General features: G+C 41.2%; 1 protein-coding gene across 3 annotated transcripts; it reads left to right on the top strand.

Moving 5' to 3' along the window:
• Positions 1–14201: 14201 nt before the first annotated feature.
• LOC126991033 (uncharacterized) lies at positions 14202–62223 on the top strand. Of its 3 annotated transcripts, XM_050849721.1 has the most exons (3): positions 54589–54882; positions 55555–55666; positions 59760–62223. In XM_050849721.1, the coding sequence occupies exon 3, from the start codon at positions 59763–59765 to the stop codon at positions 61458–61460; it is 1698 nt and encodes a 565-aa protein (XP_050705678.1). In that variant the 5' UTR covers positions 54589–54882; positions 55555–55666; positions 59760–59762; the 3' UTR covers positions 61461–62223. The 3 variants fall into 3 exon arrangements, with proteins under 3 accessions (XP_050705680.1, XP_050705678.1, XP_050705679.1); XM_050849723.1 differs by lacking the exons at positions 54589–54882; positions 55555–55666 and adding an exon at positions 14202–14624 and having other exon boundaries at positions 59865–62223; XM_050849722.1 differs by lacking the exon at positions 54589–54882 and having other exon boundaries at positions 55120–55666.
• The last annotated feature ends 9866 nt before the right edge of the window (positions 62224–72089 follow it).

The raw sequence follows: 72089 nt of genomic DNA, 5'->3' as shown, positions 1-72089 counted from the left end.
ATGGGACGCATCTGATACACATCAAACAGACCGACTACTTTTTCAAGATCTTCAACATACAGCGAAGGTTCTACGAAAACAAGAGAGACAGGAGATGTATTCTGGCATCAAATAAGGTAAATTTGCATAAAAATATATATACAAAACACATTAAATAATGTAAATGCGTACATAAAATAACCTAAATTTGTATAAAACTATATACAAAAATACACAAAAATAATTTAAATTTGTATGAAAAGAAATACTAAAAATACACATCAAACTAGGAAAATTTGTTTTGAAATACATATACAAAATACACATCAAATAATGTAAATTTGAATGAAAATATATCAACAAATACACTTAAAATAACGTAAATTTGTATAAAATATATATGCAAGATACACATTAAATAATGTAAATGTGTATAAAAAAATATATACAAAAAACAAATAGAATAATGTAAAATCGTATTGCATTTTGGCAAATAACAACGCTGAACGAATCTGGTATTATTTTTTAAATGATCCAAAAAATCATTCAGATTTTTTAAGTTTCTAGTGATGAGATATCCTGGCGTGTCTGCAATTCTTTTAATAAGCATTATTTTTTTGTTATCTGAGGCCGCCCGTGCAACAGGGACGTAACCCTGAAACCATAGTTCCGAGTAAAACGCGCTCAAATTTAAACGCTGCTAACGCACCTAAGATTGGTCTAAATATGTAAGTATTATACATCAAATAAAAGGTCTTTGGTAGTTCTGTTTAGTTATGTAAGTTTTGTAGGTAAATATGAAGATTTTTGGTTGATTAATGATGCAATAATGTAACCCTATTCGGTAGGGAAAAACTTTTTTTTCTAACAGTGTTTCTAATTTATTATTTTAAGAGTACCTAACATAATAAGGATTATGTGAAAGTTTCATGAAGATTGCTGTAAAACTAACGTTGTTATGAATTTTTTTCGAGCGAAAAAAATCAATTTTACTCCTGACCGTCACTTTAATACTCCTACCACTCACGCTGGCGTCCTGTTATGTTCAGTAGTGTGTAATAAAGATAAAATTATGTTTGTTTATGCATTCTGGTAAGTATTAATACAATACTAAGACATTAATAGAATTTTAGGTATACAGAAAAATTGTTTAAAATTACGTTAATATTTTTTTTAGTATGACATGCTAATGGTTGGCTCTCATCCTCGCTACATTTTTCTGAGTCATTTTGCTCGATTTTGGACCTTCATATCGGTGCCTAGATGGTCGGATTTGCCTTGGCCGACATCACCACGCGACTTTTACACCTTTCCGCTTCACTGAGCAGGCCAAAACAGGAAATGGCAAATTCGAGGGTTACGTCCCTGTTGCACGGCCGGCCTCATCTGTAACTCTTTTAATCTTGGTATTGCACCGGGAGGTTGAATTTGCTGCTTGCGGGAAATTACGCAACGTCGCCGCCGTATCAGAAGACGACGTGTGGTTGGGGTAATTCTGGAGAAAAAAAGACTGGTAGGTACAGGGACAGTGAGTTTTAGATGCATCCCATACTATGTTGTCTTCCGTATAAATCACAATTAATTTGAACGAACTAGTTATGGTTGTATCAACTGCAGTCGAAATGACATTGTCAACACCGTAGTTAATTTTTAAGTATCTGTCACCGTTATCATCAACGATATTTGCTTCTACAGTTATGAATCTCCAAGAACTGATAGCGATTCCGAAAACTTTAGGACGTGAAATGTTAAAAGTAATGAATACACGATGCAAATACACACATTGCAAATACACACAGTACTGCAAACACACACAGTGCAAATACACACAGTGTAAATACAAACAGTGCATATACACACAGTGCAAATACACACAGTGCAAATACACACAGTGTAAATACAAACAGTGCAAATACACACAGTGCAAATACACACAGTGCAAATGTGAGAGCGACCGATAGTTTAGACTGCCCTACGCCAATTCAATCTGTCACGTCCGGCAAATACAAAGTGTTGAGTAGACTCTTCGAATTTGTAGAGCAATGTTAAGAGCGAACAGTCAAACATGTTTCGTCTTTCCGTTATCGTTTAGCTGTATGGCCTGTAGGGAACCTGTTACGAAATTTTCGTTGTGTTCGTGTCCGTCATCCAGATGTGATTGGGATCGACGAACCCAAGTGTTTGTATGTATACGACACGCAGTTGTTTCAATTTTTAAAGCAGCTGTGAATTGTAAAACTTGTGGTCAATTACACTGTTTCACTATCCGTCAGAGAAATGAGTATTACGTTTTAATTAACCGTTTAAAAAGTTAATTAATTCGTCGTCTTCACTTCACTGGCCGATAGTCGTCAGTGTTGTTGACTCTTTGGCGAAAGAGATTCGTAAACATTGTATTATGTAACGAATGTCTATATCTCACATGTATCTCTTATGTGTGTTAAATAAAAATTATAAATGTGTACCCAAGTGTATTCAAATCCTTGTGACCCAAAAGTATTCACACATGCTAGAAACACTCAGTCTACTGCTGACATAAAGTCTCCCATTCACACAACTAGCAACATCTGCAACGCATTTGATCCAACTCTGAGACAAAGTAAGATTTGTATTCAGAATCACGCAGGTCACACAATAGTATTCAGAATCCGTCTACAGCTGACACAAAGTCTCGCATTCACCACCATCTGCAACTCTTGAGGGTTTAAGTCATGCAACAACACGTATAGTATTCAGAGTACATTTACCACTGACACAAAGTCTCATATTCACACAACATCTGCAGCATTCTCTGAGACAAAGTGACAAGTCAGAAAAGTCTGAGGATTCCTCATAACGAAGATGAAAATAAGAAAATAATAGTTTTGGTCAAAAACATCGAAGAGTTTATGAAGGCATGGAAGGCATCGATCGGCGATGATAACTCTGATAAAAAAATGATGACAGAACTATATTTCAACGAAGCCGTAGACGCAGTTCAGAATAATTATTTCTCTTTTTCTAGCAACGTTTCCTTTTACAAATCAACGGTGAGGATTCTCAAAAATTTGGAGTGTGTCAACACTTGTATGCTCTTGTTAAAAGTCAACGCAGCAGAGCGGATACTTGCGAGCATACTCTTCTTTTCAAATTACAGCAGCGAGAAGAACGTCTCTCTCTTAGTAAAGAGACGTCGACCTATTTTCGGCGATACTTCACCTTTTCTAAAATTCAAAGAACGTAAAAACGGAGCTAGCCAGGCATGCTTTGCATTTTACTTGTTGAATTTTTCAATGGCGTTGTACGACGTCATCATGATATTGAAAGAAGGTCAAACCCATCACACACTCTTAACGTCTATAATAGACCGATTAATCGCACCTTTCGGTTACGATTATCAAACCCCGCTCAGGAAGTGAGGTTTAACAAGACGAATTGCACATACTTGACTGCTGCTTGTGAATGTGCGACTTTGTCTCAATTGTCAACAGAACTCTTGTCCGCTACCACATAAGAGTTGTACTCTTATTACTGCTACACCTGGAGTGTTGTCAGAATAGAGTTAAGATGTAATAAATGTGGCTGTGAGGTAAGATGTAATAGATGTGGGTAACAAGACGACACATCCGAGTACCTGTCAACTGAACTCTTGTGATACCTGTAGTGAATGTGTGACTTTGTCTCGACGGTCAACTGAACTCAAGTGTTAAACTCTTATGAACTCAAGTGTTGAACTCAAGTGTTAGATTCAGATGTAACAGATGTGGCTGTTAGGTGTAAGAAGACGAATTGCTTAGTGAATGTGTGAGTCAACTGAATTCAAGTGTTAAACTCTTACCTACCTCCGCAGATGTTTAAGATAGAGAGTTGAGAGTTAAGATATGTATTCCTAAGTCTGATCTGTTGCCACTTCATAACTGTAAATGTGATTGTCGTCCATGGGTGTAAATTTTTTTTATCAAACCAAATCAACTCTGTTTTTGTGAACACCAGCTCTTTCCTAAATAAGTGAATGTGCGACTTGTCTCGACAAGTGAATGTGCGAGGCGGGCGTCTGATTCCGCTAACAACATCGACAGTGGTGTGTCTACATGTGTCACAAACAACTAGACGAACTCTTCAAAATCAGACGCCCTGTACGACAAGGCCTCACATTCACCCCAACAGATTCTGACTAACAGATTCTGAAGTGTCAAAGCGGACGCTGGCTCAGAGCGTATATCTGTACATGAAGAAAGAACTGCGGAACCGGTTGAGAGCGAGTGGGATCACATGCGAGGAGAGTTCTCTCGGCGCTGCTAGGAAATCGGTGGCTCAACATTTGGCCGTCGATCAAATAACCCACGAGGCTCTGGACAACGGGTTGTGCATAGCCAGGGGACAGTTGATCGAAAACAGCTTTTTACTGAAGTCTCTGGGTAGCGGTCATAAAGATGTCAAGATTATTGCCCTGTCCACTATGCTGGAATTTAAGGATGCTCTTGGCCATGTATTGATCAATAAAAAAAAACCTCCAATAAAAAAAATCTCAATTGTCCTTTTTGTTTTAATCAGTCACACAAGGATACTATCGGTTATAAATTAAAATGATAATATGATTCTTAGGATAAAGAACACTATAGAACTAAATTATGTTTGGTTTAATCCTGTTTTTTTACTTTAATCGTTGTCGTACTCTTCGCTGTACTGCACCTAACGCAAAACAGTCAACGCAGACACGGCTTTGCATTTTGGGATGGGATAAACGACGACGACGCTTTGGAACCGGACGCGGAGTGGATATAGGTTCGCGCAACCATCCAATCAATATGACTGCCGTCGGCACGACACACGCCCTCAACAACTGGGTGTACGGTCAGAAGAACTGTTCGAAGGTAGGTCAGAGTTGCGAGTTCGATCACGAATGCGACGCTATCTGTCAGACGATTTTCTCCGAAGACGAACTAGACATCACTCAATACGTGTGCAACAAATTCAGCATGCGATGCTCTCCCGTGACTGTGACTCACCGGTCGTACACCATGGCGATGCACGATCACGAGCGCCTCATCGCCTCGAGTAAGAACACAAACATGCCCGACAGTTTTTTGTGGTTCCTCAATCACAACAACGGAAAGTCGTTCATGAGAAAGCGCGCTGCATTCTACGACAAACTGAGCGTGCTACTGGGGAAGATTGACATGGTGCAGGCTGGCGGCTTTGCGTTGAAGATCCAAGAAATGAATCAACGAGCTCGCGCTCTACTGCGAGAAAGAATAGACAGACACTTGGACAAGAACACGGAATTGACCCCCGCTGAAACGTCAAAGATAGAAGGGTGGTTCGCCAGCTTACAGCTCACAGGAGAGAGTTCTGATCTCTTTACCAAACCTCTGTCGTTCGATCATCTCAAGTTGTATGCAACTGACATCTCTCGATGTATCACAGCGAAAACAAAGATGAAGACGGCGACGACGAGGAAGATGACGACGACGACGACAACAGCGATTCTGATTTTAATCCTGACTCTATCTCAATAGCACTTTGCAAGAGGACTCAGACCGGGTCTTCGGCGACACCACCGCCGATTAAACGCATAAGACGTCATTATGGACCGACGCCTTCGTGCAACAGTAGCAGATTCGGTGATGAAAGCAGTACCATTGTCAACAGAAGCAGCAGCGGGCTCAGCAGCGATGACGACGGCAGCGGTAGCGTTAGCAGCAGCAGCACCGCTAATGTTGAAATCGATTCTTGAAGTTTAAATCGATTAATTTTGAAACAAACCGAAAATTGAAAATCTGTTTTGATACAAAAATAGACGTTTAACGTTATTTCATTGATCGACGTTAATGCACTAATCACCTGCGCGCCTGTGTTGTGATTAACGAAGAGAAATGACGACGAGGTGCTTAACGAATTTTTCATTAAGTTTTCAAAAGAATTTATAATTTTGAATGCGAACTATAAAACTAAGTTATATTCACCTCCATGAATATCATAAACCGTAATACGGTCAATCCAGAAAATGGAAAAACGAATAAAAGTTGTTTTTACGGAGTTGCAAACCATAAATGGCGAGTCCAGAAAATGGGAAAAAAAATAAACGTTACCGTAATCAACAGTTGAATTCAAAATGGCAAAATCCAGACAATGTAAAAAATAATTAAATTACAGATTACATAGTGTGCACTCCCTGCGAGTGCTTTTGCTGTTGATGTTTGGTGAGTCATTGCATTTTTGAAATGTAATTTTCGTAGACTTCGCTAGACATTTCTGGCCCAGACATACTCCATATAAAATTATTGATCATCACAGTACTGAATCGAACATCGAGAAAAGGCAATTGTGTCTTATCTTCAGAGTTATTAGGCAGGTTGTTCGAAATGTCAATCCCGCCGTTGATATACACGCTTTTTCCGTTCTTTTTTTTTTTTATTACTCTATTCTTAATATCGTCAGCAGTAGGTTCTCCTGTAATGTCAAATTGCAGGTTTCTGATTTTTGTGTATACTTCCTCTTCCAAGAAAGATTTGTTGTCTGCGTTGACTGTTTTGCGTTAGGTGCAGTAGAGCGAAGAGTACGACAACGATTAAAATAAAAAACAGGATTAAACCAAGCATAATTGATGTCCATTGTACTAATACAATACATTTAACAGCGGCGAAGCAGCAGCAGCAGCAGCAGCAGCAGCGGTCGACCCTCCTAACGGTCAAGGACCGAAGGATATTCCGATTTCTGATATCATGTCTTTTCTCAAAAACGATTTCGAGAAGATTATGAAATGTCTACTATGTCGTTTAATGATAGTGGTGAGCGGAAAGGAATTGGATATCATTGCAAACCTTTCTCAAGAAACAACCAAAATTATGGTCGCAATCTGCCATGTATACGTGTGTATGTAAGTTTATGTAAGCCATTACATTTTCTTCGTTTGGTTCCAACATATATGCCTCGAATAGTGTAAGACATGTGCAGCCATCTTCAATACTCAATAGGATAAGATTTATAGTTTAGCGATTTGCAAAGATCTTAATATTTGTCTTCTATGAGGACGTATATTTATGTAATATTTACATTAAAAAAACAAAACAAAATTTACATTGTTTTATTTTTAACAAACGTACATTACATTATTTAACAAATGTACATTACATAGTGTGCACTCCCTGCGAGTGCTTTTGCTGTTGATGTTTGGTGAGTCCTCTTACAACTACAGATTCTTGGCGGCATCCGTTGTGCGTTATGGTCAGTCAGCTACAGATTCTGTGCTTGTGGCGAATTGGTGGTCAGTCCTCTTACACCTAAAGATTCTGTGTTGAGATTTAAATGATCAACACGATGAATGTCCATCACAATAGCGGGTACCGACTGGACCATTTCGGGTTTCGCCTGCTTGTTGCGTTGCGTCCTGTTTGTTTTCTTGGACGGTTGTTGTTCCTGTTGCTGTGTCAACCCTGTTTCAACTTTGCTAGCAGAGTCTTCCTGAGTCTCGAATTCCATGTTTGTCTTTTGTTGTTATTCTTCTTGGTGGTAGTCTTTAACGCCGAATAAGAAGTTTAACATCGTGTGATGCTTGTCTTGCCTGGATTTACACCTACATGAAAGCGTCCAAATAACGCTCTGCGCGATCGACATATTCTGCATCTTCGTGTGTCAGTAAGTACCGGTTACCCATCAGCACACTGAGATTATGATCAAACGGATGTTCGTGTTTGTTATCGAATCGGTCACGATGGATACGATGCTTCTAACAAACGCATCTCTCGCTTGTGTATCTTTCATTGACAGAAGTTCTTCATAGACTATATTCTAGTTGTGTGTGACAGAAACTCTCTAGTTGAACGTGTCACACACTACAGAGTTCAGAATCGTATCTTAACTATATTCTGTTCTATCTGAATCTGTTCGCAGCAACTCTCTAGTTGTGTGTGACATTTGCATGGGTCTCTCTGCACGCATGCAAATGTAACGTCCTTGTCGTACAGTGCTAACAGATTCCAGACAATCGTCAAGACATGTATCTCTACATCTTGCATAAGTCGAGATGACCTGCACCAATACTATACATCTTGAATGTGTCACACACTACAGAGTTCAGAATCGTATCTTAACTATATTCTGTTCTATCTGAATCTGTTCGCAGCAACTCTCTGGTTGCAAAAATTCTTCAACTAGAGAACAACAAATTAGACTATATTCAGAAAAAGTTCAACACGATTTCGAAGGTACAACAAATTAGACTCTATTCAGAAAGAGTGTTGAACTCTTGCCTACCTGACTACTCTAGACTTTGTCATGTGAGTCTGTACACTCCGTTGTTAGGTAGGCAAGAGTTCTGGTGCAGGTCATCTTGTTGACGACGAGGAAGTCTTAACTTACAATTGCATGCGCGCAGAGAGACCCATGCAAATGTCACACACAACTAGAGAGTTGCTGCGAACAGATTCAGATAGAACAGAATATAGTTAAGATACGTGTGTGACACATTCAAGAGGTATAGTATTGATGCAAGTCATCTCGACTTATGCAAGATGTAGAGATACATGTCTTGTGTAGAGTTGCATTGACGATTGTCTGGAATCTGTTGACGACAAGGAAGTCTTAACTTACAATTGCATGCGCGCAGAGAGACCCATGCAAATGTCACACACAACTAGAGAGTTGCTGCGAACAGATTCAGATAGAACAGAATATAGTTAAGATACGATTCTGAACTCTGTAGTGTGTGACACATTCAAGATGTATAGTATTGGTGATTGTCTGAAATATGTTAGACTCTTCTACGACTCGTCGTTCGTCGAGATCCATTCTATCGATCCTCTGCCTGATCAAATCGAGGTTGGCGACACACATGCCTGTCTCGTCCTTTACGCAAGCCCGACGACGCGACGAGAAAGTGCCAAAGGCGAGGCGATGTCCGATATTTCATTCTCATCTCGTTCCGACGACACATTAGTCAAGTACGGTTTGACTGGCGAAACAATAGAATACAAAACCGATCATCTCATAGTACACTCAGCCTTGGTCATGTAATTGGTCATGTAATAAAATCTGAACGTTAATTATTGTTTTATTTGTCTTACTTATCTTAAAAATTAAAACATGTGGTGGTGTATGTGTGTTCTGCTGCTTGTGTGTCTGGTCAGCTAATCGACATCAGCGATAAAACAACAGAAGAAGATTCCGTCGCACCCAGTGTCAAGAAGATACTGCAGTCTCAATTGGTTGCGAGGTAGGTAAGAGTTCAAAGCAGTCAAGTGCTCAGATGTGCAATTCGCCTTCCTGTAATTGTTACACCTCACAGCCACATCTTAACTATCAGCCACATGGCTGAACCACGGGAGTCTACTGTGTCAACGGACGTCAATAGAACGCTGCAAGATTTGACAAATGCTGTCAGGACAATTATTAATATCATGTACGACAGTATTAATGTTGAAGTATTACTGTCCGACTTACTAAAGTACAATCCCGATCAGGATACAATGATCTTGATAGAGCAGTTGCGTACACAGCTGCGATCTGCACTCGATTCAGATGAAACCAAAATTAACATTATAAGATCATACAACGTGCTGAACCAAATATACGATTCTTTGGTAGAAAAAGATAGGTTGAGTCGATATTACAACCTGAAAATAAAATATAACAATATAAAAATTAAACAACTTCCCAACGCCATTAATCCTCATCTTAACAACAACAACATAATTAATAAACACTTGTTGGACAAATACAAAATTTCCAATCAGAATTGGTTAATGTTTTTGAGAACAAACAGAGGGGACGGTAACGGAGATTACGAAATGTCAGATGCGAATGACACGTCTACAGAAGCCGTTCAGAAATTGATCGCATTATTCCAACCTATATTTCCTAACACGGGTAATGTTGACGAACCCGTCGCCGATCAATTATTGAATCTGCAAGTAGTCGCGTCCGATTTAGAATCTGTCGTTACAGCGTTTGAATTGAATGCCGATGCAGAGTCGTTGATGTCTAAAAAAATGTTAAGCTAGTTAACGAAAATTCTATTGAACCATGGAACTGTTCAAAGATTATTGTTCCTCGATTTTGACTAGGTATAAAAATGACGTGAATTGGAAAATAGTGCAAATCAACAAGAAGTATTTCAACAACACAGAACTCGAATTACTTAAACCGATGTTAAAAAACATCGGTGAATATCCCAGTGACTTCGACACTCCGTTCGATGTCGCGTTGCAGTCTCTCATCGATATCGGAGATTTGTTTATCCAAACGTGTGTGTTAGAAATGCAAAGTAAATTGTATGAACAGGCACGGACATTCAGTTTAGATTCCAGAACGTACATTGTTGATCAGATGACTAACAATTTTAACGCTTTGGAAAATCGACTCGAGGAAACAAAAATGAAGCAAGTCGACATAGAGAAGTTGAAAATAACACCACCACAGTCTTCAGAGAGTACTATCGATTTGACAGATTTGCGAAATCGACTCGATGAAATAAACAAAAAGCAAGACGAGTTGAAGCGATCGTCGTGAATATTTCGACCTACGAAAATATCCTTTCGACGGCGTATTTCATTTTCTTGAATGGACAAGGTTCTATGCAAAAGGTTTCAAAGACCGGAAGACCTCTTTCCAACGGCTTAATAACAGAAACCTTTAATGCTACAGATGTGGGATTTGTTGACGAAATCATGGTGTTAACTATGACCGTATCGAAGTAAGTGATGAAATAGTTCGACGTGTGTCGTCAGTGTTAAGATCTTGTTGCAGATCACGTCTGTTCGTGACCACCTAGGGTTAAGAAATAAAATTTCTATGTGTAATATGATTTGTTTTATTTCACATTATAAAAAAGATTCTGGTGTGTGTATTTGTGTCACCCTGGCTTGTTATTATTTGTTTTAAATCTTAACTTTATCCTTAAATCCTAGCTAAAAAATGAAACCTTTGTTTTGGGAGGGATGCCAAAAAAACAAGAAGCATCGACCTCTAAACAAGAGCGATTTAGGTAAGTAAAATAATGGGGTCGAGCTTGAAGAAGCATCACGTAGTAATTGTCTTGTTACGGTTCTTCAGTGCAGAAAAAAAAAAAATCTAAAAGAAAATGAAACTCAACAGCGGTTAAAATATTTATTACTGACACACAAGAAAGGAAGATGCGAGGACGACGCGACGCAACAACATTCTGAAAACGGTAAGTGATCGCTCTGTCTCGTTCAAGAAGAATTTATCATCTCAAATCAAATCTTAACTCTATTCTGAATCCATGAGTTCAGTTGACCGTCAAAACAAAGTCACACATTCACTAGCAGGGGTCAGGTGCTCGGATGTGCAATTGTTACACCTCACAGCCGCTCGGATGTGTAATTGTTACATTCACTAGCAGCAGTCTAAATTGGTTGCGAGGTAGGTAAGAGTTCAAAGCAGTCAAGTGCTCAGATGTGCAATTCGCCTTCCTGTAATTGTTACACCTCACAGCCACATCTTAACTCTCAGCCACATCTATTACATCTTAACTCTAGAGGTAGGAAAGAGTATTACATCTTAACTCTATTTTGGGATCTTGATATTTTGAGATCAAGTAAGAGATAGCACGAGGTGAACGCTAGCTCAAGTGGGGTCCAACATCTGACGATTTCGTTTCATAAGAGTCTCCTGAGCGGTAACCTAAAATCTGTAAGTCTCTCTGAGGGGGAAGCAAAAGAGACAGAGTGGGGTCCGGATCTGCATGGGGGTCTGTACACAACACATGCGTCAAGCAGTCAAGTGCTCAGATGTGCAATTCGCCTTCCTGTTACAATTTATCATCTCAAATCAAATCTTAACTCTATTCTGAATCCATGAGTTCAGTTGACCGTCAAAACAAAGTCACACATTCACTAGCAGGGGTCAGGTGCTCGGATGTGCAATTGTTACACCTCACAGCCGCTCGGATGTGCAATTGTTACACCTCACAGCCACACTCTCAGCCACATTTATTACATCTTAACTCTAGAGCAGAGTGAGTTAGACGCTAAAATTAATGAAATAAGTTTATTTAGTCAAGAGTTAGCCGATTCTACAAAGAAGCACATGGATGAATTACAAAATCAACAAACTAAACACGAAGAAGAAAAATCTGAATTAAGGAAAGAAATTGAAAAGTCATCTGCCAAAGTACAACAAATAATAACGATATACAGAGATGTAGATAAGAAATTCTTAGAAGTTAATGCAAATATACGAAAGATAATCCAAGAAAAAGACCGACTGAACGCAGTATTATCTGAAAATAAAAACAAGATCGATCTTATGCAAAATGAATACGAACAACTCCAAGAACGTAATAACGAATCAGATACAGAGAATGATCAATTCAAACAAGAGTTGACTCAAAATAAAACTCTACTCCTACAAGAGACACAAACGAGAGATGGACTCCAGCAAGATGTCACTCGCCTCCAGCAAGAGAAAACTGCTCTCGAAACCCAACTGAGTGAAAATAGTAATGACATCGATATTACTGAAAAAACAAGAAGACGAAATTATACGGTTGAACAAACAAATTAAGGATATGACCACAGAGAACAAATCCTCCAAGGAAATACTAGCAGCTGAAACCGCACGTGGAAATGCATTGCAAGTAACTAACCTGACGTTATCAAGCTCTAACGAAGAATTGAATAATGTTATAGTAGGATATCAATGTATTATTATTATTTAATATCACCACGAATTAGGCATACAATTGTCAATGGAAAAACCCCACGACAGATAGATCACGCCACCTTATAGGAATGTCGTCCGTCAGTGTTTACCGTCTCAGTTTTGTATACTTAGCACTCCGATGGTGCGTGGAGGTCACCTTGACATACGTGACCAATTGTAACAATTATTTTCCAACCTGTAACTCGCGACTCCTTCACGAGAGTCCGACTGACACACAACGACAGTCGCTCTCGCTCCGTCGCTTCTTGTACATAAAGGCTACGAATATAATTCGCCTTAAGGAAGCTGAAGTCTTAATCAACACCCTTTAAACGCCCCCCGACAAGCCCGTTACATTTGGTTGGCAGCGGTCACCCCGCGCCTGTGCCTTCGCTACCTCGTTCTCCTCCAAGCCACGAGAACTCACCGCCAAACTCCGGGGACAGGCGTACAAGGGAAGAAGGAGTCAACGCACCTGCCGTCCGCGGCACCGCACCTGCCGTCCGCGGCAACGCACAAGGCGCCAGCTACAAGCATCTCACAAGTCGCCACCTACGTGCAACTCACAAGGCGCCAGCTACAAGCATCTCACAAGTCGCCACCTACGTGCAACCCACAAGGCGCCAGCTACAAGCATCTCACAAGTCGCCACCTACGTGCAACTCACAAGGCGCCAGCTACAACCAGCTACAAGCATCTCACAAGTCGCCACCTACGTGCAACTCACAAGGCGCCAGCTACAAGCATCTCCCAAGTCGCCACCTACGTGCAACTCACAAGGCGCCAGCTACAAGCATCTCCCAGTCGCCACCTACGCAACTCACAAGGCGCCAGCTACAAGCATCTCCCAAGTCGCCACCTACGTGCAACTCACATGGCGCCAGCTACAAGCATCTCACAAGTCGCCACCTACGTGCAACTCACACGGCGCCAGCTACAAGCATCTCACAAGTCGCCACCTACGTGCAACTCACAAGGCGCCATCTACAAGCCTCGAGCACACCAGCTATAAGCAACTCTACAGGCGTCCAGCCTACAAGCCTCGAGCACACCAGCTACAAGCCTACAGGCTCTACACCCTACAAGCCTCGAGCACACCAGCTTCAAGCAACTCTACAGGCGTCAAGCCTACAAGCCCCGAGCACACCCACAGGCCTACGCAGCCGATAGCGAGGGCCACAATCTACAAGCCGCTCCCCCGCTTCAAGCCAGCACTGCTACGTACCCTGCAAGCCACTCCACGATATGGCAGAGGTATTCACACCTGCAACGAGGAGGCACGCCCCGCTGACCTTGGGACACCCCGCATGCCCCTCGCTCCACAGCTGGCGGCACCACCACCGCTGCCGGGAGCATCGGCCCAAACCTCTTCCGGCAAACAGTCAGCAAGGGTACCCGCGGACATCTCCCGGTGACTGCAAGCTGTTCCCACTACGGTTTCTTGCAAGGCGTCTTCTCAAGAGGTTACACACCCAAGTCGTCTTCTCTGCCACAGCCGCCCATCTCTTACTATAACAAGGACGACGCGGCCATCATACGTCTGGCGGCGGTGTACCGGCTCCCAGTCGCGGCCGCTCAACTTGCTGGGTCAGCAGTTTTTCAACCTCCGTTGCGAGTCCTCCGATGTCAGCCCATCCCTCACCTCTCACCGCCGCTGTGGCCGCGGCCGAGGTTTCCTGACGCGCCTACAACGACTGCACGTCACCCAGGGCATCACAGGCCGTCGCCCTCTCCACTACATCTGCTGATTAATCTTGAGAAGAACCGCCGTTCTGCCCTCCCTTTGGCCTTCAAACCGAGCGGGAAGTTAGTTGACTTCGTCTCAGAGTTAGAGGTCAAGGTTCAGGAACACCCTCACCATCAACCCCTCGCAACGGCAGCAGCATTGCAAGCACAAAATCATGATGTTGCGTTTTCTGACCATCTTGTTGTCCCTCGGCTCCCTGCTTGCAACAACACCCATCCACCTGAAGCCTGGTGCCCTCACGGCACACATAGGAGAGGTCTTCCTCATAGAAGATGTGCTCCTCGTAAAATATCTATATTCTTCCTTGACCAACACCACGGACACAATCAGGATAGTCTCAGAAAAACTACTCGGCATGGCAGACGCCATCCGGGCTACCAAGTCTAGGGAATCAAAAGCTCCTTCTAGTACCAACTCTCTGACTCTTTTTCAACTACTGGAGGATAGGATTCTGTTCTTACGGGGAAAAGTTGATGTGGTAAACATGGATTATAGTTTTCACTCAGACACGGCGACTGGATGGAGGGAGGCCACTGGCAAGGTAGTTTTTCCTTTTCTCAGACAAGTCAGGGGACAGAAACCTGGCTGCTCCTATACTTAACATTGTACTGTGTTTCACTACTGTATTTTTTTTTTTTTTAGGAGCTAGATCAACGTTTCATTGTCTGTAACTATGCCAGTTGATAGTTTCTTATACATGTGTCCTTATATTTATCTTTTGAGAGGTTTCTTATGTTTCATGTCACACACGTTGTGGTTTCCCTCTCCCTATTTATATTATAATTCCACATCTGTTCTTACATAGCCAGTGTTTTAATATAATTGTATCATAGGCAGTCTGCTTGACAAACTCCCACTATGTATGTTCATGGTACCTAGACTGCTATTTCGATTTTTATATATCGCGAGGTCGCGATCACTGGTAGGTGACCGAGCAGTGTTATAGTAGGATATCAATGTATTATTATTATTTAATATCACCACGAATTAGGCATACAATTGTCAATGGAAAAACCCCACGACAGATAGATCACGCCACCTTATAGGAATGTCGTCCGTCAGTGTTTACCGTTTCAGTTTTGTATACTTAGCACTCCGATGGTGCGTGGAGGTCACCTTGACATACGTGACCAATTGTAACAATTATTTTCCAACCTGTAACTCGCGACTCCTTCACGAGAGTCCGACTGACACACAACGACAGTCGCTCTCGCTCCGTCGCTTCTTGTACATAAAGGCTACGAATATAATTCGCCTTAAGGAAGCTGAAGTCTTAATCAACACCCTTTAAACGCCCCCCGACAAGCCCGTTACAATTAGATTGCGAAAACCGTGATTGACAAAGATTCCGAAATCAACCGGTTAAAAGACCAAATTAATGAAAACAGGAAAAATATCGAAGAGTCTAACCAAAATACCGAAACCCAAACAGCAGTGAGCAAAGGTAGTGTAAAATACATCCTGAATGTTCTTATCTTGGTTGTTGATGTTTAGAGTCACATTGTAAAGTATTTTAGCGTTAACTTGGCAAAGATTATTTTCATTTGACGCACTGGATTTTTTCAATTCAATTTTAGACTTGTTGATCGGTTTACGGATCACTGGCTTGGTCAAAAACCCACATTTGCACGGGGGTCCTGACACAGCAGGAGGAGCAGGTACTCGGTTGTGTATTTCTGTTCATGTGGACTGGGTCCAGATTAGCGAATGTCTGACATTGTCCGGAACGCGATAGTACCCCCTCAAAAATCACAATTGAGTTTATAATAGTAACCCCTTCAAACATGAGTTCAGAATCTGTTGGTCAGAATCTGCAGTGAACAATCAAAAATTGATTTTATGATATTATCTCAACTCACCATTGAATTTATAATAGTAACCCCATACATTGACTTTATGATAGTACCCCCTGAAAAATCACAATTGAGTTTACAATAGTAACCCCTTCAAACATGCGTTCAGAATCTGGACGTTCGCCGAAGGCTTAATATGCCATATGACGCCACATTCACACGGTTTAGGAATCTGTAAACATGTAAAATATATTAAATTCAGTATTTTAAATAATTGTATATTCACCATTTATATATAAATCCGTTTAACATAGTCATCTTTGTTTCATGGGTTAGTCATCTTTGTTTCATGGGTTACGTTAACAGAAGACTGCGTAAAAAATCAAAATCACATACATTTAATTTTTTCTAAACTAATCTAAATTTACTTGAATATCGTGATATAGAACATAAATCTTAATCTGCGAAATTAAAATTAGCAAAACGCTCTTTTTTGTATCGCAGTAAGCGGACCCAACATACAAGAAAGACTGGGGTCTGATATTTCAAATTTAGCGACAAATTTCATTGGTGAATGCGTGAATTTGTCTGCAATGTAGACCGATTCTGAGACATTGGTGAATGCGTGACTTTGTCTGCAATGTAGACCAATTCTGAGACGTTGGTGAATGCGTAACTTTGTCTGCAATATAGACCAATTCTGAGACGTTGGTGAATGCGCAATGTGAACCGCTTCTGCGACATTGGTGAATGTGTGACTTTGTCACAATATAGACCAATTCGGAGATTGAGTGAAACTCAATTCTGAGACGTTGGTAGATGTGACTTGGTCTGCAATCTAGACCATTTCTGAGACGTTGGTGAATGCGTGACTTTGTCTGCAAAAGATGAAGATGCAATGTCAAGAGAGTAAGTGCAACGAAGAAGATTTAGAAACGTGCCAGTCCTTCTGACCAGATCAAACCTAAACAACCAGAGTCTTTTTTCTGTCGTTATCGAGATGGAAGCATAATTCAACGCTTGAGAAATAACAGTCTGACGATATACTTCACTTCTCTAAACAGTTTTCTTCGACTGGAAAATGGTCTTCAGCCGAAATTGGTCATCCTCGGGAAGTTTACTGCCTCTCGGTGCAAATTTCAGAACAGGAATTCTTTCATTTAACGCAGGTTCATTCCTCGGAGGTTCGATCAAGCGATATATAACATCTGACTGCGCAGCATACATTTTTCGCTAAGATTGTTTACAACATCATCTATTCTGCAAATTCTTTCGACATTCCCGGGGACTGCGTTGTCATCCACTTTTCAACCTTAGCGCTCGACAACACGATTCAACGGACGCTGTTCATGACCAACTCTGCAATTAAACACGAAGTGATAATTTGTGCTATGAACCGTATTAAGCACCGAGACAGGACCGACCGATTCTTTTGTCTCCTTTGTTGATTTGATTCAATGTTTTTTGGGGAACGCTAACATGTAATTTTTCGTAGACTTCGCTAGACGTTTCCTGGCTGAACATACTCCATATAAAATTATTGTTCATCACAGTACAGCTCGAACATCGAAGAAACGGTGTGTCTTATCTTCAGAGTTATTAGGCAGGTTGTTTGATATAATCCGCCGTTGATATACACCACTTTTTCCGTTTTAATTTTTTATTACTCTGCCCTAATATCGTCAACAGTAGGTTCTCCAGTAATGTCCGTGCAGATTTTTGAACTAGTGCCATTTTTTAGTGCCAAAATGTGCCGACGTACTTGACTGCTGCTAGTGAATGTGCCGACGTACATTGTTGATCAGATGACTAACAATTTTAACGCTTTGGAAAATCGACTCGAGGAAATAAAAAAGAAGCAAGTCGACATAGAGAAGTTGAAAATAACACCACCACAGTCTTCAGAGAGTACTATCGATTTGACAGATTTGCGAAATCGACTCGATGAAATAAACAAAAAGCAAGACGAGTTGAAAACAACACAGTCTACCTGGAGCGGAAGATTCGTCGTAGAGTACGATCTGAGACAGAAAGATGAAAGTGGATCCTACTACCTCTTTATCAACGATCCTCTGAAAATTAGAAGAACGACACTTAACCGCGAGAGCAACGAAACCTTTCTTATCCGACCTTCGGACGACGAGGACGACAATGACGATTTGATGTCGCTCATCCGCGACAAGGCGAACACGTTTAACAACGGCAAAGGCATTTCAGAATGCTGTTGCGTCGCGTCGTCCTCGCATCTTCCTTTCTTGTGTGTCAGTAATAAATATTTTAACCGCTGTTGAGTTTTATTTTCTTTTAGATTTTTTTTTTCTGCACTGAAGAACCGTAACAAGACAATTACTACGTGACGCTTCTTCAAGCTCGACCCCATTATTTTACTTACCTAAATCGCTCTTGTTTAGAGGTCGATTTTCCTAATATCGTCAGCAGTAGGTTCTCCAGTAATGTCAAATTGCAGATTTCTGAATTTTGTGTATACTTCCGCTTCCAAGAAAGATTTGTAGTGGTTCACATACATCATCTTCAGCGCGTCTACAGCTTCCGGTGTGCGCGAGTAGAGGACCAGGTCAGAATTTTCGACACTGGGTAGAACACGAGCTAACTTCATCATGGGTTGCAGACAGTGGCCAGTCAGGGACACAATGTTATGTCGCACCAGCGACAAAAGTTGGTAAAGATATGCGTAATTATAATTAACGTAATACGAACCGCTTTGTGTGTCAAGTGCATTGAATTTATGAAAAGAAATGACATTGACCAGTCCGGATGATTGCATTACGCTGGCGAGCGTGTCCACTCGATACAACACACACTCCGCGTATCTCTCTGCAAGCGAGAGAACGCTGTAAGCGGTTCGTAATTTTAATTGCGGAGGCAGAGCGTCAATCAACGAGCCTACGACACGGACGTCGTTTAACAACTCTGGAACCACGACTTGAATTTATTGTTTACCTTTGCAATGTAAATCGTCAACCATTAAAACAAATTCATTCCTAAGTAAAACAAAGTCAGTCCTATTTAATTGTTTTTATTTTATTTGTTTAAAACACTAGAACACAGTGTACCTAACAGATCGTTCATATTCTTCAATTGTCGACCTACAAGCCGTGTTGGCCGAATTGAAACTTTGAGTCAGTGTCTAAAATAAAACATGTACTTCTAACGAACCTTTTATTCACACTCCAAAAAAAAAAATAACACTATAGATTTATTAATCACATTACAGGTAGCACCTAAAACACCAATCTTTGACCTGCACGAGTGGGGTCCGTGATTTCGCGTCTCGGTGCAAGAATAACTCGGGTTGACTTTGTCTTATATATCGACCGATTCTGAGACGCATGAAAAAAACAAAATTGAATTTATAATAGTAACTCCTGAAAAAGTAAAATTGAATTTATAATAGTACCCCTATTATAAATTCAATTTTACAGACATTTGGACCCTACTCCCCGTACGAATGCATTATGAAGATTCTGAATAGTGAAGACAAGATTCAGTCTTATCTTCTCAGTTGTGAACTCATCAACTAAACTCTTGTGAGCGGAAGAACCGTAACAAGACAATTACTACGTGACGCTTCTTCAAGCTCGACCCCATTATTTTACTTACCTAAATCGCTCTTGTTTAGAGGTCGATTTTCCTAATATCGTCAGCAGTAGGTTCTCCAGTAATGTCAAATTGCAGATTTCTGAATTTTGTGTATACTTCCGCTTCCAAGAAAGATTTGTAGTGGTTCACATACATCATCTTCAGCGTCTACAGCTTCCGGTGTGCGCGAGTAGAGGACCAGGTCAGAATTTTCGACACTGGGTAGAACACGAGCTAACTTCATCATGGGTTGCAGACAGTGGCCAGTCAGGGACACAATGTTATGTCGCACCAGAGACAAAAGTTGGTAAAGATATGCGTAATTATAATTAACGTAATACGAACCGCTTTGTGTGTCAAGTGCATTGAATTTATGAAAAGAAATGACATTGACCAGTCCGGATGATTGCATTACGCTGGCGAGCGTGTCCACTCGATACAACACACACTCCGCGTATCTCTCTGCAAGCGAGAGAACGCTGTAAGCGGTTCGTAATTTTAATTGCGGAGGCAGAGCGTCAATCAACGAGCCTACGACACGGACGTCGTAGGCTACATGTGCAAGAGTTCATCACTTGCACTGGTCACCTACTACATCCGGACAAGACGAGTCGATAACTGATTGCTGCTACACCTGTTCAATGTTGGACCCTACTCCCCGTACCTAAGACAAGATTCAGAATAGAGTGAGGTGATTTATAATAGAGTTAAGATGTAATAGAGTTGTGGCTAAGAGTGTAACAAGACGAATTGCATAAGACTTTGTCACTTGCACTGTGCTCACCAGAGTTCACTCCACGTCTGGAGAGGGCGAGAGCTTATAGCCACGCACGCAGCGCGGCGCAGCCGTTCCAACAACGGATCTGGTATTTAAAGTCTTGAGAAAAGTGCGTGCAATCATTCCGTGAATTTGCTCGCAGACCAACATGGATTATGAAACGAAAAACAAAACAATTAAAGATTACGTCAGCAACATATCCATCCAAGCATGCAACAAATCAAAGAGGAACGGCGCAGAATCGGCTACGGGCAAACTGTCGAAGAAACAAACGTCATTGCTAACAGATGTCAGACCCCGTGACCAATATGCAATATGTGAACAAACAACAACACGATTAAACACTTATTGAAAATCTGTCACGTCCTGCAAATATTTAGTATAGATAAACAATTCGAGTTAATTTTGAAAAATAATTTAATTCCAATGTACGTTAATTAGATTTAAAAAAGCAATGTCAGAACGAAGGAGATGTTTTATTTTAAATTTAAACGTCGACGACGAAGACCATGAACAGGAGGACGAGGATGAGGAAGAAGACGGGTTGAGTTGTTCTAGCAAATTTAAAACTATTTTGTATGTGTGTGTTGATGTTTGAGTTTGTCTCAATGCTGAGTGTTAGGTGAATGCGTGCTTTTGTCTGAGATGTCGCTTGACTTTGTCGGAAACGAGACTCCTCAGTAAAAGGAAACGTTGCTAGAAAAACAGAAATAAATATTCTGAACCGCGTCTACGGCTTCGTTGAAATATAGTTCGAATCTCTTTTAGATTGGGCTTCGTCTTGGGATACAATGATTTTTGATAAGAGTATTTTATTGTCTGTAAGCGCCAATTACGGTCTGTGCGAGGGCCCAGTCCGCCTGTTCCGCTGAATCCTCGGGTTTTACGGTTCCATACAGTCGATTCGCCTTGGTGTGCCCCAGCAGATGAAAATCCTTTTTCATGTCAACGCAGAAGTCGATCAGGTTAAACATATTTTTCTTGTCTGCGTCATTTAGAGAGGTAATTTTATCGTCTTTAGAAATATGTCTGAAGAGAATGTTGTTCAAAACGAGCGACACGAAGAGACCGCGTTGCATGAGACTCGAGTTCAAAAACATTTCGACGTAATCGTTTTTAAGGAAGTTGCAGAGCACATTCGCCGCCACGTGCAGGTGGGACCTGATGCCGTTCGCGGCCAGCAATTCGTCTTGCTTTTTGTTTATTTCATCGAGTCGATTTCGCAAATCTGTCAAATCGATAGTACTCTCTGAAGACTGTGGTGGTGTTATTTTCAACTTCTCTATGTCGACTTGCTTCTTTTTTATTTCCTCGAGTCGATTTTCCAAAGCGTTAAAATTGTTAGTCATCTGATCAACAATGTACGTTCTGGAATCTAAACTGAATGTCCGTGCCTGTTCATACAATTTACTTTTCATTTCTAACACACGTTTGGATAAACAAATCTCCGATATCGATGAGAGACTACACAACGCGACATCGAACGGAGTGTCGAAGTCATCAGGATATTCACCGATGTTTTTTAACATCGGTTTAAGTAATTCGAGTTCTGTGTTGTTGAAATATTTCTTGTTGATTTGCACTATTTTCCAATTCACGTCATTTCTATACTTAGTCAAAATCGAGGAACAATAATCTTTTAACAGTTCCATGGTTTTCACTCTGTTCAATAGAATTTTCGTTAAGTAGCTTAACATTTTTTTAGACATCATCGACTCAGCATCGGCATTCAATTCAAACGCTGCAACGACAGATTTTAAATCGGACGCGACTACTTGCAGATTCAATAATTGATCGGCGACGGGTTCGTCAACATTACCCGTGTTTGGAAATATAGGTTGCAATAATGCGATCAATTTCTGAACGGCTTCTGTAGACGTGTCATTCGCATCTGACATTTCGTAATCTCCGTTACCGTCCTCTGTTTGTTCTCAAAACATTAACCAATTCTGATTGAAATTTTGTATTTGTCCAACAAGTGTTTCTTAATTCTGTTGTTGTTGTTAAGATGAGGTTTAATGGCGTTGAGAAGTTGTTTAATTTTTATATTGTTATATTTTATTTTCAGGTTGTAATATCGACTCAACCTATCTCTTTCTACCAAAGAATCGTATATATGCTTCAGCACGTTGTATGATCTTATAATGTTAATTTTGGTTTCATCTGAATCGAATGCAGATCGCAGCTGTGTATGCAACTGCTCTATCAAGATCATTGTATCCTGATCGGGATTGTACTTTAGTAAGTCGGACAGTAATACTTCAACATTAATACTGTCGTACACGATATTAATAATTGTCCTGACAGCATTTGTCAAATCTTGCAGCGTTCTATTGACGTCCGTTGACACAGTAGACTCCCGTGGTTCAGCCATGTGGCTGAGAGTTAAGATGTGGCTGTGAGGTGTAACAATTACAGGAAGGCGAATTGCACATCTGAGCACTTGACTGCTTTGAACTCTTACCTACCTCGCAACCAATTTAGACTGCAGTATCTTCTTGACACTGGGTACGACGGAATCTTCTTCTGTTGTTTTATCGCTGATGTCGATTAGCTGACCAGACACACAAGCACCAGAAAAAAAATACTACACAAATTTTTTTAATTTTTAAGATAAGTAAGTCAAATAAAACAATAATTAACGTTCAGATTTTATTACATGACCAATTACATGACCAAAGCTGAGTGTACTATGAGATGATCGGTTTTGTATTCTATTGTTTCGCCAGTCAAACCGCACTTGACTAATGTGTCGTCGGAACGAGATGAGAATGAAATATCGGACATCGCCTCGCCTTTGGCACTTTCTCGTCGCGTCGTCGGGCTTGCGTAAAGGACGACAGAGTGTGTCGCCAACCTCGATTTGATCAGGCAGATGATCGATAGAATGGATCTCGACGAACGACGAGTCGTAGAAGAGTCTAACAGATTTCAGACAAGCACCAATACTATACATCTTGAATGTGTCACACACTACAGAGTTCAGAATTGTATCTTAACTATATTCTGTTCTATCTGAATCTGTTCGCAGCAACTCTCTAGTTGTGTGACATTTGCATCGGTCTCTGCGCGCATGCAATTGTAAGTTAAGACTTCCTCGTCGTCAACAAGATAGAGATACATGTCTGACGATTGTTTGGAATCTGTTAGCACTGTACGACAAGGACGTTACATTTGCATGCGCGCAGAGAGACCATGCATGCGTCATACTACACCAGAGAGTTGCTGCAACAGATTCAGATATAGAACAGAATATAGTTAAGATACGATTCTGATCTCTCTAGTGTGTGACACATCTAACTAGAGAGTCTTTGCAATACACACAACTAGAATATAGTCTATGAAGAACTTGTCAATGAAAGATACATGTGGTTAGATGCGTTTGTTAGAAGCATCGTATCCATCGTGACCGATTCGATAACAAACACGAATAACTGTTTGATCAGCAATCTCAGTGTGCTGATGGGTAAACCGGTACTTACCGGGACACACGAAGACGCAGAATATGTCGATCGCGGCAGAGCGTTATTTGACGCTTACGTAGGTGTAAACTATAAGACAGCATCGTTAATGACAAAAGTTAAGCTTGGCCCGGCGTTAAAGACTACCACCAAGAAGAATAACAACAAAGACAAACATGGAATTCGACTCAGGAAGACTCTGCTAGCAAAGTTGAAACAGGGTTGGCACAGCAACAGGAACAACAACCGTCCAAGAAAACAAACAGGACGCAACGCAACAAGCAGGCAAACCCGAAATGGTCCAGTCGGTACCAACTATTGTAATGGACATTCATCGTGTTGATCATTTAAATCTCAACACAGAATCTTTTAGGTGTGTAAGAGGACTGACCACCAATTCGCCACAAGCACAGAATCTGAAGCGACTGGATCATAACGCACACAACGGATGCCGCCAAGAATCTGTAGTTGTAAGAGGACCCACCAAACATCATCAGCGCAAAAAAGCACTTCCGCAGGAGTGCACACTATGTAATGTGCTATTTGTTAAATAATGTAATGTACGTTTGTTAAAAATAAACAAGGCAGAGATATATATATATATATATATATATATATATATATATATATATATATATATATATATATATATATATATATATATATATATATATATATATATATATATGTATATATATATATATATATATATATATATATATATATATATATATATATATATATATATATATATATATATATATATATATATATATATATATATATATATATTTTTTTTAATGTAAATATTACATAAATATACGTCCTCATAGAAGACAACATTAAGACTTTGCAGATCGCTAAACTACAAATCTTATCCTATTGAGTATTGAAGATACGCATGTCTACAATGTTCGGAGGTATATATGTTGGAACCATACGTACAAAATGTACGCTTTACATAAATCCACATACACACGTATACATGAATATTGCGACCATATGGTTATTTCTTGAGAAAGGTTTGCAATGATTTCCACCTTTTCCGCTCACCACTATCATTAAAACGACATAGTGACATTTCCATATTTCGAAATCGTTTTTGAGAAAAGACATGATATCAGAAATCGGAATATCCTTCGGCAATTTCTGACCGTTAGAGGGTCGACCGCTGTTAAGGCATGTTGCTGCTTCGCCACTGTTAAATGTATTGTATTAGTAACTGCATGGACATCAATTAGTGCTTGGTTTAACTCACTGTTTTTACTTTAATCGTTGTCGTACTCTTTCTGCTGTACTTGCACCTAACGCAAAACAGTCAACACAAGACAACAAATCTTTCTTGAAGCGGAAGTATACACAAAATTCAGAAATCTGCAATTTGATATTACTGGAGAACCTACTGCTGACGATATTAGGAATAGAGTAATAAAATAAAAAAACAACGGAAAAAGCGTGTATATCAACGGCGGATTTGGGACATTTCGAACAACCTGCCTAATAACTCTGAAGATAAGACACAATTGCCTTTTCTCGATGTTCGATTCAGTACTGTGATGAACAATAATTTTATATGGAGTACATGTTTGGGCTAGAAATGGCTCTAGCGAAGTTCATGCGAAAATTACATTTCAAAATGCAATGACTCACCAAACATCGCAGGGAGTGCAGACTATGTAATCTGTAGGTTTGTTGATGCGTACAACGAATACCCTGTCAAGACCCGCTCTGCGTTATGCTGTTATCACAAACCGCGAGACAATATTTACTTCGTGATCGATAATATGAGTTGTTAGATGACAAAGCTAGGGCAAGGGAGCGGTGAAGGCATGTTAGTGTTGTTGCGTATAAGCGAGGACGAGGCGATGGATTGTTTTAGGAAAATGTCCTTGCAGCACTTCGGACACGTGGACAATGGATCGGGCGCACGACATGCAACAACACCCAATGAGTGCAAGGTTGAAGATCACGTTCACTGGGTTAGTGGCACACAAGATGCACACGGCCACCTCTGACATCAGATTCATTTTTTTCTTAATTTTTTTCGGGAGCTGACTACCTTGTTATGCTTTCTTCCTGTCAGTTTGCTTTTGGATAACGTCCACTGATGCTTTTTGAATAAGGTCCTGATTCAATGTTTCGGTCTTTTTCATCTCTTCTTGAAGGTCCTTCTGGTTCTGTTATCAATTGTGTTGATCTTTCTTTCTCAAGATCAGATCGTTAATTTCTTGGAGTCAGCCGTGCAATCTCTGCTGTTTGGGTTTCGGTCTTTAATAATTCATTTTCTATTGTTCCCTCAGATTCTGGACCATTTTTGAGTCAAAATGGATATCACATCAGGTGCTGACCTAATTGTGAATTCTAATATGTTGATGAATTTAATTATTTTTACATTGTCTGGATTTTTGCCATTTTGAATTCAACTGTTGATTACGGTAACGTTTATTTTTTTTTTCCATTTTCTGGACTCGCTATATTTATGGTTTTCCTATAAACTCCGTACAAAACAACTTTTATTTGTTGTTTTCCATTTTCTGGATTGACCGTATTACGGTTTATGATATATTCATGGAGGTGAATAGAACTTAGTTTTATAGTTCGGATTCAAAATTATAAATTCTTTTTAAACCTCAATGAAAAATTCGTTAAGCACCTCGTCGTCATTTATCTTCGTTAATCATCATGCACAGACGTGGCCACAGGTGAATAGTGCATTAACGTCGATCAATGAAATATCCGTTAAACGTCTATTTTTGTATCAAAACAGATCTTCAATTTTCGGTTTGTTTCAAAATTAATCGATTTAAACTTCAAGAATCGATTTCAAGCATTAGCGGTGCTGTTGCTGGCTAACGCTGCACCGCTGCCGTCGTCGGTCGCTGCTGAGCCCGCTGCCAGCTTCTGTTGACAATGGTACTGCTTTCATCACCGAATCTGCTACTGTTGTACTAAAGGCGTCGGTCCATACGAGCGTCTGGAGCCGCGTTTAATCAGCGGTGGTGTCGCCGGTAGATTCCGGATCTGAGTCCTCTTGCAAAGTGCTATTGAGATAGAGTCAGGATTAAAATCAGAATCGCTGTCGTCGTCGTCGTTATCTTCTTCACGTCGTCGCCGTCTTCATCTTTTGTTCGCTGTGATACATCGAGAGATGCTCAGTTGCATACAACTTGCAGGATGATCGAAATCGACACGAGGTTTGGGTAGCGAGATCAGAACTCTCTCCTGTGAGCTGTGCTGGCGAACCACCCCCCTTCTATCTTTGACGTTTCAGCAATATTGATTCCGTGTTCTTTTGTCCAAGTGTCTGTCTATTAACCTTTTCCTCGCAGTAGAGCGCGAGCTCGTTGATTCATTTCTTGGATCTTCAACGCTGCAAGCGCCAGCCTGCACCATGTCAATCTTCCCCAGTAGCACGCTCAGTTTGTCGCGTTAGAATGCAGCGCGCCTTCTCATGAACGACTTTCCGTTGTTTGTGATTGAGGAACCACAAAAACTGTCGGGCATGTTTGTGTTCTTACTCGAGGGGCGATGAGGCGCTCGTGATCGTGCATCGCCATGGTGTACGACCGGTGAGTCACAGTCACGGGAGAGCATCGCATGCAGAATTTGTTGCACACGTAATGGCTGAGGATGTCTAGTTCGTCTTCGGAGAAAATCGTCTGAGCAGATAGCGTCCGCGTTCGTGATCGAACTCCGCAACTCTGACCTACCTTTCGAACAGTTCTTCTGACCGTACACCCAGTTGTTGAGGGCGTAGTCGTCGTGCCGGGATTTGGCAGTCATATTGATTGGGTTGATGGTTGCGCGAACCTATATCCACTCCGCGTCCGGTTTCAAAGCGTCGTCGTCGTTTATCCCATCCCAAAATGCAAAGCCGTGTCTGCGTTGACTGTTTTGCGTTAGGTGCAATTACAGCGAAGATACGACAACGATTAAAGTAAAAACAGGAACAGGATTAAAACCAGAAACATAATTAGGTTCTATAGTGTTGCTTTATCCTAAGAATCAGTATTATCATTTCAATTTATAACCGATAGTATCCTTGTGTAACATTGATTAAAAACAAAAAGGACCAGATTGAGATTTTTTTATTTTTATTGAGCTTTTTTTTTATTGATCAATACAGCAGCCAAGAGCATCCTTAAATTCCTGAGACGTTGAGACAGCATAGTGGTACAGGCACGTAAATCTTGACATCTTTATGACCGCTACCCAGAGACTTCAGTAAAAAGCTGTTTTCGATCAACTGTCACACAGCTGCTATGGTCACAACCCGTTGTCCAGAGCCTCATGGGTTATTTGATCGACGGCCAAAATGTTGAGCCACCGATTTCCTAGCAGCGCTGAGAGAATCCTCCTCGCATGTGATCCCACTCGCTCTCCTAACCGGTTCCGCAGTTTTTTCTGCATGTACAGATAAACGCTTCTCAGCCAGCGTCCGCTTTGACACTTCCAGAATCTGTTGGTCAGAATCTGTTTGGGTGAATGGCGAGGTACCTTGTCTGCAGTACAGGGCGTCTGATTTTGAAGAGTTCGTCTAGTTGTTTGTGACACATGTAATATCACACCACTGTCGATGTTGTTAAGTGGAATCAGACGCCCGCTCGCACATTCACTTGTCGAGACAAGTCGCACATTCCAATTATTTAGGAAAGAGCTGGTGTTCACAAGAAAACAGAAGTTGATTTGGTTTGATAAAATGTGTTTACACCCATGGGCGACAATCACATTTACAGTTATGAAGTGGCAGCTTAAATCAGGACTTAGGAATACATATCAACGCTCTCAACTCTCTATCTTAAACATCTGCGGAGTGCGTAGTAAGAGTTTTTCAACACTTTGAATTCAGCTTGACTGCCACATTCACTAAGCAATTCTTCTTCTTACACCTAACAGTTTCACATCTGTTACATCTGAATCTAACACTCTGAGTTCAACACTTGAGTTCATAAGAGTTTAACACTTGAGTTCAGCTTGACCGTCGAGACAAAGTCACACATTCACTACAGGTATCACAAGAGTTCAGTTGACAGGTACTCGGATGTATGTCTTGTTACCCACATCTATTACATCTTACCTCACAGCCACATTTATTACATCTTAACTCTATTCTGACAACACTCCAGGTGTAGCAGCAATAAGAGTAATAACTCTGGCGTGGTAGCGGACAAGAGTTCTGTTGACAATTGAGACAAAGTCGCACTGTTCACTAGCAGCAGCCAAGTAATAAGCGCAATTCGTCTTGTTAAACCTCACTTCCTGAGCGGGATTTGATAATCGCTTAACCGAAAGGTGCGATTAATCGGTCTATTATAGGACGTTAAGAGTGTGTGATGGGTTTGACCTTCTTTTCAACATCATGATGACGTCGTACTACCGCCATCTGAAAATTGAACAAGTAAAATGCAAAGCATGCCTGGCTAGCCCTGATTTTTACGTTCTTTGAATTTTAAAAAGGTGGAAGTATCGGGCGAAAATAGGCTTCGACGTCTCTTTACTTCGAAAGAGACGTTCTTCCTGCTGCTGTTGCATTTGAAAAGAAGAGTATGCTCGCGCATGTCCGCTCTGCTGCGTTGACTTTTAACATGAAACGCATACAAGCAAGTTGACACACTCCCTTCAAAATTTTGAGGACTCCTCAGCGTTGATTTTAAAGGAAACGTTGCTAGAAAAAGAGAAATAAATATTCTGAACCGCGTTCATTACGGCCAGTTGTATTGATCGTGTGACTTTGAGTCGGCGTTAGACGATTGTGAACTCTTGCCTACGAGTCTTACTCTCTTTACTTTGTCTACGTAATTGTATCCAACGTGCAACGTACTCGAGGTGACCCATATGTTTGCACCAACAGATTCTGAATAGGAGATGTAGTTGAATATAAGTTGAGACCTTTGTCGTACCAGGTCGTCTGATTTGAGTTCAGATGAAAAATAATACCGAGTTTCACAATAGTAAATCCCTTCAAACATTGAGTTCAGAATCTGTTGGGTGAATGTGAGACCTTGTCGTACAGGTCGTCTGATTTGAGTTCAGAATCGGTAGCGTTATTCGACAAAGTCTCATGTAAACGGGTATAGTTCATAATCGGTTGATATCTTTGGCCAGAAAGCGTACATTGGTGCCCGTAAAGTCGACTGTCATTGAGACCGATATCAACAATTCGGTTTCATTGATTACAACTATCTTGTCAGAGTTACTCTTAGGTGAGATATGATTACGATCACCTCACGCCTCAATTTGTTTGTTCAACCGTATAATTTCGTCTTCTTGTTTTTTCCAGTAATATCGATAAGTCGCCGCTCTTTTCACTCAGTTGGGTTTTCGCTGAGAGTGCTTTCTCTTGCTTGGAGGCGAGAGTGACATCTTGCTGAGTCCATCTCTCGTTTGTGTCTCTTGTAACCCACGGTCATCAAGAAATGAATCGATATTGTCATCGACTACGGGTTGTGGAAGACCAACAAAACACCCTCTATTTTTTATTCGACCCCCGTTAAGCATTTTAATCAAGCGGTGAACAAGTGTGTAAAAGATTTGAAATAATTCGTTATGGCCGTGTAACATAACGGAGAGCAAAAGAGCGTTTCAATGCATCCCGCGTTCGGGAAGTGGGATTAGGAACGCTCTCGTTCGCTTGGTCCGTACGAACCTTTCCCTTTTCTGCGGACATAGATCACGCTAGCGGGTATTTGCATGGGTCTCTCTGGCGCGCATGCACAAATGTAAGTTAAGACTCCTTGTCGTACAGTGCTAACAGATTCCAGAACAATCGTTAGCGTAATCCCTACACAAGACATATATCTCTACATTTGTATAAGTCGAGAGCGACTGCAATCTAATACTATACATCTTGAATGTCACACTACAGAGTTCAGAATCATCGTAACTTGTCATTATCGTATCAATAGTCTTGCTGCGTTGAGTTATGTCGCTTTGAGTTAATCTTCTCTTCGGTCCGACGAGTCAATATTCGAGTGGCGTTGAGTTAATCTTCTGAATTCGACGACAATATTCGAGTGGCGTTGAGTTAATCTTCTTCTGCGCGACGAGTCAATATTCGAGTGGCGTTGATAATCTTCTTCGGTCCGACGAGTCAATATCATTCGAGTGGCGTTGAGTTAATCTTCTTCGGTCCGACGAGTCAATATTCTTCGAATGTTTTTTATGTAGTTGATTCTTTTTACGTTTTGCTTTGTTGTTGCTACTACATGGTACTGAAAAATTCTACAAACTAAAACCAGTAGGTAACCTCTTTTGGTGGAAGAACCAGTTGCGTCGTCCACCTAATCTGGCATTCGATTCCAGATGAAACCAAATAACATTATAAGATCATACAACGTGCTGGAAGCAACATAATGATTCTTTGATAGAAAAAGATAGGTTGAGTCGATATTACAAACCTGAAAATAAAATATAACAATATGTGTAAAATTAAACAACTTCTCAACGCCATTAACTCACCTCCGCGCCAATGTACGCTTTTAGGGCCAAGATACCAACCGATTATGAAGTACTCACCGCGGTTGAGTATTGCCGTTCAGAGAGAGTGGCAGTCACCGAACAGAGAGTTAAGATGCAGGTCTTCTGATTCTGAAACCTTAGGGTTTGTAGTTAAGACTGAATAGAGAGCAGATGCAGGTCATTGAATGAGAGTCTCCAGCCAGAGTTAAGATGTAGGTCTTCTAATTGGAAAAGATGTGCAGGTCACAGAATAGAGAGTAACGCTACTTGCTGTCTGACGACGCTGCATCGTCGACTCGTCGTCGTTTCTTCTTAGACGGCGGTGGACCGACGTTGTCCTCCTTTGTTAACAATACGCACGACTAGGAAATCTGTTCGCGACATCGCTGGAAGAGTAGTTCACCAATCTGATGCTGCTTGACTTCAATGCAATAGCGTTTATAAGTTTGCTTTGAAACGAGTTGTTTCTATCGTATAGTTTTAGTTTGGTTGAAACGAGTTGTTTCGCATTGTATAGTTTTAAGTTGCTTTGAAACGAGTTGTTTCATTGCATAGTTTTTTAAGTTTGCTTTGAAACCGTTGTTTCTCCTGGCTATAGATTTTGGGTTAGTTATAAGGTTTGGAAACGAGTTGTTTCTAAATTGCAGCAGCTAGTTATCATTTTTATCATTTATCATTTGTTACAAATCTAGTGGAATACCGCTCTTTGGAAAGTTAGTGTCTATACTTACCTACCCTTATTATCTGAAGCGATGACAAGACCATTTCTACATATAAGAGCTATGACAATCATCTGCAACCGTGACGTGGTCTCCTATCACATGCCAATCATAGGTGTAATTGACACACGAAGTAACGCGCGAAAAGCTGTGACGGGCCATCAATCGGCGTCGTTATCGACACATGCGTCATCTTAATCACAAATACTCAATAGGATAAGATTTGTAGTTTAGCGATCTGCAAAGATCTTAATATTATCTTCTATGAGGACGTATATTTATGTAATATTTACATTAAAAAACAAAACAAAATTTACATTGTTTTATTTTTAACAAACGTACATTACATTATTTAACAAATGTACATTACATAGTGTGCACTCACTGTGCTTTTGCTATTGATGTTTGGTGAGTCCTCTTACAGCTACAGATTCTTGGCGGCATGCTTCGGAAGACCGTTTGATGAGACACCCAACAATGCAACTCTCTGGTGTTGGATGAGTTAATGAACAGGTACAACAGAGCGAAGAAGGATGTGACTTCAGTTTTTTTATTTTAGGAGTAAAACAAACATACACTACTACAGAACATACACGCACGAATAACAGATACAGAATTCTCAGTCCACACACGCACACGAATTACATAGAGACTTTTCAGCCACAACTTCAGTTCCATTTTATTTTAGAGTAACACAAAGTCTGCACACATGTCTTAGGTTGACTTGATTTCTAATGTTAACACAATTTATATACTGTATTTAAACACTGCATCACATATTACACATTCGTATACACAGTTACACACACAAGATATTTCAAAGCATTCGTCAACGACAGAACATCGGACACGAACAATTGCATCCTTCGAAACGATCATCCCGTTGTCGTTAAAACGATAGAGTGCGTCAACAGGATCATCGAACGACGTCGTAAAACAAATCTATACACACTCAACCGAGAAAATGATACTAAATTGAACGACAGTCACGAATCGGTTCTGAATAACGATTTGAAAGATATCATTGTGCCGTTGTTACGTACATTTAGAGATGTTTTGTTAATTTAAATGTCTTGGTGTATTAAAGATGAAACAAAATATATCAGTGTATTATTTTTACCATATGGGCTTACTTTTGTAATTGAGAGATTGCTCTCGTTTTCGTTTACGGCTTCGTATGACGAGTCAAGAGCAGTTTCTCGTGAATTATGCGATTGCATGTGTGGTTGAATTATTTAATTGCATGTGTGGTCTTTCATATGCACGGGTTCAGTTTCATGACATGACAATTAAATACGATCTAAAATGACAGACATGGATCAAAGTACATCACGCAGATGCAAATGTCAACAAGCAAGAAGAGAAGTCTCTTTAGTAAGTAAGACGTCGCTCACATGTTAACACACAACTGAACTCACGCCTCCTGGCGTCTGGCCTGCGATTGAACTTCAATAAGGTCTGTAAATATAAATTCAATAATCTGTTCAAACCTTTAGTGCACGAAGTGTGAAGAATTCCGTCCGTCACTGGACCTAGTGAACATTCCGTCAATTATGTGATCGTGTGTGATGAGTAGCAACATGTGAATACCGAACGAACGTGCACAGTGTACCGCTCTGAATTAGTAAGTGCGTCATGTTCTGAGAAGAGTGTATGTCGTACATTATACTTAAATCGTTTTTCAAGTGTACGTTTTTTGGACTCGGAGATAACTCTATTCAGAATCTGTTCTATCCGGCGGAGTATACAGATTGGAACGTCGACTCACATGACAAAGTCTAACGTGACGATGACTACTTTACCTTCGATCAATAACATGTACAACACTAGAGTTCAAAATCTTATCTCAACGTAGGCAGGAGTTCTACATCTTATCTTCAAATATTCATAGGCAAGAGTTCAAATGAATTTATAATAGTACCCCCTGAAAAACACACGAATGGTTGACTTTATCTTATATATTGACCGATTCTGAGACGCATGAAAAACACAAAATTGAATTTATAATAGTAACTCCTGAAAAAGTAAAATTGAATTTATAATAGTACCCCTTAGAGTGTAAATGAAATACACTGCAGACAAATTTCATTGGTGAATGCGTGACTCTGTCTGCAATGTAGACCGATTCTGAGACATTCACCTCAGAGTAGGTTGCACGTTGGACGGTGCGTCTAGACCAACAATGCAACTCTCTAGTTGCTCTTAATGCTTGTAAGATTTTGTACACTCCGCTGTTAGGAAGCCAAGAGTTCACAACCCGTCTAACGCCGACGCAGAGTCACACATGCAACGTACTCGGTCTAGACTTCACACGGTTCGAAGTCTCTTTATGTTTTCTTTTTTCGCCTGCGTGAACTGGAATGGAAAAACAGTCATCGTTAGAATGATAATAAAGGCAAATCGAGATAATAAAGACTCGATAAGAAAAAGCAAAAAGGCAAATCACAAAAAAAAGGCAAACTCACGTGTGTCCGTGCAATTCAGCAGCGTGTAGTAGGATTCTCCCATGGAGTACATGCGCTCGTCGGGCGTATCGGCACATGCCTTGTTCCTGATAGCCGTCGCGACTTTTTTCATCTCTTCTTCTTTCTCCTTGTCTTTGGAAATCGGCGTGACGTCCAACAGATATGTGAACAGGGCTTTGTCGCTTAAGGGTTTTCCGGCGGCAATTGCGGCGGTGGCGGCATCGCTTAACAGTATTTTCCTGTATTCCTTCAGTTATTTTTCGAGTACAATTCGCAGAGGTTTCTTCTTGGCAGTTTTAGAGACGAATGCGGATCCCAGGTTGCGAACGATACTCTCCGTGTCGCACATCTCGATGTCTGAAAAATTAAAAAGTAAGATAATCACTGGGACAAAAACGTGCCAACACCTGGAATTAACAAATTAAAATAAATAACGAGCGCGTGTAACATATGTTGTTTGACACGCGTGTATTGAACGAAATTATTCAATACTAGCCTGTTCGATGATGAGAGGATCATTGGTGAACTGCATGAAGTAACAATCTGGATTGTGGTATATGTGTTATATTAAGGGATCGCCTTTACGCCAGTTTCTCAGCGAAAGACCACAATGATAGCACCTCACGTTGTCACCCAGCCCTGTAAGAGTAATAATAGAAGTAGTAAATGTTGAAAAATAGACGTAATAAATGTTGAATCATTAATATTGCCAAAAATATTGTTGAACCAATATATAAAAGGAATATTACCCAAGTAATAAAATCCAACTTTGGCTAGATTTGCAGGCGTCTGTTCCACGCGAAGTAGTATAAACACATTTGTTATCGACGAATCCAATTCGAAGAACAAAGTACTTAACAAACAAAACAGGTTCTGCAACACGGAGCGTTTCAGATTAAATTAATCGATACTCCTTTTTCGGAAAGCGACATAGTGTTCCACTTCTCTCAAGAGCGTCGACTGGCTGTTTTTCAATTTGTGCAACGAATCCGCTTTCAGCTTAAAAACACGATTCAACAATTCGTTCTCGGGTATGATAAAGTTGTCGTTCGTTTCAACTTTGCTAGCAGAGTCTTCCTGAGTCTCGAATTCCATGTTTGTTTTTTGTTGTTATTCTTCTTGGTGGTATGCGATGGTTCAACTGTTTCTGATAACTCTTCACTTCGATGTCGAGATTGTCAGCCACTAACAATTCGGAGACACAGTGACAGCCAAACCCGTTTATCTCACATATTCGCTAACGTGTGACAAAGACATCGTCATTCGCTTCTGACTTCTACTAATATTCCCGGTGTTGTTTGATTGTTAATTTTGTAGCATGGGTTTAAATGAATCTGTATCTGAAATTGTAACTGCTTGAAGACAGAGAAAACAATTGTATGTAAGCTTCTTGAACGAGACAGAGCGATCACTTACCGTTTTCAGAATGCTGTTGCGTCGCGTCGTCCTCGCATCTTCCTTTCTTGTGTGTCAGTAATAAATATTTTAACCGCTGTTGAGTTTTATTTTCTTTTAGATTTTTTTTTCTGCACTGAAGAACCGTAACAAGACAATTACTACGTGACGCTTCTTCAAGCTCGACCCCATTATTTTACTTACCTAAATCGCTCTTGTTTAGAGGTCGATGCTTCTTGTTTTTTTGGCATCCCTCCCAAAACAAAGGTTTCATTTTTTAGCTAGGATTTAAGGATAAAGTTAAGATTTAAAACAAATAATAACAAGCCAGGGTGACACAAATACACACACCAGAATCTTTTTTATAATGTAAAATAAAACAAATCATTTTACACACATAAATTTTATTTCTTACCCCTAGGTGGTCACGAACAGACGTGATCTGCAACAAGATCTTAACACTGACGACACACGTCGACCTATTTCATCACTTACTTCAATAAGGTCATAGTTAACACCATGATTTCGTCAACAAATCCCACATCTGTAGCATTAAAGGTTTCTGTTATTAAGCCGTTGGAAAGAAGTCTTCCGGTCTTTGAAACCTTTTGCATAGAACCTTGTCCATTCAAGAAAATGAAATACGCCGTCGAAAGGATATTTTCGTCGGTCGAAATATTCACGACGATCGCGTCAACTCGTCTTGCTGTTTGTTTATTTCATCGAGTCGATTTCGCAAATCTGACAAATCGATAGTACTCTCTGAAGACTGTGGTGGTGTTATTTTCAACTTCTCTATGTCGATTTGCTTCTTTTTTATTTCCTCGAGTCGATTTTCCAAAGCGTTAAAATTGTTAGTCATCTGATCAACAATGTACGTTCTGGAATCTAAACTGAATGTCCGTGCCTGTTCATACAATTTACTTTGCATTTCTAACACACACGTTTGGATAAACAAATCTCCGATATCGATGAGAGACTGCAACGCGACATCGAACGGAGTGTCGAAGTCACTGGGATATTCACCGATGTTTTTTAACATCGGTTTAAGTAATTCGAGTTCTGTGTTGTTGAAATACTTCTTGTTGATTTGCACTATTTTCCAATTCACGTCATTTTTATACTTAGTCAAAATCAAGGAACAATAATCTAAGCAACGTCACCCTCGCAGGCGGTGAGTTCCAGACCCTACCCGACCAGTTTTTTTTTTTTTTTTTTTATCGTTTTACTGTGTGTATTTGCACTGTGTGTATTTGCACTGTATTTTAGCACTGTGTATTTTAGCACTGTGTGTGTGTGTGTATTTGGATTGTGTATTTGCACTGTGTGTATTTGCACTGTGTATTTGCACTGTGTATTTTGACTGTGTATTTTATCACTCTGTATTTTAGCACTGTGTGTGTGTGTGTGTGTGTGTGTGTGTGTATTTGGCACTGTGTGTATTTAGCACTATGTATTTTAGCACTATGTGTGTATTGTAGTATTTTAGCACTATGTATTTTAGCACTATGTGTGTATTGTAGTATTTTAGCACTATGTATTTGCACTGTGTGTAAGCACTGTGTGTATTTTAGCACTATGTGTGTATTTTAGCATATAGTGTGTATTTTAGCACATAGTGTGTATTTTAGCACAGTGTGTATTTTAGCACATAGTGTGTATTTGCACTGTGTGTATTTGCACTGTGTGTATTTGCACTGTGTATGAAGTTATTGTGTGTATTTGCAGCGCTGTGTGTATTTATGTCAGGGGTGGTGTCGTTGACGACACACGCGAAAATGTGCCGAACGGATAGTCGTAGATTCTGAACTCAATGTTTGAAGGGGTTACTATTGTAAACTCAATTATTATTTTTCAGGGGGTACTATCATAAAGTCAATGTATGGGGTTACTATTATAAATTCAATGGTGAGTTGGGATAATATCATAAAATCAATTTTTGATTGTTCACTGCAGATTCTGACCAACATATTCTGAACTCATGTTTGAAGGGGTTACTATTGTAAACTCAATTGTGGTCGTTACGTGCCGAAAACAAAGATATGTACACTTTAAATTTTCTGTGTTTTTGAACCGTATTTTAAAATTGATCACATCGTTGTTGGCAACAACAGAAACTTTGTCTATCCAAGCGTACAAAAACACAGAAGGCACTATGTCGCTTTCCGAAAAAGGAGTATCGATTAATTTAATCTGAAACGCTCCGTGTTGTTGAGGTATAGTCGTGTCCGTATACCGCTTTAACGATGGTAACGGTATGCTAAATTTGAAATATTGGACCCCAGTCTTTCTTGTACGTACTGATGATACACATCTAACAGAGTTCAAAACACGTAGAGTTCTTTAACAATGTTTTACATTAGAGCTAGACTGAGGTATGTCGTGCTGTGTGTGTACTCAGTTGGATTTTACACCGCTTTAACAATGGTAATTGTATGCTAAATTGGAAATATTGGACGTCGTGTTAGCGTAAAGTCGGTTACCTTCCACGACAAAGTCGTACATTCACGCGTAGCTTAGCTTCCATGACAAAGTCGTACATTCACGCGTAGCTTAGCGTCAAGAACAATTACATTCACACCTAGAGACAGATAGTCAGTATTAAATCTGAAGATAAAACGGTGTGACTTGTTTTTGTTTTACTGACGTTAGAGCGCGCGTAAGTAGTTTTTTTTTTTTTTTGTGAGAATAATTTACGTTAACTGTAGAGTAATGTGATAATACATGGACGTATGCCCCGATGAATTCATTTACCTCTCGGTCTTGGCGGCATCCGTTGTGCGTTATGGTCAGTAAGCTACAGACTCTGTGCTGGTGGCGAATTGGTGGTCAGTCCTCTTACACCTAAAGATTCTGTGTTGAGATTTAAATGATCAACACGATGTATGTCCATCACAATAGTGGGTACCGACTGGACCATTTCGGGTTTCGCCTGCTTGTTGCGTTGCGTCCTGTTTGTTTTCTTGGACGGTTGTTGTTCCTGTTGCTGTGTCAACCCTGTTTCAACTTTGCTAGCAGAGTCTTCCTGAGTCTCGAATTCCATGTTTGTTTTTTGTTGTTATTCTTCTTGGTGGTAGTCTTTAACGCCGAATAAGAAGTTTAAGTGAATGTGTGACTTCTCCAGCGCCGAGTGTTGAACTCTTACCTACCCTACGGCGGAGTGTACAGAGTGCGACGAATGTGTTATGTACAGACCCCCGTGCAGATCCGGACCCCACTCTCTCTGAACAACAGCTCTCAACCTCCTAAGTGAATGTGTGACTTTGTCTTGATGGTCAACTGAAGTCTTAGACAGTTATCTTGAAGTCTTAGGGTCGTTGTGCGAATTGATTTCGTATATTGGAACGAATGTGTTATGTACACACCGGTATGTTATGTACGAGTGAGATGATGTGTACAGACCTCCGTGACCTCTGTGCAGATCCGGACCCTTCATAACTGTAAATATGATTGTCGCCCCATGGGTGTAATAAATTTATCAAATCAAAACCCACTCTCTCTGAACAGCAGCTCTCAACCTACCTAAGTGAATGTGTGACATTATCTTGACGGAATTGAAGTCCTAGATAATTATAAGATTCAGAATAGAGTTAGGATGTAGTAGATGTGGCTGTGAGGTGTAACAAGACGAATTGCACATCCGAGTACCTGACTGCTGCTAATGAATGCAACTGAACTCTCGTGAGCATAGCTTACCTACCTGTACAACTAATTGAGAAGATAAGATTCAGAATAGCGTTAAGCAGTAGGCTGTGAGGTGTAGCAAGTGTTGAACTCTTACCTACCTCCGCCACTCTGAACTCTCGTGAGCATAGCTTACCTACCTCTGTAGTAGATGTGGCTGAGAGGTGTAAGCAATGCAACCAAGTGAGAAGATAAGATTCATTTCGGGTTATGTACATACTCTCGTGAGCATAGCTTACCTACCTGTACAACTAATTGAGAAGATAAGATTCAGAATAGAGTTAAGCAGTAGGCTGTGAGGTGTAGCAAGTGTTGAACTCTTACCTACCTCCGCCACTCTGAACTCTCGTGAGCATAGCTTACCTACCTCTGTAGTAGATGTGGCTGAGAGGTGTAAGCAATGCAACCAAGTGATAAGATAAGATTCATTTCGGGTTATGTACATGAATCTCGGGTTATGTACATATAGTAGAATTTCAGTTGACTGTTGAAACCAAGTCACACATTTACTTAGAGTTAAGATGTAGTAGATGTGGAGATGTAGTAGACTGTGAGGTGAAAGAAGACGATGTCGTGACATGTCGACAACTAACAAGACGAATTGCTAGAGTTCAGATGTTATGGGTGTAACAAGACGAATTGCACATCAGAGTACCTGACTGCTGCTAGTGAATGTGTGACTTTGTCTCATCTGTTCGTTTGCAAAAAAGATGTCGTGCCCATCCGAGCAACTGACTGCTGCTACATGTCGATAACTGCACAATTGATGTCGAGATCAATGTTGGATCCCAAAATAGAGTTAAGACGTAATACTCTTTCCTACCTCTAGAGTTAAGATGTAATAAATGTGGCTGAGAGTGTGGCTGTGAGGTGTAACAATTGCACGTCCGAGCGGCTGTGAGGTGTAACAATTGCACATCCGTATACCTCATACACGGGCTACGAAATTAGAGCACAGGCCAGCGAGTTATTCTTGCACCGAGACGCGAAATCACGGACCCCACTCGTGCAGGTCAAAGATTGGTGTTTTAGGTGCTACCTGTAATGTGATTAATAAATCTATAGTGTTATTTTTTTAATTTTTTTTGGAGTGTGAATAAAAGGTTCGTTAGAAGTACATGTTTTATTTTAGACACTGACTCAAAGTTTCAATTCGGCTAACACGGCTTGTAGGATTCAGGATTTCCTCGTTGGCTAGAGAGAGCAACTGATTCTCGGGTACAATATATGTCATGCTCGATACGAGGTACAATCGTTTCATTTTGGTCTCGTTGATCTCCTCTGTAGAAAGAGTTGCGAGTTTCAGTATTTGATTGGTCGCAATTCCAATCCTCTTCCGGCCGAGCGTGGCGTCCAACAGGTTGTCTATGTGTGCGATTTCGACGCGCATGGCTTCTTCTTGCAACACAGTGACAAGCCTTAGCACCGAATTAAGTGAAAAGACAAATAAATTAAATATACGTGAAAAAACTATAAAGAATAATGATTTTAAGATTGCACAGATGAACACATCGCTAGAAAATCTCAAAAAAAAAAAAAAAACGCTTAATAAAACTAAAGAGAATGACGAATTAAAAAGTATATCCCAGTGACTTCGACACTCCGTTCGATGTCGCGTTGCAGTCTCTCATCGATATCGGAGATTTGTTTATCCAAACGTGTGTGTTAGAAATGCAAAGTAAATTGTATGAACAGGCACGGACATTCAGTTTAGATTCCAGAACGTAGACGCTAAAATTAATGAAATAAGTTTATTTAGTCAAGAGTTAGCCGATTCTACAAAGAAGCATATGGATGAATTACAAAATCAACAAACTAAACACGAAGAAGAAAAATCTGAGTTAAGGAAAGAAATTGAAAAGTCATCTGCCAAAGTACAACAAATAATGACGATATACAAAGATGTAGATAAGAAATTCTTAGAAGTTAATGCAAATATACGAAAGATAATCCAAGAGAAAGACCGACTGAACGCAGAACTATCTGAAAATAAAAACAAGATCGATCGACGACGCCATGAAGGAGTATCTCGTAGATTTCAATACGCGACTCGAACACACATTGTATAACAACATCAATAACAGTGTGACCAAATCTAAATTTTTAAAATTGATCTACACTGTGTTCGAGTACGATTTGAAAATTATTAATTTGATGCACAATGTATTTCTTAAGTTTAGAATTTACGCTAATAATTTAACAGACGATATAAAATTTAGCGAAGTGCCTCGCGTGTAACGAATTTTTCATTGAGTTTTCAAAAGAATTTATAATTTTGAATCCGAACTATAAAACTAAGTTCTATTCACCTCCATGAATATCATAAACCGTAATACGGTCAATCCAGAAAATGGAAAAACGAATAAAAGTTGTTTTTACGGAGTTGCAAACCATAAATGGCGAGTCCAGAAAATGGAAAAAAAAAATTAAACGTTACCGTAATCAACAGTTGAATTCAAAATGGCAAAATCCAGACAATGTAAAAAATAATTAAATTCATCAACATTTGAGTTCACAATTAGGTCAAGACCTGATGTGATATCATTTGACTCAAAAATGGTCAGAATCCAGACAATAGAAAAATGAATTATTAAAGATGTGATATCACATTCTGGTCAAAATCCAGACAATGGAAAAATGAATAAGAAAATTGTGACTCTGTCATCAGAATGGAAAACAAAATGAATTAATATTTGAAAATTGTGACTCGTGGTCATAATCCAGACAATGGAAAAATAAAATGAATTAACATTTGACTCAAAACATTTGACTCATAATCCAGACAATGGAAAAATAAAATGAATATTAACATATGGTCAGTCAGAATCCACACAATGGAAAAATGAATTATTAAACATGTAACAACATTATCCTGAGTCTTAAATCAGGATAATGTTGTTACATGTTTAATAATTCATTTTTCCATTGTGTGCATCTGCATCTTCCTCGTCCAACTCATAGCCCTGTGAGAGGACGTGAGGGAGTTGTTTCCATAGCCAATGAAAATGATTAAACGTCATCTCGCTAGGACCGATAACGATCTTATTGTTTCTTAAAATGTTGACTGTTGTCTTATAGAATAACTTGTTGGGGTTCGTAATCGCCTTCGCTTTCCATCCATGCTCGAGATCGCTCAACGACAACATAGGTTCCAAGAACACTATTTCGGATCCGTCGCTCTCCTTCACCATTACATGATTCTGCTTTTTGTTCTCGACGTCTTGCTTCTGAAACACATTCTGTTCATTCGTGACGAATGTGTTGTTTTTTAGTGTTGCAGTGCTGATAAAATATTGTTCATGTCGAAGACGAAGATAGAATCGAAAATAGCAGCTGGACGCAAATACGAATGGTACTCTCCTATCATGCTCCCTGTCAAACTCTTCGTCAATGCCATGGTGAACTCTAAAACTAATTCTGAGATAGAACAGTCAGTAATCGTTTTGATACACGACAAGATCATCAAACCTTTCGTGGACACGGTTGTCAGCAGCGGCGCCTGGTCGATCTCGAGTGTCCGCATCTTGCTGATCGATATTTCGGAAACATTTCTCCATCCCGTGCTCAGGTTCGTAAATGTCCAAGTTAAAAGTACCCTGGGAAAAATATTGCTCACCATCCACTTTATCGTCGAAGCTTCTCAAAGTTTTGGAATATACAGCATCAACGAAGGAGGAGCGCTTTCCCATCAATTCGTTGAAACTCTGGAAGTATAGTATAAGATTTGTATGAATGTAGTTTTTTGACCTGACCACACATTGATGTACCCCGCGAATCTCACACATATGTTACTTCTAGGAATCTTCAGGAAACATTTATTAAGGAATCTTGGAATCTTCACTGTAAGGAATCTTCAGGAAGAATCTGTTGGCGTTGGTCGTCGGACATTGAAAATTTGCAAGTCTCTCTGAGGGGAACGCCAAAGAGACAGAGTAGGTTCCGGATCTGCATGGGGATCTGTACATAACACATACTACAAACAGATTGAACAGATTCTGAATAGTGTTGAACTTTTTCTGAATATAGTCTAATTTGTTGTTCTCTATGGGGTGTCTCTACATGTCACACACATCCAACACTTGGAGACTCACATGACTTTGTTCTTCCCTAACAGCAGAGTGTATAGATTGGAACATCGACTCACATGACAAAGCTAACGTGACTGTTCGAGGATTGCAAATCTCTAGTGTTGGACATGTGTGACATGTAGAGACACCAGATTCGGAATAAAGAGTCTGATTTGTTGTACCTTCGAGATCTTCGTAATCTCAATACAACTATGCAATGCTCGGACGTGTGTTGAGTCAACACACGTCCACAGTGATCTTGATTCTTTCTTTTTCGATCCATTCATCGCATCAAAAACAATGTACGTTCGCCTAACGTACATTATATTCTACACCACTGACACAAAGTCTCATATTCACACAACATCTGCAGCATTCTCTGAGACAAAGTGACAAGCCAAATCATGGGCGTTGTGTTAATCACACAGGAAGCAACGCGCGAAAAGCTGTGACGTAAGCTATCAATCAGCGTCGTTATCGACACGTGCCAAATCATTGTTTTAATCAAAATCTGTGACGTAAGCTATCAGGGGAAGGGTGTTGTTATCGAGACATGCCAAATCACTCAAAACCTTGCCATTATTGGATTCGGCACGATCGAGTCTCGTTTCGGTGACGTAAGCTGTCAGGGGTGGTGTCGTTGACGACACACGCGAAAAATCCCAAGAAGCAACGCGCGATTTTTCGATAACATAAGCTATCGATAGGGGGGGGTTGTTATTGAAAAATGCCAAATCATTCGAAGATGGTATTGTTATTGACATATGCCAAATCAAAGTGACAGAAACTAATAAACAAATAACCATGAAGAATGCCAAGATAGAATAAGTGTTCTGAATAGCTGCATTGTTGGACTCAAGCATTAAGAGCAACTATAGAGTTGCATCTCACATGACAAAGCAGATGTTACAGTTGTTTAGACGGATTGTTAACTCTTGCCTACGGAGTGTACAAAATCTTACAAGCATTAAGAGCAACTAGAGAGCACTGTGTGTATTTGCACTGTGTATTTGCACAGTGTATTTTGACTGTGTATTTTAGCACTGTGTGTGTGTGTGTATTTGGATTGTGTATTTGCACTGTGTGTATTTGCACTGTGTATTTGCACTGTGTATTTTGACTGTGTATTTTAGCACTGTGTATTTTAGCACTGTGTGTGTGTGTGTGTGTGTATTTGGATTGTGTATTTGCACTGTGTGTATTTTGGCACTGTATGTGTGTATTTTAGCACTGTGTGTGTATGTGGCACTGTTTATTTGCACTGTGTATTTGCAGCATTGTAGCACTGTGTGTATTTGCAGCATTGTATATTTTAGCACTATGTATTTTAGCACTATGTGTGTATTGTAGTATTTTAGCACTATGTATTTCAGCACTATGTGTATATTGTAGTATTTTAGCACTATGTATTTTAGCACTATGTGTGTATTGTAGTATTTTAGCACTATATATTTGCACTGTGTGTAAGCACTGTGTGTATTTTAGCACTATGTGTGTATTTTAGCATATAGTGTGTATTTTAGCACATAGTGTGTATTTTAGCACAGTGTGTATTTTAACACATAGTGTGTATTTTAGCACATAGTGTGTATTTGCACTGTGTGTATTTGCACTGTGTATGAAGTTATTGTGTGTATTTGCAGCGCTGTGTGTATTTATTGTATTTGCATTGTGTCTGTGTATTTGCAGTACTGTGTGTATTTGCACTGTGTGTATTTGCACTGTATGTATTTGCACTGTTTGTATTTACACTGTGTGTATTTGCACTGTGTGTATTTGCACTGTGTGTATTTGCACTGTTTGTATTTACACTGTGTGTATTTAAGAGTTAGCCGATTCTACAAAGAAGCACATGAATGAATTACAAAATCAACAAACTAAACACGAAGAAGAAAAATCTGAATTAAGGAAAGAAATTGAAAAGTCATCTGCCAAAGTACAACAAATAATGACGATATACAAAGATGTAGATAAGAAATTCTTAGAAGTTAATGCAAATATACGAGAGATAATCCAAGAGAAAGACCGACTGAACGCAGAATTATCTGAAAATAAAAACAAGATCGATCTTATGCAAAATGAATACGAACAACTCCAATAACGTAATAACGAATTAGATACAGAGAATGATCAATTCACGCAGCGAGAAGAGCCGATGACAAAAACAGCCATCTTCAATACTCAATAGGATAAGATTTGTAGTTTAGCGATCTGCAAAGATCTTAATATTTGTCTTCTATGAGGACGTATATTTATGTAATATTTACATTAAAAAAACAAAACAAAATTTACATTGTTTTATTTTTAACAAACGTACATTACATTATTTAACAAATGTACATTACATAGTGTGCACTCCCTGCGAGTGCTTTTGCTGTTGATGTTTGACAAGGCCTCACATTCACCCCAACAGATTCTGACCAACAGATTCTGAAGTGTCAAAGAACTCTTGGGATATGGGATACTATCATAAAATCACTGTAATAGAGAGTTAAGACGTGCAGGTCACTGAATAGAGAGTTAAGAAATTGACCAGCGCCACGAATAATCCGCGCTTCTCTTTCGTTGATATCGGTATAAGCGAAACAGGAACTGCAGTCGGCAACATCAACCTGGACAAAGACGCCAACCCGAACGAAGAAATTACCTTAAATCAACTATTAAAAGATATTCCTCATAACGAAGATGAAAATAAGAAAATAATAGTTTTGGTCAAAAACATCGAAGAGTTTATGAAGGCATGGAAGGCATCGATCGGCGATGATAACTCTGATAAAAAAACGATGACAGAACTATATTTCAACGAAGCCGTAGACGCGGCTCAGAATATTTATTTATCTTTTTCTAGCAACGTTTCCTTTTACAAATCAACGCTGAGGAGTCTCAAAAATTTGCACATTATTCGTCTTGTCATAAAACCACCAAGGAAATATAAAGGTTTTTTTTTTTACATTTATAAATGTACACAATTTACATAACCACAATTTACACAACATTACCCTTGTACACAATTTACATAACATTGTCACCTGACACTGATAGTTAGTTGTAGTATGTTAGGAATTTACAGAGAATTCTCAGTCTACACGCACACGAATTAAATAGAGACTTTTTCAGCCACAACTTCAGTTCCATTTTTATTTTAGGAGTAACATAAGAGTCTGCACACATGTCTTAGGTTGACTTGATTTCTAACGTTAACACAATTTATATCATTTGAACTCTTGCCTATGAATATTTGAAGATAAGATGTAGAATAGAGTTAAGATGTAGTAGATGTGGCGTGAGGTGTAACATGAGGTGGAATTGCACATGCTAGTGAATGTGCGACTCTGTCTCATCAGTCAACTGTACTCGTGCAAGTGTTGAACTCTCCACCGAATCTGCTACTGTTGCACGAAGGCGTCCGTCCATAATGACGTCTTATGCGTTTAATCGGCGGTGGTGTCGCCGAAGACCCGGTCTGAGTCCTCTTGCAAAGTGCTATTGAGATAGAGTCAGGATTAAAATCAGAATCGCTGTCGTCGTCGTCGTCGCCGTCTTCATCTTTGTTTTCGCTGTGATACATCGAGAGATGTCGTGCAGTGCTGCAAGCTTCATCTTCTTTGTTGAACATAAACAGATTTTCATCAGATAGTAACTTTTGTAATTTCGTGTCTTGTTCTATAGTGTCATTATCGTATTCAATAGTCTTGTTGCGTTGAGTTGAGTGGCGTTGAGTTAATCTTCTTCGGTCCGACGAGTCAATATTCGAGTGGCGTTGAGTTAATCTTCTTCGATCCGACGAGTCAATATTCGAGTGGCGTTGAGTTAATCTTCTTCGGTCCGACGAGTCAATATTCGAGTGGCGTTGAGTTAATCTTCTTCGGTCCGACGAGTCAATATTCGAGTGGCGTTGAGTTAATCTTCTTCGGTCCGACGAGTCAATATTCTTCGAATGTTTTTTAGTGTAGTTGATTCTTTTACGTTTTGCTTTGTTGTTGCTACTAGTACTACTGATAATAACGCTGCCGCTGCTAGTGGTGCCACCATCATTAAAACTGTCGGTGTCACTGCTGGTGCTACTACTACTGCTACTGCAACTGAGACTCCTACAACTACTGCTGCAGCTGGTGCTACCAGTGCTGCTACTACTGCTACTACTCGTGGCGGTGCAGGTTTCGGAATCTGTAGTGTTGGATGTCGTATCGGTCTCTTCATTTTCACTACTACTCAAAAACAGATCGTTGAATAACAAATCCATGACTTTTTAAACCCGCCGAGCTGAGGGCTAACTAACGGGAGGCACTTGCGTCACTCACTCACGGTGAGGTGAGTCACGTTGTCCTGGCTTGTCCTTAATTGTCGTACGTGGTCAACGGAAAATACAACAAATTTGTATACGATTGTTTCGTTATATTATCCAGGTCGGTTTTACTCAGTACTAAGTCTGTTGGATCGCCCAATGGATTCAGAGTGTCGAGGGTTGCAGTTATATCTTTTGTCGCCACGGAAAAGGGTCGACTATCGGAAGCTACTAGTTGCTCTGATTTCAACGAACCTTTCAATTTACTTTTAACAGCACTCATCTCTTCGGCGTAGGTCTGGATGGTATTAACGAAACTCTCTTTGAACAACCTGTAGTACTCTAGGTCTTTAAAACTGTCGCTGCTGTATCTCTCTTCTTGTTTCAACACTAGGTTCAACGGAACTGGAAAGGAGGGCAGAAACGAATCGTCCATCACGTTGCGACGGACGCGCACTGCGTTCCGCAAGGCCCACACCCCCAATGAACATATCGTGTCTCTGTGTCTTGAAGATAAGTTGTGTTAATGTGTGACTTTGAGTAGGCGTTAGACGGATTGTGAACTCTTGCCTACGAGTCTTACTTTTTACTTTGTCTAAGTAATTGTATCCAACGTGCAACGTACTCCGAGGTGACCCATTTGTTACACCAACAGATTCTGAATAGGAGATGTAGTTGAATATAAAGTTGAGATAGTACACACAGCAATGCAATAGAGAGTTGCATTGTTCGACTCAAGCATTAAGAACTAGAGAATTGTATTGTTGGTCTAGATTGGAAAGTCGACTCACATGACAAAGCAGATGTTACAGTTGTGTTTAGACGGATTGTGAACTCTTGCCTACGGAGTGTACAAAATCTTACAAGCATTAAGAGCAATCACATCGTCGGAGTGAAAGACGTATGATTACGTACGGAGATGAAGAAACCTTCGAAACAGAGCCGTCAGATCAAGCAGGAGCTCTAGTATCCAGACCCACCTTGTCGATAACGGAGCTGACCCCCTATGAAGAACTTCTGTCAATGAAAGATACACAAGCGAGAGATGCGTTTGTTAGAAGCATCGTATCCAAAATCGTCTCAGAATTGGTCTACATTGCACACAAAGTCACGCATTCACCAACGTCTCGAATGTAAAGAGAGGAGAGTGCATGATTCTGATAATAAACTGGCTTGTTATTATTTGTTTTAAATCTTAACTTTATCATTAAATCCTAGCTAAAAATGAAACCTTTGTTTTGGGAGGGATGCCAAAAAAACAAGAAGCATCGACCTCTAAACAAGAGCGATTTAGGTAAGTAAAATAATGGGGTCGAGCTTGAAGAAGCGTCACGTAGTAATTGTCTTGTTACGGTTCTTCAGTGCAGAAAAAAAAATCTAAAAGAAAATAAAACTCAACAGCGGTTAAAATATTTATTACTGACACACAAGAAAGGAAGATGCGAGGACGACGCGACGCAACAGCATTCTGAAAACGGTAAGTGATCGCTCTGTCTCGTTCAAGAAGCTTACATACAATTGTTTTCTCTGTCTTCAAGCAGTTACAATTTCAGATACAGATTCATTTAAACCCATGCTACAAAATTAACAATCAAACAACACCGGGAATATTAGTAGAAGTCAGAAGCGAATGACGATGTCCTTGTCACACGTTAGCGAATATGTGAGATAAACGGGTTTGGCTGTCGCTGTGTCTCCGAATTGTTAGTGGCTGACAATCTCGACATCGAAGTGAAGAGTTATCAGAAACAGTTGAACCATCGCATACCACCAAGAAAAATAACAACAAAAAACAAACATGGAATTCGAGACTCAGAAGACTCTGCTAGCAAAGTTGAAGCGAACGACAGCTTTATCATACCCGAGAACGAATTGTTGAATCGTGTTTTTAAGCTGAAAGCGGATTCGTTGCACAAATTGAAAAACAGCCAGTCGACGCTCTTGAGAGAAGTGGAACACTATGTCGCTTTCCGAAAAAGGAGTATCGATTAATTTAATCTGAAACGCTCCGTGTTGTTGAGGTATAGTCGTGTCGGTATAGGACGTTAGCGTATCGTCGTCGAAATAAAAATTCAATATGCAGAACCTGCTTTGTTTGTGAAGTACTTTGTTCTTCGAATTAGATTCGTCGATAACAAATGTGTTTATACTACTTCGCGTGGAACAGACGCCTGCAAATCTAGCCAAAGTTGGATTTTATTACTTGGGTAATATTCCTTTTATATATTGGTTGAACAATATTTTTGGCAATATTAATGATTCAACATTTATTACTTCTATTTTTCAACATTTACTACTTTTATTATTACTCTTACAGGTGTGGGTGACAACGTGAGGTGCTATCATTGTGGTCTTTCGCTGAGAAACTGGCGTAAAGGCGATCCCTTAATAAAACACATATACCACAATCCAGATTGTTACTTCATGCAGTTCACCAATGATCCTCTCTTCATCGAACAGGTTAGTATTGAACAATTTCGTTCAATACACGCGTGTCAAACAACATATGTTACACGCGCTCGTTATTTATTTTAATTTGTTAATTCCAGGTGTTGTACAAGAAGAGGATGGAGGAACCCGTTATCGAAAGGAAAGAGTTCGACTGGAGTACAGTGAAGCAACTCGTAAAACTAGACATTCCGATGAGAGTGTTGCGCATTACAAGTGATCTCGATCGCATCTGACATTTCGTAATCTCCGTTACCGTCCCCTCTGTTTGTTCTCAAAAACATTAACCAATTCTGATTGGAAATTTTGTATTTGTCCAACAAGTGTTTCTTAATTATGTTGTTGTTGTTAAGATAAGGATTAATGGCGTTGAGAAGTTGTTTAATTTTTATATTGTTATATTTTATTTTCAGGTTGTAATATCGACTCAACCTATCTTTTTCTACCAAAGAATCGTATATTTGCTTCAGCACGTTGTATGATATTTTAATGTTAATTTTGGTTTCATCTGAATCGAATGCAGATCGCAGCTGTGTAAATTTAGATTAGTTTAGAAAAAAATTAAATGTATGTGATTTTGATTTTTTACGCAGTCTTCTGTTAACGTAACCCATGAAACAAAGATGACTAACCCATGAAACAAAGATGACTATGTTAAACGGATTTATATACAAATGATGAATATACAATTATTTAAAATACTGAATTTAATATATCCTACCCTTCAAGTGACATTTATGACATCCTACCCTTCCCAGCGCGCTGACATGAGTGAATGTGGTCAATCGAGTTTTGGAAGGGGTCAGACAAAGTCGAACAGAGACACGCCAACACGGTACCAAAGTCGGATATTCATTCACGTAAAGTTGAGATAACATTTTATAATTAACAAGTCATACAAATGAGACGTAAGAACAAGTCATACTCTTTTATCGCCTCCAAGGTGGACCGGATCGATGGATTCCCGGTTGCTGTTCCCTGCCATCGCTCTGCTCAAATTTTCTAAAGTTGACTTTTGGTAATGGTCGGTGTTCAGAAACACGTTCATCGTTAGAAACCAGTCGTCTCAACCCTGACAGGACTGACGACAGTGGAAATCAGGAATCAGCAGACATGCTGCGTTGCATCTGCAACGTACTCGGTCTAGACTTCACAATCTTCGAACAGTCACGTTAGCTTTGTCATGTGAGTCGATGTTCCAATCTGTACACTCTGCTGTTAGGGAAGAACAAAGTCATGTGAGTCCAACATTTGTTACACCCATGTCAATGTGACGTTCGTCACGTGTTCCAGAATGACCAAAGTCTGCTATGCACACTTCCAGAATGACCAAAGTCTGCATTTATTATACACACTTCCAGAATGACCAAAGTCTGCAAAGTCTGCATTTGTTACCACCAAAGTCTGTATTTTTTACATGTGATGTACGTCCAAATATATTTGTGTTACGTGTTCCCAAATGACAAGGTCTGCATTTGTCGTGGTCACACACACACACACACACACACACACAAACACACTTGGACCAATCTAGGATTAAGCAACACGGTACCTGCTCACGTTGTCTAGTACAAACATAAGTGTCATAGCCGCTCGCTCAGTTGTTTAGGTGATGACGTATCGATTCATTTCTTGATGACACGTTGTTCCTGAGAGGTACTCCCCTGCCGCTGCCTACTCGCACCGGGAACACATTTCTCTATTCTAACGCATTTCTCCAAGTCTTTACTCTCACCTCACTCAATGTCAGATACATTCTCTTTGGTGGAAGGGAAGAGAGAAGATTCTGATTTGAACTTATCTCTTCTGCAAGTGCTCAAGCACATCCACCACTCTAAGAAACCATCTTTCTGCAACTATTTATCCTTGTTTGTTCACCTTGTGTTCGGCTCTGTCATCTATCTCTTCCTCATCGTGACGTACACTGAAACGTTGGTGAAGGTCCTATCTTCAGGACGAGGCGATGGATTGTTTTAGGAAAATGTCCTTGCAGCACTTCGGACACGTGGACACGGATCGGGAGCACGACATGCAACAACACCCGTGAGTGCAAGGTTGGAAGATCACGTTCACTGGGTTAGTGGCACACAAGATGGACACGGCCACCTCTGACATCAGATTCATTTTTTTCTTTATTTTTATTCGGGGAGCGACTACCTTGTTACTCTCTGTCACCGTCGTGTATAGAACAGCTTTCGCTTCTTGCATGCTAGCAAAGCATCTCTTCTCGGTGAGGAAATGATGTTTAACAGCCGCTCGAATATCGTCGAACCTTGCATCGCCGTTCTGATAGATCTCCGTGACGAAATCACAATTCATGTACTGGTTGATTGCATCTTCTAAGTCGTGCTCAGACACTGATGACACCCACGAAGACGCGCGACGACAATTTGGAGATGCCTCTAGGTGACGTAGAACGGGATCATCGTCTGTTTTCCAATTCCTCAAATAGACGCTGAGGAAACGACCCGATTCGTGAATGCGCACGTAGTGCGACGGATCAGATTTTAACACGCAGTGCGTTTCCAATCGAGTGTGTTCCTCAGATCGCTTGGGAATGATGATATCTATTTGTTTGGTCTTCACAGCGTCGAACAGGCTGTTGTAATTTCCGTTGGGTATGAAGCACTTTACTGATACATTCTTTTGAAACAAAGTGTTCTCGTAATCCTTCAGAATTCTCTGAGACAAAGTGTTATAGTAGGATATCAATGTATTATTATTATTAATATCACCACGAATTAGGCATACAATTGTCAATGGAAAAACCCCACGACAGATAGATCACGCCACCTTATAGGAATGTCGTCCGTCAGTGTTCACCGTCTCAGTTTTGTATACTTAGCACTCCGATGGTGCGTGGAGGTCACCTTGACATACGTGACCAATTGTAACCATTATTTTCCAACCTGTAACTCGCCACTCCTTCACGAGAGTCCGACTGACACACAACGACAGTCGCTCTCGCTCCGTCGCTTCTTGTACATAAAGGCTACGAATATAATTCGCCTTAAGGAAGCTGAAGTCTTAATCAACACCCTTTAAACGCCCCCCGACAAGCCCGTTACATTTGGTTGGCAGCGGTCACCCCGCGCCTGTGCCTTCGCTACCTTGTTCTCCTCCAAGCCACGAGAACTCACCGCCAAACTCCGGGGACAGGCGTACCAGGGAAGAAGGAGTCAACGCACCTGCCGTCCGCGGCACCGCACCTGCCGTCCGCGGCAACGCACAAGGCGCCAGCTACAAGCATCTCACAAGTCGCCACCTACGTGCAACTCACAAGGCGCCAGCTACAAGCATCTCACAAGTCGCCACCTACGTGCAACTCACAAGGCGCCAGCTACAAGCCTACAGGCTACGGGCAACTCTACAGGCGTCCAGCCTACAAGCCTCGAGCACACCAGCTACAAGCAACTCTACAGGCGTCCAGTCTACAAGCCTCGAGCACACCAGCTACAAGCAACTCTACAGGCGTCCAGCCTACAAGCCTCGAGCACACCAGCTACAAGCAACTCTACAGGCGTCAAGCCTACAAGCCTCGAGCACACCAGCTACAAGCAACTCTACAGGCGTCCAGTCTACAAGCCTCGAGCACACCAGCTACAAGCAACTCTACAGGCGTCCAGCCTACAAGCCTCGAGCACACCAGCTACAAGCAACTCTACAGGCGTCCAGCCTACAAGCCTCGAGCACACCAGCTACAAGCAACTCTATAGGCGTCAAGCCTACAAGCCCCGAGCACACCCTCCGGCCTACGCAGCCGAACGCGAGGGCCACAATCTACAAGCCGCTCCCCCGCTTCAAGCCAGCACTGCTACGAACACTGCAAGCCACTCCACGATACGGCGGAAGTATTCACACCAGCAAGGAGGAGGCACGCCCCGCTGACCTTGGGACACCCCGCATGCCCCTCGCTGCACAGCTGGCGGCACCACCGCCGCTGCCGGGAGCATCGGCCCAAACCTCTTCCGGCAAACAGTCAGCAAGGGTACCGCGGGCCATCTCCCGGTGACTGCAAGCTGTTCCCACTACCGTTTCTTGCAAGGCGTCTTCTCAAGAGGTTACACACCCAAGTCGTCTTCTCTGCCACAGCCGCCCATCTCTTACTATAACAAGGACGACGCGGCCATCATACGTCTGGCGGCAGTGTACCAGCTCCCAGCCGCGCACCGCGGCCGCTCATTTTGCTGGGTCAGCAGTTTTTCAACCGCCATTGCGAGTCCTCCGATATCAGCCCATCCCTCACCTCTCACCGCCGCTGTGGCCGCGGCCGAGGTTTCCTGACGCGCCTACAACGACTGCACGTCACCCAGGGCATCACAAGCCGTCGCCCTCTCCACTACATCAGCTGATTAATCTTGGTATTTGTGGATATTCCATTCTTGTCCCAATTTGGCGACTCGGCTCATTTTCATTATTATCCGTGCAGAGGCACGATTTTTTTTTATTTCTGTGTTCCTAACACTGTTCTTCAGTCATAATTGTGAGAGTAACGTTCATTCCTATACGGTATTGATTCTTTCTTATAGTTTGCTAGCGAGTCTATTGAGTATAGTGTGAGTTCCCTTATCATAGTTAATCTTCATCAGTGTGCCCTGCCTCCGTTTTCTTTTCACCGCTCGAGAGAAAACGTGAGCTTCAATGGTATACTCACTTAACATACCACTTTGTTTATATAATTATTCTTTCATTATACCCATATCATTAGGGCATTCCATTATAACCTTAACTTCTATTACGTCTATACAGGCACCTTGCTAGCCATTCTTTCTTGCCTTTTTAGGGTTTTCAATGCAAACTATTCATTCCTACACGTTCCGTTTATTGGTTCATATTTACAGCTATCAACATATGCTCCTATTTTGTAAATGATTTACACCATAGTATGAACAAAGACACTCTCGCTAAACTCGGCGACACCTTTAAACAGTTGGCTCGTCCTTCAAGTGAAGAGGGACTGGAACACGATACCACAACCGGTGAATTTACTAAGGTAATCTTCTGTTCAGGCACTCATTATTTATCAATTACAGGCCGCAGAATTCGTTCACCCCCGGGTTCGTCTGCATACTTACAACCCACTCAAGGTTCAAGGACACCCTCACCAGCATCCCCTCGCACCAGCCGCAGTATTACAGGCTCAAAGTAAGGTCTCTCTCACCTGTAGTTTTTGCAAGCAATCAGGACATTCTGAACATTCTTGTTTCGCGAAACGTAGGGAATCAACACATTCAAGACAGGGCTCAGATAGGAGGTCAGGAGGTTACAGGGGCGGGCATCATTCATCACACAGGAACCCTAGGCCAAACCATCAGCGGAAGGCTGCCTTTTGCCATATCCACGGGAATTGTTTTCATGATTCAGACAGTTGTTCTGCAATACAAAAGGCCAAGGAGGAACAGAAGTACAAGTCCTCAGCGGACAGTAAACCACACTCCTCTTCTCAGAATAAAAAGACATGACTTCGTGACAGCCCCGAGGCGTACATCCAAGTGTCCCTTAAGGAAAATACTAATTGGGAGCACCTTGACTCCGTCATTGCCGCCTTGGGACGGACAAGCATAATTGCCCTCCCTTGCAAGGTGGGCAACACTTCACTCACCTTAGCGGTTGACACAGGTGCCACAGTCAATGTCATATCCGACTCCGCTTAAAAGGTCACTGACACGACAAGCGAGTGGGGAAAATTGGCCGCTCCAAGAGAACGACCTGAATGTGATAGGCGTGACGGGCACCACTTTGGGAATCCTTGGGCGAGTACCGCTAACAGTCAGCTTACATGAAAAAGTATGTCCCTTTCGAGATTTCTTTTATGTCTCTAGCAGGTTTGCTTTACCTGTGGATGGGATCTTAGGATTGAACGCCATGAAAGACCTGCACATCGCCATAAACCCTGTAAGCAACGCGATCGTGTATCAAGGCCGACGCATACAGGGGATGGTCAATCCATCGCCTCTGTCAACTGTAATCTCACCCTCAGAGGTGGAAAATGACCAACCCCCCACAGACTCAGGGGCTGCCACCGCCCAAGTGTCCCCTCTTACGGTCAAACCACACGAAACCATTGCAGACTTGTGGCGGACAGTAACGGCAGTCGTAGAAGGTCCTCATATAGTTCCGGATCGTGCTGCAAAACTTGTTAAAATCCGTTTGCCTAACGCCCCTCCGGCGGGCAGTGATGTGTATCGACGGAGTTCCTCACGTACACCGCGTGACGGTGGAGGTAACTCTTGCAACAGTCAAGGAGGGAGGTTTTGCAGAGGCATTGGTAATAAACACGTCTGGATCCCCTGTATCCTTAAAACACGGTGTTCGATTATGCCAGTGTCTAGTGTATGGGAGAAATGTCGCCCCGGAACCAGCTGAATACCCTTCAGCCCAAGTTTCAGGCATATCCTCGGCGTGTCAGGCTTCTCCCGAACAAGACACAGCTCATTTAGAGGCGTTCCTAAAAGTTGCACACTATTCCGAAATTAAGCCAACCTTAGTCCAGCTTCTGGAGCATTATCTAGGGGCGCTTGCTCTACCAGGCGAGCCGCTTGGAGTTACGCAGTGTGCTGAACACCACATTAAGTTAAAACCCAATACAAATCCTGTATATATCAATGCGTACAAGCTCCCCCACAGTCAGAGGGAGGTGGTGCAACAACTTATCTCTGAAATGTTAGAACAAAGTGTCATCAAAGAATTCCCCGTGGAATTCGCCCTTGTTCCTGGTTCCAAAGAAAGACGGTTCTTATCGTCCTGTGATTGATTTCCGGCGTGTGAACACCGCGACCGTGGATGATCATTTTCCGCTTCCCGTTCTTAGAGATCTTCTGATGTGTCTCGGTAGAGGAAATAAAGTCTTTACGAGTCTTGATCTGGTCAGTGGCTACTGGCAACTGCCCATGGCCCCCGAGTCACGTGAAATAACGGCTTTCAGCACGCCTCATGGCCACTATGAGTGGACGAGGATGCCGTTCGGGCTCAAAGGAGCTCCCTTGACTTTCCAAAGGACAATGAACAGTATTTTTGGTGACTTGCTGGGCAACTCTGTCTATGTGTATTTAGACGACATCATCATAGCAAGTAAGGACGTGCATGCACACATGGAAACACTAAAAGCTGTCCTACACAGACTTCAAGAGGTCGGATTAAAGCTCAAAATCACCAAATGTGAATTTTTAAAGCCTCGGATCAAGTTCTTGGGGCATGTCGTGGACGAATTCGGCATCCATACAGTGGACGACAAAATAAAGGCTATTGCCGAGTTCCTCAGCCAACATCTGCGGACAAGGTACGGTCTTTCTTGGGTGTCGCAGGTTATTACAGGCCTTTCATTAAGGACTTCGCAGCTCGCGCGAGTCCCCTAACCCATCTTTTAAAGAAAGACGTACCATTTCAGTGGCTCCCAGCTCAACAAACGAGTTTTGAGGATTTAAAGAAAGCGCTTACACGGGCTCCGGTCCTTGTCTTTCCGGATTTCAAGGACCCCTTTCAGCTTTGTACCGACGCTTCGGCTAGTGGAGTAGGAGCCGCGCTGATGCAAACAGATATGTCCGGCAAAAAGCATGTGATAGCGTTCGCCAGTCGAGTACTTACAGCTCCGGAAAAGAACTATTCTGTTACCCACCTAGAGGCTCTTGCCATTGTGTGGGCTCTGAAGCATTTTCGTGACATTGTGATGGGGTACAAAATTGTGGTGTTTACGGACCACGCGGCCTTAACTGATCTTTTCAAGGGAAAAAACCTACACGGTCGTCTGGCAAGATGGTTCTTAACGATCCAAGCATACAATCCGGAGATAAAATACATCACCGGGAAAACAAATGTGATCGCAGATGCCTTATCTCGGAATGTTCCGATAGGCGCGATTACCACCCCAGAGGTCCTCCACAACTTCACTTCACCTGAGCTACACACTGCTCAGCGTGACCACCCTGTGTGGAAGAGGTTAATTTACGCCCTCGAGTCGGGAGACGAATCAAACCTTCCTGAATTGCCAGTTCCCTTTTCACAATTCTTCCTATCAGAGGACAACCTCCTTTGTAGGTCATGGCCAACCAAACCGGTACCTATAGACCAACTGGTCATCCCAGACATATACGTCCCCGTGACGCTTAAGCTGGTCCATAACACACCCATTGCGGGTCACCCAGGAAGAGACAAGACGCTATCTGTCACCAGACGAAAATTCTACTGGCCCACATTACGGGTTGATGTAGAAAAACATGTCGCACATTGCGTCGTTTGTGCTAAGCACAAGGGGTCCGTCAAAGGGCCAGCACCTATGTTGCAATACCCAGTACCAGAGGCGCCATGGGATGTTGTTAATATAGACTTACTACTGCTCCCCCAGAGCCAACATGGCTCGCGCTACTTATTGGTGTGCGTCGACCAGTTCTCTAGGTTTCTAGTTCTAGCGCCTCTCAAGGACAAGACAGCCACACGCGTGGCCCATGCCCTCGTGACTCACGTGTTGTGTCCACATTCGTCTCCTCGAATTCTTTTGAGTGACAATGGCACCGAGTTTAGGAACTCAGTATTGAGCGAAATATGCGCTCAGTTTAATATCACGCAATCCTTCATCACAGCTTACCACCCAGCTGCTAATGGGTTGGCGGAGAGGGCTAATAGGAAAATCTTACAGGTCCTCAGGCCTATCGTGAACGATCTCCACGATAATTGGGAGGATTGGCTATCGCATATAGCCGCTTCCATAAATACGTCGGTAAACGACTCTACGGGGAAGTCTCCCTACTACATCTTGTATGGGGTGAGAAACGTCTTCCGTACGACTTCCTAACAACCCCACAGCAACCTCTCTACAACATTGATAGGTACGCACAACAGCAGATGCATATGTTTTCCAAGATACACTCAGAAGTTAGGTGTACGTTAAAAGCTACGAAGGTTGAAATGATGTCAAAACAACACAAACAGGCCGTCCCGGTGAATTTCAAAGAGGGTGACACAGTCATGATTAAGCAAGCGGAAAGGAGTTCGAAACTGGGGGCTAAATTTGTGGGTCCTTACCGAGTTGTTCGGAATGTCAGGGGAAATCGGTTCGAGGTGCTCGAGTCGAATAGTGGAGTCAGTCTAGAAGTTCACAGTGATCGTCTGAAAGTAATTCCCTCACCTTTGGACCTTGATATTGGTACTTCCCCCTCAGAGTCAAATGTTCAACAAGATAATCCCAACACCCATAGCTATAACTTGAGACCACGGGTTTAAATACTTCATTCCCCACTTTCAGATCATGATGTTGCGTTTTCTGACCATCTTGTTGTCCCTCGGCTCCCTGCTTGCAACAACACCCATCCACCTGAAGCCTGGTGCCCTCACGGCACACATAGGAGAGGTCTTCCTCATAGAAGATGTGCTCCTCGTAAAATATCCATATACTTCCTTGACCAACAGCACGGACATAATCAGGATAGTCTCAGAAAAACTACTCGGCATGGCAGACGCCATCCGGGCTACCAAGACTAGGGAATCAAAGGCTCCTTCTAGTACCAACTCTCTGACTCTTTTTCAACTACTGGAGGATAGGATTCTGTTCTTACGGGGAAAAGTTGATGAGGTAAACATGGATTATAGTTTTCACTCAGTTCACTCTCGGGTAAAGAGGGGGTTGCTCAACATCGTTGGGTCCGCCTCAAAGTTCCTTTTCGGTACGGCTACCGACGAGGACGTTCGCGATTTGCGGGACCACTACGCTCATGTACTTTCCTTTGCTGCTCGAAATCGCAGGGTGATCAACGCCAATTGTAGAAAACTTGCGCAATTGCATACTAACATTGAGGAACTGCTAGAGCAGACAAATAAGATGGTAGAGGTTATCAACATAGTTGTCAAACAGATCGACCAGGTGAATCAGTTTCTCCTCCTAGATCAGGCCTTGCATGTATTGGAAAACGTCATTACCTCCGTCGCAACGGCTAATCAGCAGGTTATTAGCAACATGGTTGACGCAGCGCACGGTAGAGTCACACCTGCCTTGTTCCCTCTACACGATTTGAGAACGACTGTCCAGATCGGGTATCAAAATTATAGCCTAACACCTTTATTCACCCCGGACATGAGTCAATATTTTTACCCCTTGATTGAGTCCAGCCTCACCCCTGATGCCATAATCATTCATGTTCCGTTTCAGACGGCGGACGTGTTTGAGGCACACGAAATTGTCCCGTTCCCTTTTTCGGCAAAGGACAGTGTGTTGGCCCTGGACACGTCCCCGTCTCTTGTTCTAATCGCGAAGGATTTCGCTCTGTATTCAACGGGTAGCTACTCACTCTTGCAGTATTGCAAGGAGACGGTCTTCGGGCGATTCTATTGCTCTGCGTCTCTCTTTGCCTTCCTTCCAGTTCGGGGAGGGGTATGCGAGATCGCCCTCACCCGCGTGAACGCGTCTGACGCTCTTTCCCTGTGCCCTTACAAGCAGCTAACACCAACGCCTGTTTTCCATAAGAACTTTCAGGGTCTGCATTATTTTTATTTCCCTCAGTCCTTCTATGTATCGGTCATCTGCCCGGAGGGTACCACTTATCAACGGGTTACTGGTCACTATGCCATAGCGGAAGCATGCTATATCCGCTCCACTAACATAACAACGTACCCGTCCCGGATTCGTCTGGTTTTCACGGCCAATATTTCCCATCGAGTGTTTCCTCTACGGTCTCTCGATGACATTCATTTCTCCAGCATCTCGTATGTGACTAATTCCCTTGATTCATTGTCTTTCGCGAACAAAACAGAGTTTGCGGAAACCCTGGAGGAAACGCTGCCTGATTATTTGCATCTCCCCTACCTGTACCCTGGATTTTTTGTACCAATGTTTCTGATGTTCGTCAGTCTCGTCGTCATGTGCTACCTTATTAGGAGAAACTCTGTCCTGCACGATTATTTGGTTGTGCAGACACGGCGACTGGATGCAGGGAGGCCACTGGCAAGGTAGTTTTTCCTTTTCTCAGACAAGTCAGGGGACAGAAACCTGGCTGCTCCTATACTTAACATTGTAATGTGTTTCACTACTGTATTTTTTTTTTAGGAGCTAGATCAACGTTTCATTGTCTGTAACTATGCCAGTTGATAGTTTCTTATACATGTGTCCTTATATTTATCTTTTGAGAGGTTTCTTATGTTTCATGTCACACACGTTGTGGTTTCCATATACCTATTTATATTATAATTCCACATCTGTTCTTACATAGCCAGTGTTTTAATATAATTGTATCATAGGCAGTCTGCTTGACAAACTCCCACTATGTATGTTCCTGGTACCTAGACTGCTATTTCGATTTTTATATATCGCGAGGTCGCGATCACTGGTAGGTGACCGAGCAGTGTTATAGTAGGATATCAATGTATTATTATTATTAATATCACCACGAATTAGGCATACAATTGTCAATGGAAAAACCCCACGACAGATAGATCACGCCACCTTATAGGAATGTCGTCCGTCAGTGTTTACCGTCTCAGTTTTGTATACTTAGCACTCCGATGGTGCGTGGAGGTCACCTTGACATACGTGACCAATTGTAACCATTATTTTCCAACCTGTAACTCGCCACTCCTTCACGAGAGTCCGACTGACACACAACGACAGTCGCTCTCGCTCCGTCGCTTCTTGTACATAAAGGCTACGAATATAATTCGCCTTAAGGAAGCTGAAGTCTTAATCAACACCCTTTAAACGCCCCCCGACAAGCCCGTTACAAAAGTGACAAGTCAGAAAAGTCTGAGAGAATAGGCATGCAACACTCGTATAGTATTCATAATCAGTCTACTGCTGACATAAAGTCTCGCATTCACACAACTAGCAACATCTGCAACGCATTTGATCCAACTCTGAGACAAAGTAAGATTTGTATTCAGAATCACGCAGAATTGGACAGAGATCTTGACACGTAGAGTTCTTTGACACCGACACCCTAAGGTTTTCAGAATCAGAAGACTGCACATCTTAACTCTCTATTTGAGTTTACAATAGTATCCTGCTCGTTCTCGAAAGTCAAAAAGAGTTGGTCGAGAAGACTCTCGATGCGTTTGCGTTTGTAGACGACGACAACAACAACAACAACGACGATTACGACAGGTCCAATAAAGTTTTTGAAAGCAGCGAGATAGCCAAGACTATCGATTCTAAATTGAGTTCGGATTATAGCAACCCTCTGGACATCACGACACGCGAAAACAAACATCGGGTCGTCGCTGCAGTCTGCATTCGATTCAGATGAAAGCAAAATTAACATTATATGATCATACAACGTGCTGAAGCAAATATACGATTCTTTGGTAGAACAAGATAGGTTGAGTCGATATTACAACCTGAAAATAAAATATAACAATATAAAAATTATACAACTTCTCAACACCATTAATCCTCAACAACAACAGAATTAAGAAACACTTGTTGGACAAATACAAAATTTCCAATCAGAATTGGTTAATGTTTTTTAGAACAAACAGAGGGGACGGTAAATGGTGCTACAAAATAAAGACAATTTGATTACATGGGTGTTTGATCGTCCCTTGATTCACAAATTTGTGTTTTACCCCCTTACATCCCAATACAGTCACATCCGAACAAAACTTCCTGTATTCCGTTCTTGCCTAACACAGGGAGTACTCTGTTGGATGGCAGTATGTCACAGCGGAACACATTCGAAGAAATGACAACATTCTTATTAACGAAACTGAAAATGTGTTTTTTAGTGCTGACAGAAAAATATAATTTGAACGAGGACGAGTTCGATCCCGAACAGTTCGATGTCGATCAGTTCGATCTCGATCAGAAAAGGGAAGATCACCACCAGTAGTTTGTCACATACACACAAGTGAAATAAGAAGGTTTGTCAAGTGAAATAAGAAAGATAGATATCTCTTGAGTAAATTAATATGTCACAAACGAATGATTGCGAAACATCGTCTCGGATGTCAACGACGATACTATATTTGATTTGACCGCCCATGTTAAACAATTAAACGATTCACAATCCGTCTAACGCCGACGCAGTCACATATTAACCAACTGTAACATCTGCAACCTTTGGTATGTAAGTTGAACTCTTGCCTACCTATCAGCGGAATGTAGAGATTGGAACGTCGACTCACATGACAAAGTCAAACGTGACGATGACAACTTTGGAGGTATTGCTCTCGAGTGATACTTTCACGCTCACATTGACGATGTTCTTCTTAGGATTGGCAGCCACGTACACACTGTCGACCATAATTCTGGTTATTTCTTTAGAAAGGTTTGCAATGATATCCAATTCCTTTCCGCTCACCACTATCATTAAACGACCACCAAGAAGAATAACAACAAAAGACAAACATGGTATTTGAGACTCAGGAAGACTCTGCTAGCAAAGTTGAAACAGGGTTGACACAGCAAAAGGAACAACAACCGTCCAAGAAAACAAACAGGACGCAACGCAACAAGCAGGCGAAACCCGAAATGGTCCAGTCGGTACCCACTATTGTGATGGACATAACACTCACAATTGACTTTACAATAGTAACCCCTTCAAACATTGAGTTCAGAATCGGTAGCGTTATTCGACAAAGTCTCACAACGTGTAAAGTTCATGATCGGTTGTAGTGCCCCCCTGAAAACTCAAAATTGACTTTACAAAAGTAACCCTTTCAAACATTGAGTTCAGAATCTGTTGATCAGAATTTTTTGGGGTAAATGTGAGACCTTCTCGTACAGGTCGTCTGATTTTAAGTTCAGAATCGGTAGCGTTATTCGACAAAGTCTCACATGTAATAGTTCATAATCGGTTGATATCTTGGCCAAAAGCGTACATTGGTGCGGGAGGTGGGAAAGCTTTACCTTTTCCGAGACACATCAAGAAATTGTTTTTGTTCCCAAAACACTCGTTGCCGAAGGACAACAATGCACTTGTTGCCGAATGAGTGCACCGTGTAATGAAATAAAAAAATTAAGAAAGAAAAATGTTTTTTATTCACACCCAATCTGTAAAACTACACGTCAAGAACTTTTACCTGACAATGCATTACATACACTACTCACACCCAATTGTTTTTATTCCCAATGACAATGCATTTGAGTTGGACGAGGAAGATGACGACGTCGTAAAGGAAAAGTCTTTCCGACATCCGAACGCTGCTAAGACTAACATTCTGAAGGCGTTCATGACGAATTTCGGTTCGCAGGAAAGTTTCTCTCGTCGTGTGACCAACGCTCAGAATTTGTTTAACAGCGAGAGGAAAACGAACAGCGGCGAAGCAGCAGCAGCAGCAGCAGCAGCGGTCGACCCTCCTAACGGTCAAGGACCGAAGGATATTCCGATTTCTGATATCATGTCTTTTCTCAAAAACGATTTCGAGAAGATTATGAAATGTCTACTATGTCGTTTAATGATAATGGTGAGCGGAAAGGAATTGGATATCATTGCAAACCTTTCTCAAGAAATAACCAAAATTATGGTCGACAGTGTGATGGGTCACCTCGGAGTACGTTGCACGTTGGATACAATTACGTAGACAAAGTAAAAAGTAAGACTCGTAGGCAAGAGTTCACAATCCGTCTAACGCCGACTCAAAGTCACACATTAACACAACTGTAACATCTACAACGTACTCGGTCTAGACTTTGGTGGTGAGTTAAGATAAGGTGAGTTAAGAAGTCTAGTACAATCAACACTATTCAGAATCTGTTTAATCTGTGCGAACAGACTCGTGGTGTCTGTCAGTGTCAGATAAGATTCTGAGTTAACTACATTACATCTCAACTCTCTATTCAACTCTAACACAACTGTAACATCTGCAACGTACTCGGTCTAGACTTTGGTATTAAGTTGAACTCTTGCCTACCTAACAGCGGAGTGTAGCGATTGAAACGTCGACTCACATGACACAACTTTGGTGAATGTGAGACTTTGTCGATGCAGTTGCATTGCTTAACAATCCTTAATCAAGTTAAAGAGTTTACGAAGCCGAATTCAATAATCAACAACTGGATTTTTTTATTTAAATGCAAGAAAATTAGAGAGTTGCATTGTGAAGTCTAGACCGAGTACGTTGCAGATGTTAGCTTGGGAAAAAGATGCTTATTATCTAGTAAAGACTCATTAGGTTAGGTTAAGAGAACTGTATCCAAGCAATTACAAAATATATGAATTGAAGCTTTGAAAAGTTTTATTGTTCAACAAGAGACGTGTAATAGTGTAAGGCTGCAAGTTTCATCTGATAAAGAACGAACACATATTGTGCACCATCAGCAAGTTGATAAAGAACACATATTGTGTAAGGGCAAGCTGATAAAGAACGTAATCTTGATAAAGAACACACGTACCGTCCTCAAGAACAATTAAAAATTAAAGGAGTTGAAAAGTTTTATTGTTCAGCAAGAGACATTATATTGAGTGTAAGGTTGCAGCAGTGCGAAACAATTTACACTCTTTTGCTGTTTTAACTTTCGTCTTCGTCGTCCTCACCCTCTTCCGGTGGTTGTATGTAATGCATTGTCAGGTAAAAGTTCTTGACGTGTAGTTTTACAGATTGGGTGTGAATAAAAACCATTTTGCTTTCTTAATTTTTTTATTTCATTACACGGTGCACTCATTCGGCAACAAGTGCATTGTTGTCCTTCGGCAACGAGTGTTTTGGGAACAAAAACAATTTCTTGATGTGTCTCGGAAAAGGTAAAGCTTTCCCTATAGCATACTCGCACGTTGCTTCCTGTGTGATTAAGATAACGCCCATGTTTTGGCATGTGTCGATAACGACGCCGATTGATAGCTTACGTCACAGCTTTTCGCTCGTTGTTTATTGTGTGTCATTAACACCCCCTATAATAGACCGATTAATCGCACCTTTCGGTTACGATTATCAAACCCCGCTCAGGAGCTTGCACAGCATGCTCGATTACAGTATAAATCTGATTGTCAATAACAAAAACCTCGAAGAAGAAGAACTAGAACCTCTTCTTAACTCATCTTGTTCCGTGTATGTCGTCGTTAATAACTTTGAACGCGCCGTGGTGAACTTCAACCACTGTCTCGACAACATACTAAATGAAATATTCGTTATAGGAATTTCTCTGCCGTTGTAGCCTCTGGTCATGTTTCCGACTCTCGATCACATTTTCGAGGAGGAGAAAGAAGAAGTAGAAAAGGTCGACGATCAAAGCACGTCATCAGAACGACCTAAACGAACAAGAGAAGAACGCGATGACGCCGAGCTGCCCGAACCCCCCCCCAAAAAAATATGTTCTTCCCCGGGGCAAGCAACAACCGCCGTCATCACATTCCACACCGACGAAGAAGTCTATGCCAACGTACAAGATATCATCGACAATCGTTTCAAATCGATAACGTACGCATTGAGAATGTTGAGGACAGGAAACTGTCGTAAGAAGTTGAAATCGGTGAGACGTCGTTTGGCTTCATCGGTCAGACGCCATTTGGGATGCAGGTGCGTCGGCTCTGATCAGAACTCCTACAGAGACTCTTCAACAAACCAAAGTCTCAGAGTTAGTCTTAACATATTCTGAATAGAATACCATTCATGAAGCGACATTCGAACAACATTCTGAGAGCATTACTAAATATCAGTTCAGGATGTTTCAGGAATTTCAATTTGGCGTTGCGATGAACACTTGGAAGCAACCCGACGGGACATAAATTTGTTCTCCGATTTAATTTCTTGAAAGTGCTGCGAAACGACACCATGTTGTGTAGACACGTGAAGATTGGAATTTTCTTCCAGTTGATGAAGTGCATCTCGAACACGTGAGGATTCAGGTGTACGAGGCATCGGCATTCAATTCAAACGCTGTAACGACAGATTCTAAATCGGACGCGACTACTTGCAGATTCAATAATTGATCGGCGGCGGGTTCGTCAACATTACCCGTGTTAGGAAATATAGATTGGAATAATGCGATCAATTTCTGAACGGCTTCTGTAGACGTGTCATTTGCATCTGACATCTCGTAATCTCCGTTACCGTCCCCTCTGTTTGTTCTCAAAAACATTAACCAATTCTGATTGGAAATTTTGTATTTGTCCAACAAGTGTTTCTTAATTCTGTTGTTGTTGTTAAGATGAGGATTAATGGCGTTGAGAAGTTCTTTAATTTTTATAGTGTTATATTTTATTTTCAGGTTGTAATATCGACTCAACCTATCTTTTTCTACCAAAGAATCGTATATTTGCTTCAGCACGTTGTATGATCTTATAATGTTAATTTTGGTTTCATCTGAATCGAATGCAGATCGCCTGTGTTTAATTGCAGAGTTGGTCATCATGAACAGCGTCCGTTGAATCGTGTTGTCGAGCGCTAAGGTTTGAAAAGTGGATTTATCAACGCAGTCCCCGAATGTCGAAGAATTTGCAGAATAGATGATGTTGTAAACAATCTTAGCGAAAATGTACGCTGGGCAGTCAGACGTTATACATCGCGTGGATCGAACCTCCGGAGGAATGAACCTTGCGTTAAAATGAAAAGAATCTATGTTCTGAAATTTGTACTCGAGAGGCAGCAAACCTCCGAGGATGACCAATTTCGGCTGAAGACCATTTTTCCAGTCGAAAGAAAAACTGTTTAGAGAAGTGAAGTATATCGTCAGACCGTTATTTCTCAAGCGTTGAATTATGTTTCCCATCTCGACAACGATGAAAAATATTCGGTTGTTTAGTTTGATCTGGTCGAAGGACTGGCACGTTTCTAAATCTTCTTCGCTGCACTTACTCTCTTGCCATTGCATCTCCATCTTAGCGACTATCGAGTCTTGTTACTTTTCGACGCTGTTAACAAATCGGTTTTCGAGAGATGAACAACGACAACTATCGAATCTTGAAACTTACAGACGAGGTTAAGAGACTCTCTGAGTGCATCGAAAAATTGATGGCGACTCAAATAAATATGAAAAAACAAATGTTGGATCTAACACAGGCTCAAAATGCCACTATGGACACCATTTCTAGCATCGCCAGTAGAATCGAAAATATGGATATGGCATTGATGAATTATTTGAACTGGCAGATGAGTGAAGCTCCCATCATCACCATATCAAGTCGCATTACCTACACTCCAGCCAACACCTCCAACCAACACACGCCATCATCACACCCGGATCGAGTTGTACCATACCTCGACAATTGTATTCCTGTCCTAATGAAATGAAACAATAAACAACACCATTTAATGTTTTTAGTTTTCAGTTCCATTCCTTGTTGTTGTTGATTAAAAATGGAAGTGAATGGGAGACTTTGTCGTACAGGAAAGAGCACAACCCAGCGTTCACCGCTGTCCACGAAGTGGTGGTTTACAGAATCCGTCGCCTGGCACGGCAACGTCGCAGTAGACTGATTCTGAATACTATACGAGTGTTGCATGCTTATTCTCTCAGACTTTTCTGACTTGTCACTTTGTCTCAGAGAATGTTGCAGATGTTGTGTGAATATGAGACTTTGTGTCAGTGGTCAACGTATTCTGAATACTATACGTGTTGTTGTTGCATGACTTAAACCTTCAAGAGTTGGTGGTGAATGCGAGACTTTGTGTCAGCTGTAGACGGATTCTGAATACTATTGTGTGAACATCAGGGTTAATAAAATGTTTATATCCTACATCATATTTATTATTTTCAACAACCTACATCACTCTTGAAATCGGTGCAACACTTACACGGTACGCTTTCGACATTCGGCTGTAAAACGAAAGGTAATGCGTCGGTGATTAAATCTTTGGGGATGTCTTTACACTCAGGTAAGCAGAGCGCGTTCCTGATCTCCTCTACATCGCTGTCGGTCAACCCGTCAGCGTTCTCCAACATCGACACCAACAGACGCTTCAGGTTGTCCTTAGTCTGAGCGTTCACGTGAAGAGATGTTCTGTAGTTGGCAGTCGGACGTTCGTTCTGCGTGAAGGATGGAGCGACAGATTTGAGGGCGTCTATGATTTTCTTCTGGTTGAAATGAATGCCTATTTTGTGTACACCTCCTTGACGATAACCTTCCACTTCTTCTATGAACGAACTCGTATATCTCTTCTTATTGACGTTGCTGTGTTCTTTGTGTGCTTCTCTCTCTTTACACAACACACTGTTAAAAATACTACGCCGGGAGTTTGATTGTAGTCGTCACCAAATTCTCTTTTGAGCGCTATGTGATGTCCAATGGAGTTGGGGACGTTCTCGAGTAAGTGAAGCAGGCTGTACACGTCCGTCCCAAAAATCGTGGCGAGCACCAGCGCGTTGCCGCTCAGTATTTCTCCGTGGATGATCTTGTACACAGTCAGTTGGGTGTCTATGCAGAGTATGCACGCTATGCGCTTGCGACTCAGATGTCTCTGCGCTTCTAGACCTTTGTTTCTCACTCCGTGTAAGAATGATGAAGACGTCTTACTGCCGCCGCTGCGTGCGTGACGATAGCGGCGCTGGTTACTGTCGCTATATAAATTTATATAAATTTATATAAATTCACGTCAAGCAGTCAAGTGCTCAGATGTGCAATTCGCCTTCCTGTTACAATTTATCATCTCAAATCAAATCTTAACTCTATTCTGAATCCATGAGTTCAGTTGACCGTCAAAACAAAGTCACACATTCACTAGCAGGGGTCAGGTGCTCATACCTCACAGCCGCTCGGATGTGCAATTGTTACATTCACTAGCAGCAGTCTAAATTGGTTGCGAGGTAGGTAAGAGTTCAAAGCAGTCAAGTGCTCAGATGTGCAATTCGCCTTCCTGTAATTGTTACACCTCACAGCCACATCTTAACTCTCAGCCACATCTATTACATCTTAACTCTAGAGGTAGGAAAGAGTATTACATCTTAACTCTATTTTGGGATCTTGATATTTTGAGATCAAGTAAGAGATAGCACGAGGTGAACGCTAGCTCGAGTGGGGTCCAACATCTGACGATTTCGTTTCATAAGAGTCTCCTGAGCGGTAACCTAAAATTTGTAAGTCTCTCTGAGGGGGAAGCAAAAGAGACAGAGTGGGGTCCGGATCTGCATGGGGGTCTGTACACAACACATGCGTCAAGCAGTCAAGTGCTCAGATGTGCAATTCGCCTTCCTGTTACAATTTATCATCTCAAATCAAATCTTAACTCTATTCTGAATCCATGAGTTCAGTTGACCGTCAAAACAAAGTCACACATTCACTAGCAGGGGTCAGGTGCTCGGATGTGCAATTGTTACACCTCACAGCCGCTCGGATGTGCAATTGTTACACCTCACAGCCACACTTTCAGCCACATGTATTACATCTTAACTCTAGAGCAGAGTGAGTTAGACGCTAAAATTAATGAAATAAGTTTATTTAGTCAAGAGTTAGCCGATTCTACAAAGAAGCACATGGATGAATTACAAAATCAACAAACTAAACACGAAGAAGAAAAATCTGAATTAAGGAAAGAAATTGAAAAGTCATCTGCCAAAGTACAACAAATAATGACGATATACAAAGATGTAGATAAGAAATTCTTAGAAGTTAATGCAAATATACGAAAGATAATCCAAGAGAAAGACCAACTGAACGCAGAATTATCTGAAAATAAAAACAAGATCGATCTTATGCAAAATGAATACGAACAACTCCAACAACGTAATAACGAATTAGATACAGAGAATGATCAATTCAAACAAGAGTTGACTCAAAATAAAACTCTACTCCTACAAGAGACACAAACGAGAGATGGACTCCAGCAAGATGTCACTCGCCTCCAGCAAGAGAAAACTGCTCTCGAAACCCAACTGAATGAAAAGAGTAATGACTTATCGATATTGCTGAAAAAACAAGAAGACGAAATTATACGGTTGAACAAACAAATTGAGGATATGACCACAGAGAACAAATCGTCCAAGGACATACTAGCAGCTGAAACCGCGCGTGCAAATGCATTGCAAGTAACTAACCTGACGTTATCAAGCTCTAACGAAGAATTGAATAAGATTGCGAAAACCGTGATTGACAAAGATTCCGAAATCAACCGGTTAAAAGACCAAATTAATGAAAACAGGAAAAATATCGAAGAGTCTAACCAAAATACCGAAACCCAAACAGGAGTGAGCAATGGTAGTGTAAAATACATCCTGAATGTTCTTATCTTGGTTGTTGATGTTTAGAGTCACATAGTAAAGTATTTTAGCGTTAACTTGGCAAAGATTATTTTCATTTGACGCAATGGATTTTTTCAATTCAATTTTAGACTTGTTGATCGGTTTACGGATCACTGTCTTGGTCAAAAACCCACATTTGCACGGGAGTCCTGACACAGCAGGAGGAGCAGGTACTCGGTTGTGTATTTCTGTTCATGTGGACTGGGTCCAGATTAGCGAATGTCTGACATTGTCCGGAACGGGATAGTACCCCCTGAAAAATCACAATTGAGTTTACAATAGTAACCCCTTCAAACATGAGTTCAGAATCTGTTGGTCAGAATCTGCAGTGAACAATCAAAAATTGATTTTATGATATTATCCCAATTCACCATTGAATTTATAATAGTAACCCCATACATTGACTTTATGATAGTACCCCCTGAAAAATAATAATTGAGTTTACAATAGTAACCCCTTCAAACATTGAGTTCAGAATCT

This window comes from Eriocheir sinensis, unplaced genomic scaffold (genome assembly GCF_024679095.1).
Source record: "Eriocheir sinensis breed Jianghai 21 unplaced genomic scaffold, ASM2467909v1 Scaffold230, whole genome shotgun sequence".
In the NCBI taxonomy this organism is placed as follows: domain Eukaryota; kingdom Metazoa; phylum Arthropoda; class Malacostraca; order Decapoda; family Varunidae; genus Eriocheir; species Eriocheir sinensis.
This window is presented reverse-complemented; position numbering and strand designations above follow the sequence as displayed.

Coding starts and splice junctions, on each gene's coding strand:
- LOC126991033 (XM_050849723.1), top strand. CDS start 14,523: ATGATGTTGCGTTTTCTGACCATCTTGTTGTCCCTCGGCTCCCTGCTT. Junction 14,625..59,864: donor TCACGGCACACATAGGAGAG/GTCTTCCTCATA, acceptor CACATAGGAGAG/GTCTTCCTCATAGAAGATGT.